This window comes from Vidua chalybeata, unplaced genomic scaffold (assembly GCF_026979565.1).
Source record: "Vidua chalybeata isolate OUT-0048 unplaced genomic scaffold, bVidCha1 merged haplotype scaffold_126_ctg1, whole genome shotgun sequence".
Taxonomy (NCBI): domain Eukaryota; kingdom Metazoa; phylum Chordata; class Aves; order Passeriformes; family Viduidae; genus Vidua; species Vidua chalybeata.
Genome location: NW_026530356.1, coordinates 1 through 69,742, shown reverse-complemented (window position 1 = coordinate 69,742; position 69,742 = coordinate 1). Strand labels below are relative to the sequence as shown.

Here is a 69,742-nt window from a genome sequence, read left to right as displayed (position 1 = left end):
TTCTTGCTGCTCCCCAGAGGCTCCGAGATGCAGAGAACACGGTGGCAGCTGCTGAAAAGAAGGGCAACTGTGAGTTGGTCAAGAAGCAAGAACCTAGGCAGCTGCCTGTGCTTGGCAAGGAGCAGCTGCTGGATTCTTGCAATTGCCTTCAGTGCGCACAGACGCCCGCTGCTCTGCTGCTTGGTTTTTCGCCTTCAGTCAATTGCACACTGCTGAAGCTGAGGCAGGCTGTTCAGCTTTGCTGCTTTTCAGCATCTCATCTGCCCTTCTGTTCTGTGACAGCTCTCGAGGCTTCTTGCCTTCGCCAGGCTGCAACGTGCCCGCTACTACCCAGAGCTGGGTAGGAGTGGGCAGAGAGCACGGCCATCTGCCAGCAGGTTGCAGCTTGCCCAGGAAAATGCAGTGTCCTTGGCATGTGCAGCAAATCCCATTTTTTGGCAAGGTCGGGCTAAATGAGCAGTGCTGGGAGACTTTCTCCTTGAGAACTGGAGCGGAAAAGCTTTTCACTAAGATGTAGGCGACTAGAGAGGCAGAATACGCAGCTCCGGAGCTGGCCGAAAGCAAGTGCCGCTTGCCGGCGTCTTTCGGCAAAGGCGGCTCTTCGGTGCGCACCGCTGCCGCTCCAAGTGATCTCTGCGTGAAGTAGCCGTTTCCTCGCCTCCGGCAGCTGGAGATCGCGGTAGCTTGTAAGAGGCGAAGAACGAAGCCGCGAAGAAGCCGGCTCGTGTGCGAAGCTGGCAGGCTGCAGCAGGACGGTGGCTGCCGCTCTCCTGCCTCTTGAATTCACTCTTGGCATGCCAATGGAAGGTGTTCCAGGACAACTTTCCTGGGTTTTGACCTAGTCGTCATGCATCCCACCTTGGAAATTCTTGTTGCTCCCCAGAGTCTCCGAGATGCAGAGAACACGGTGGCAGCTGCTGAAAAGAAGGGCAACTGTGAGTTGGTCAAGAAGCAAGAACCTAGGCAGCTGCCTGTGCTTGGCAAGGAGCAGCTGCTGGATTCTTGCAATTGCCTTCAGTGCGCACAGACGCCCGCTGCTCTGCTGCTTGGTTTTTTCGCCTTCAGTCAATTGCACACTGCTGAAGCTGAGGCAGGCTGTTCAGCTTTGCTGCTTTTCAGCATCTCATCTGCCCTTCTGTTCTGTGACAGCTCTCGAGGCTTCTTGCCTTCGCCAGGCTGCAACGTGCCCGCTACTACCCAGAGCTGGGTAGGAGTGGGCAGAGAGCACGGCCATCTGCCAGCAGGTTGCAGCTTGCCCAGGAAAATGCAGTGTCCTTGGCATGTGCAGCAAATCCCATTTTTTGGCAAGGTCGGGCTAAATGAGCAGTGCTGGGAGACTTTCTCCTTGAGAACTGGAGCGGAAAAGCTTTTCGCTAAGATGTAGGCGACTAGAGAGGCAGAATATGCAGCTCCGGAGCTGGCCGAAAGCAAGTGCCGCTTGCCGGCGTCTTTCGGCAAAGGCGGCTCTTCGGTGCGCACCGCTGCCGCTCCAAGTGATCTCTGCGTGAAGTAGCCGTTTCCTCGCCTCCGACAGCTGGAGATCGCGGTAGCTTGTAAGAGGCGAAGAACGAAGCCGCGAAGAAGCCGGCTCGTGTGCGAAGCTCGCAGGCTGCTGCAGGACGGTGGCTGCTGCTCTCCTGCCTCTTGAATTCACTCTTGGCATGCCAATGGAAGGTGTTCCAGGACAACTTTCCTGGGTTTTGACCTAGTCGTCATGCATCCCACCTTGGAAATTCTTGTTGCTCCCCAGAGGCTCCGAGATGCAGAGAACACGGTGGCAGCTGCTGAAAAGAAGGGTAACTGTGAGTTGGTCAAGAAGCAAGAACATAGGCAGCTGCCTGTGCTTGGCAAGGAGCAGCTGCTGCATTCTTGCAATTGCCTTCAGTGCGCACAGAAGCCCGCTGCTCTGCTGCTTGCTATTTCGCTTTCAGTCAAATACACACTGCTGAAGCTGACGCAGGCTGTTCAGCTTTGCTGCTTTTCAGCATCTCAGCTGCCCTTCTGCTCTGTGACAGCTCTCGAGGCTTCTTGCCTTCGCCAGGCTGCAACGTGCCCGCTAGTACCAAGAACTGGGCAGGAGTGGGCAGAGAGCACGGCCATCTGCCAGAGGTTGCAGCTTGCCCAGGAAAGTGCAGTGCCCTTGGAAGGTGCAGCAAATCTTATTTCCTGGCAAGGTCGGGCTAAGTGAGCAGTGCTGGTACACTTTCTCCTTGAGAACTGGAGCGGAAAAGCTTTTCGCTAAGATGTAGGCGACTAGAGAGGCAGAATACGCAGCTCCGCAGCTGGCCGAAAGCAAGTGCCGCTTGCCGGCGTCTTTCGGCAAAAGCGGCTCTTCGGTGCGCACCGCTGCCGCTCCAGTGATCTGTGCGCGAAGTAGCCGCTTCTTGTCCTCCGGCAGCCGGAGATCGCGGTAGCTTGCAAGAGGCGAAGAACGAAGCCGCCAAGAAGCCGGCTTGTGTGCGAAGCTCGCAGGCTGCTGCAGGACGGTGGCTGCTGCTCTCCTGCCTCTTGAATTCACTCTTGGCATGCCAATGGAAGGTGTTCCAGGACAACTTTCCTGGGTTTTGACATAGTCGTCATGCATCCCACCTTGGAAATTCTTGTTGCTCCCCAGAGGCTCCGAGATGCAGAGAACACGGTGGCAGCTGCTGAAAAGAAGGGTAAGTGTGAGTTGGTCAAGACGCAAGAACCTAGGCAGCTGACTGCGCTTGGCAAGGAGCAGCTGCTGGATTCTTGCAATTGCCTTCAGTGCGCACAGAAGCCCGCTGCTCTGCTGCTTGCTTTTTCGCCTTCAGTCAATTACACACTGCTGAAGCTGAGGCAGGCTGTTCAGCTTTGCTGCTTTTCAGCATCTCAGCTGCCCTTCTGCTCTGTGACAGCTCTCCAGGCTTCTTGCCTTCGCCAGGCTGCAACGTGCCCGCTAGTACCAAGAACTGGGCAGGAGTGGGCAGAGAGCACGGCCATCTGCCAGAGGTTGCAGCTTGCCCAGGAAAGTGCAGTGTCCTTGGCATGTGCAGCAAATCTTATTTCCTGGCAAGGTCGGGCTAAGTGAGCAGTGCTGGTACACTTTCTCCTTGAGAACTGGAGCGGAAAAGCTTTTCGCTAAGATGTAGGCGACTAGAGAGGCAGAATACGCAGCTCCGGAGCTGGCCGAAAGCAAGTGCCGCTTGCCGGCGTCTTTCGGCAGAAGCGGCGCTTCGGAGCGCACCGCTGCCGCTCCAGTGATCTGTGCGCGAAGTAGCCGCTTCTTGTCCTCCGGCAGCCGGAGATCGCGGTAGCTTGCAAGAGGCGAAGAACGAAGCCGCCAAGAAGCCGGCTTGTGTGCGAAGCTCGCAGGCTGCTGCAGGACGGTGGCTGCTGCTCTCCTGCCTCTTGAATTCACTCTTGGCATGCCAATGGAAGGTGTTCCAGGACAACTTTCCTGGGTTTTGACATAGTCGTCATGCATCCCACCTTGGAAATTCTTGTTGCTCCCCAGAGGCTCCGAGATGCAGAGAACACGGTGGCAGCTGCTGAAAAGAAGGGTAACTGTGAGTTGGTCAAGAAGCAAGAACCTAGGCAGCTGCCTGTGCTTGGCAAGGAGCAGCTGCTGGATTCTTGCGATTGCCTTCAGTGCGCACAGAAGCCCGCTGCTCTGCTGCTTGGTTTTTCGCTTTCAGTCAAATACACACTGCTGAAGCTGAGGCAGGCTGTTCAGCTTTGCTGCTTTTCAGCATCTCAGCTGCCCTTCTGCTCTGTGACAGCTCTCCAGGCTTCTTGCCTTCGCCAGGCTGCAACGTGCCCGCTACTACCCAGAGCTGGGCAGGAGTGGGCAGAGAGCACGGCCATCTGCCAGCAGGTTGCAGCTTGCCCAGGAAAGTGCAGTGTCCTTGGCATGTGCAGCAAATCTTATTTCCTGGCAAGGTCGGGCTAAGTGAGCAGTGCTGGTACACTTTCACCTTGAGAACTGGAGCGGAAAAGCTTTTCGCTAAGATGTAGGCGACTAGAGAGGCAGAATACGCAGCTCCGCAGCTGGCCGAAAGCAAGTGCCGCTTGCCGGCGTCTTTCGGCAGAAGCGGCGCTTCAGAGCGCACCGCTGCCGCTCCAGTGATCTGTGCGCGAAGTAGCCGCTTCTTGTCCTCCGGCAGCCGGAGATCGCGGTAGCTTGCAAGAGGCGAAGAACGAAGCCGCGAAGAAGCCGGCTTGTGTGCGAAGCTCGCAGACTGCTGCAGGACGCTGGCTGCTGCTCTCCTGCCTCTTGAATTCACTCTTGGCATGCCAATGGAAGGTGTTCCAGGACAACTTTCCTGGGTTTTGACATAGTCGTCATGCATCCCACCTTGGAAATTCTTGTTGCTCCCCAGAGGCTCCGAGATGCAGAGACACGGTGGCAGCTGCTGAAAAGAAGGGTAACTGTGAGTTGGTCAAGAAGCAAGAACCTAGGCAGCTGCCTGTGCTTGGCAAGGAGCAGCTGCTGGATTCTTGCAATTGCCTTCAGTGCGCACAGAAGCCCGCTGCTCTGCTGCTTGCTTTTTCGCCTTCAGTCAATTACACACTGCTGAAGCTGAGGCAGGCTGTTCAGCTTTGCTGCTTTTCAGCATCTCAGCTGCCCTTCTGCTCTGTGACAGCTCTCCAGGCTTCTGCCTTCGCCAGGCTGCAACGTGCCCGCTACTTGCCTTGGCATGTGCAGCAAATCTTATTTCCTGGCAAGGTCGGGCTAAGTGAGCAGTGCTGGTACACTTTCTCCTTGAGAACTGGAGCGGAAAAGCTTTTCGCTAAGATGTAGGCGACTAGAGAGGCAGAATACGCAGCTCCGCAGCTGGCCGAAAGCAAGTGCCGCTTGCCGGCGTCTTTCGGCAGAAGCGGCGCTTCGGAGCGCACCGCTGCCGCTCCAGTGATCTGTGCGCGAAGTAGCCGCTTCTTGTCCTCCGGCAGCCGGAGATCGCGGTAGCTTGCAAGAGGCGAAGAACGAAGCCGCGAAGAAGCCGGCTTGTGTGCGAAGCTCGCAGACTGCTGCAGGACGGTGGCTGCTGCTCTCCTGCCTCTTGAATTCACTCTTGGCATGCCAATGGAAGGTGTTCCAGGACAACTTTCCTGGTTTTGACATAGTCGTCATGCATCCCACCTTGGAAATTCTTGTTGCTCCCCAGAGGCTCCGAGATGCAGAGAACACGGTGGCAGCTGCTGAAAAGAAGGGCAACTGTGAATTGGTCAAGAAGCAAGAACCTAGGCAGCTGCCTGTGCTTGGCAAGGAGCAGCTGCTGGATTCTTGCAATTGCCTTCAGTGCGCACAGAAGCCCGCTGCTCTGCTGCTTGTTTTTCGCCTTCAGTCAATTACACACTGCTGAAGCTGAGGCAGGCTGTTCAGCTTTGCTGCTTTTCAGCATCTCAGCTGCCCTTCTGCTCTGTGACAGCTCTCCAGGATTCTTGCCTTCGCCAGGCTGCAACGTGCCCGCTAGTACCAAGAACTGGGCAGGAGTGGGCAGAGAGCACGGCCATCTGCCAGAGGTTGCAGCTTGCCCAGGAAAGTGCAGTGCCCTTGGAAGGTGCAGCAAATCTTATTTCCTGGCAAGGTCGGGCTAAGTGAGCAGTGCTGGTACACTTTCTCCTTGACAACTGGAGCGGAAAAGCTTTTCGCTAAGATGTAGGCGACTGGAGAGGCAGAATACGCAGCTCCGCAGCTGGCCGAAAGCAAGTGCCGCTTGCCGGCGTCTTTCGGCAGAAGCGGCGCTTCGGAGCGCACCGCTGCCGCTCCAGTGATCTGTGCGCGAAGTAGCCGCTTCTTGTCCTCCGGCAGCCGGAGATCGCGGTAGCATGCAAGAGGCGAAGAACGAAGCCGCCAAGAAGCCGGCTTGTGTGCGAAGCTCGCAGACAGCTGCAGGACGGTGGCTGCTGCTCTCCTGCCTCTTGAATTCACTCTTGGCATGCCAATGGAAGGTGTTCCAGGACAACTTTCCTGGGTTTTGACCTAGTCGTCATGCATCCCACCTTGGAAATTCTTGTTGCTCCCCAGAGGCTCCGAGATGCAGAGAACACGGTGGCAGCTGCTGAAAAGAAGGGCAACTGTGAATTGGTCAAGAAGCAAGAACCTAGGCAGCTGACTGCGCTTGGCAAGGAGCAGCTGCTGGATTCTTGCAATTGCCTTCAGTGCGCACAGAAGCCCGCTGCTCTGCTGCTTGCTTTTTCGCCTTCAGTCAATTACACACTGCTGAAGCTGAGGCAGGCTGTTCAGCTTTGCTGCTTTTCAGCATCTCAGCTGCCCTTCTGCTCTGTGACAGATCTACAGGATTCTTGCCTTCGCCAGGCTGCAACGTGCCCGCTAGTACCAAGAACTGGGCAGGAGTGGGCAGAGAGCACGGCCATCTGCCAGAGGTTGCAGCTTGCCCAGGAAAGTGCAGTGCCCTTGGAAGGTGCAGCAAATCTTATTTCCTGGCAAGGTCGGGCTAAGTGAGCAGTGCTGGTACACTTTCACCTTGAGAACTGGAGCGGAAAAGCTTTTCGCTAAGATGTAGGCGACTAGAGAGGCAGAATACGCAGCTCCGCAGCTGGCCGAAAGCAAGTGCCGCTTGCCGGTGTCTCTCGGCAGAAGCGGCGCTTCGGAGCGCACCGCTGCCGCTCCAGTGATCTGTGCGCGAAGTAGCCGCTTCTTGTCCTCCGGCAGCCGGAGATCGCGGTAGCTTGCAAGAGGCGAAGAACGAAGCCGCCAAGAAGCCGGCTTGTGTGCGAAGCTGGCAGGCTGCTGCGGGACGCTGGCTGCCGTTCTCCTGCCTGTTGAATTCACTCTTGGCATGCCAATGGAAGGTCTTCCAGGACAAACTTCCTGAGTTTTGATTTTATTTTTCACGCATCCCAATTGTCACGATCCGCTTATTGCGGGGTGTCGTGATGGTTCTTTTCACTGATCCCAAAAGTGCAAAAAGGGAAACAACAAGGGACTATCAGTTAATCACAACAAATGCACCTTTATTAGGGGCCAAAACAGTAAATGCAATAGTGGGGATCAGAAAGGAGATAAAAGGAGAGAGAGAGAGAGAGAGAGAGAAGAGGGGTATGGGAATAGCTACAAACACAGGCTAGATCCTCAGTGGTCCGGACGATGGGGATCCGTCTGTCGTGTCGGGGGAGTCTCCGAAGTTCTGGTCGACTCGGGGCTCCAGTTATAGTCCCCAGAGGAAGGAGGGGGGAGCAAGTGTAACAACGAAAGTCCATTGTAATCGCCACGCGGGAACAGGTGAGTCCACAGAAACCACCAAAGCAAGACGAATCCAATGAAGAAGAAGTCCATTTGAATCACTGAAGGGAAACAGGTCATGTCATTAGTGGTCAGACCACCAATTTCCCCTCCTCCCTATAGCAGGGGTCTCAGTCTCAGTCCTTGGGAGGAGGGTTCTCATTCTTTGTTTGTCACACTGGTAACGAGGCAGATGAGGGGTCTTCAATGAAGGACCCCGGGAGTCACCCCAAAAGTTCATTTGGCTTAAGAACGGAGATTAGAAGCAGGCCGCGCATCAGGCTGTCCCGTGCTGGGTCCACGTCAGGTCTTTGCCAAGTCCTTGCCAAGTCCTTGCCAAGTTATTGCCAGGCCTTGTTGGGATCAGCCAGCATGACGGTTCAGTGGTTGCACCTGCACTGTGTCCTGTTCTAAGCCGGAACTGCAGTGGAGGAAGGGATTCTTTCTCGTGGCAATCGGAAGGCAGAATGGAAAATGAGGGGCTTCAGACGGGCTCTTACACCACCCCGTGACTGACGATTGCCCTCGAAAGATCTTCATCAGCAGGGTTCCATGGTGTCGTCGTGGAGTCTTCAGGACTCATCAAGTGTTGGCAGCACATTCCAGGGAAAAGGGAAGAGAAAAAGGAAAGGAAAGAGAAAACAGGAAAACTAAGACAAGAATTAAATCAGCAATAGTTTGTTTAAATAATAATCAATATTAATCAATTAAACAATAAATTGATCAAATAATAAACCAGTATAATCAATATTAAGCAGTAAAGTAATAAACCTAGTATCATCGATATTACTCAGTATAATTTTATAATCAAGAAACAAAAATAATTAAAACAGTGATTAAAGCAAATCATAAAAGAAAATGATGTAAAACATATCTACCAACCCTATAATCTTCTTGTGTCTACCGTCCTGGGAACATCTATAGTGTAAAGGATGTCGGCCAAGTGCTGTGCATTAATTATAGATGTTAATTTTGTTCATCGTTTCATCATTCTCCAATTTACAATAAGCGAGATTACTGATAAAACAAAACCAATCATAACTAAAATCAGAAGAACAACAACGTGATGGCACAATTTGTTCAGGATACCCGTGGCGGTGGGTGACCACCCGAAAAGGGTATCCCACCACTTGTGCTCGGCATCACTTTCCACCCTTTCTACAACACGATGTATTTCTTGCACATCATGATGAACAGTTACCAGAATTTTCTGTCCATTCTCCTTGATTTTTCCTAGGATCTCTATTAGATCTTGATGAAGTAATGGTTGCTTTACCAAAGTAAGGTTCATCCCAATGGGAGTAGGCAGTAGCTTGTGAATCAACATGAGATTGGATTCTAAAAGTTCATGTAAGGTAACTGGAGCTACAAAAGAAAAATCACATCCTGCAATTTTAGTAAAGTTGCAAGCACAATAATTTGAATGATTTTTAGTATCTACTACTGTACTTTCTATAAACACAGTATCACTAGCGGTTCTGAAGCAGGCACGCCCATTGCCTGTAGATACAAGGACTGTTTCAGAAGTCTCCTTAGGATGAATATCAAAATGACAGCTATTTTGTTCTGTGTCTAAACAGATATCTTGAGCTATTATTGCATTACCTTCACAGATAAACCCTAGTTGTTCTCGGATAGTACAGGACTCTAAATTGACAGTTTGCCGTTTGTCATCAATTTGACGGGCCCATTCTCTATGTTCAGAAGGATAGAAAGTGGGTCCATCATGATTTAATCCTAATGCGATGCTAGGGAATATCAAATGCACTGAGGCATTACTTATGGTCAGCACAAAATGCTGTGGCTGTGTTTGTGTTAGGGTCATAGGTAAAATTCACTAAATTCCACCAGGATTGGAAATCTCTTTCAAAGTCAGTGGCACTGTCCCAGACTATTTTCCTAATCTCAGTAGGAAAAGTGCCTTCTTCACCTTCTCTTATAATTGAGGCAGCAACTGACTGCATCCATAATTGAGCCTGGATACAGCTAAGAGCTAAGGAAACATTGCTTTGTGTGGCATTAAGTGCATCAATGATCAATTTTTTATCCTTCACATTTATCTTTTCCCAATTTGGTAGAATGTTTGATAGCAACCACTGATGTGTTCCCAAGGCCGATAAGGACGACTGCAGTGGTTGCTGTATTTTGGTCAAATCTCTAGTCGGAGAAGCCAATTTATTCATTAATACCTCTGAACGGATTCCCAATTCTGTTCCCACAACACCAGTTAATGTCTCTTGGCACCCGTTTTTTAGGAGGGTTCCACTGTCGCAGCCAGGCTTTCCAAGCCTGAAAAGAGGTTTGCAAAAAGGGTGAACAAGCTGGTTGTATTTCTGAGACATTGTTTTGCATCAGCAATTTGACTTGTTTAAGAGACCATGCCGGATCAAATAATATCTGCTGTTGGCCAGTTTTCCTGATTATATATGGTCCAACTTCAAAAATTTTCGGGGTAAGCATAACTGGTGGCTGGGCTCGAGTGGTGGTAGTGGTGGTGGTATAAACCGTAGTAGATTGAGCTACAGCATTTATTATAAACTTAAAAGAAAGCCCTTTGGTGTTTTTTCCCCATAAACAAACCACTTCTGCAGTCTGTGTTAGTGTAAAATTGTGCCAACAATCCTGTACGCTTGGGTGCGTGCAGACCTTTTTGCGCTTAAAGAGATCCTTTCACTTTTTCTGCATGCTACCACAATTAGTTCAGACCACGGTCACTCAGCTGGTTTCTGGCCATGGGGTTGTGGTAGGATGCAGAAAAGTATTACCAGTTTGATCATGGATTAGGTGGTCTTCATGTCCCTCGGAGTTCTTCTGAAAAAGTAAACACAACGGAATTCTGCCGCCGAGAGGCAGAAAAGTTAGAATGATGGAATTATCCAGCATGTATTTGTCCAATGCTCTTTCCCTAGAGCACCAGAGGCTTCCCATGCATATTTATTCAGAGGGGGTTTTAGCACAAGTGCTACTAGTCCTATAGTAAGAGAGGTCCACCAGAACAGGTTGGCCAGGGTCATGAGCTGGATTATTAGGATCATTTGGTAGAGAGCATAGGAGTCAGTGTAGATGCAGACCAAAGAGGAATTCTGTGCTTCTCGTTGAAAAACACTCCAGACAGCTATCAGCTCCCCAATGTGTGCACTACCTTCTCCCTCTGTAATCATTTGCTCACCAGAGGAAAAGTGGAGGGCTTCTGCCCTAGATTTCCATACTTTTCCTTTCCCTTTAGCAGAAGCATCAGTAAACCAAGAGTTTGCTGATTGTTTGGGGCAGAAAGGAGGGGTTACTTTGATTACAGAGGCAGGTTTGTCCAAGCTCTCCGTTTCTTGGATTGGTAAAGTTTTTACAGATCCTTCTGTCATTGAGAAGAACTTACAGTAATGTTCAAGCTGAGCATACCACTTTCTCACTAAGGCCCTCTGGGCCACCCCGTCAGGAGGGGGAGTCCCACTAGTGGCTGTCTTAATAACCTTGAAGGGGCCTCTCAATACAATTGGTTGTTTTCGTGCAATTTTTTCTACTTCTAGGAAAGCGAAGATAACCATCAACAATCCTTTTTCCCAGGTAGTGTATCTTTTCTCAGCATCTTTGGAACCACGGGAGTAAAAACCAACAGGTCTTGTCAGACCCTCAGCACCCCGCTGCCATATGTGTACTGACAGCCCTGAGGAGGCAAATCCCCATTCCACCTGGAAAGGATCTGTAGGATGGATAGGGGTCACTGCTTGATGAGCTGTTGCTTCAAAAATCAGCAATTGCAATGCTGACTCCTGAGAAAGACTCCAATCCCATTTCACCCCTTTCCTCAACAAGTCATAAAGGGGAACAAATGGGTCCTTCTGCTTACTAGGAAATCTATCTGGTCTTTCTACAGGAGATACAGCTGCTATCGTTTTTGGAAGGAGAATTGCTGTAGGTTTGAGTGATTCTGGAAGCCCACAAATTCAAGGGGTCGTTATCTCGGGCTTCACAGGTAATTGCATCAGGGATTCAAAGTCAGGAATTAATTTCTTTTTGAGAGTCATTTGCAGGCAAGCAGCTTTGTGCACATTTTCCAAGAGTTGGTCGGGGGTACTAATTCTAGCTATGGGATCTCCCCTTTCCAAGGGGCTTGTTCCCCCAGCCCAAAAAGCTGCACGCTGTGTCAGGGACCATGTGTCACCTTTCTCTCCTGTTGTTAAGAAGACACCATGTCCCCAGTACCCACTGGCTTCCTGTTCAGTTAATTGAATTTGATCACCACCAGTGAGGGACACCCGGAAAACATATTCTGTTTCTGATTCATGTGGAGGCTGTCCATATTCCCTTTTAAGCTTAGCTAGCTCAGTGGCAGTGTTTAGTTGTGATGGTATGTGTTTGGTTGTGATGTGAGGTTGGAGATCATCATCACTGAGATAGCTATACACTGAGATAGTTTTAATCAAGGGTCTCAAGTGATGGCAGCAATGTTCCCCACAATTACTTGCTGCTTCAAGTTCTTGATGAGGATAGATTTGTTTCATGTGAGGAGTTTCCTTCTCCTCAAGCTCTGTAGAGGAATCAGCATGATGTGATTTGTTAACATGTTCCTCTGTTAAGGCAGCTCGCAATGCATAGATCACATCTTTTGCTTCATAGAACTGGTTTTGCAAAATTTCAACTAGATTTTGAAGGGAGTCTATTAGAGCATGTTCCTCACTTCTTCGCTCGAAGCCATTTTCTATAGCTGCCGTAAGACAAGCTCCCAAAACTGAGCATAAGATAGTTTTATTTTTGCCCAGTTTGAATTTTGTTTCATGTTGTAATGAACACACTCTATCAATAACATTTTCTAAGTTCAACCAATTACTCTGTGCCCATTTTTCTCCTTCCGTAGAAGGTCTGGCATTGTGTTTGGCTAGTAGTGCATAAAATTCAGCTTTAATTTCAAGGCTAAGATTGTCACTCATTTTGTGAAGGGACCAAAACCACGACAGGGAGCTACAAACTTAAGTTCCACAAAACTACACAGCCCTCGCTGTGTCACCCTTCGCTTCCCTGGCTGGGTGAAAGGACAATAATCTGCCTGGGAGGCTCTGCTTAGTTGCTTCAAGTTGTCCCTTCCTTCCCAGACCAGATACACAACAACAACAAAACAAGTGTCCCGCCTTTTGCACTAGTGGATCCTTTGTGAATTTCCAAAGACAGTCTGGGTGCCTTTTCAGCTGCAAGCATTCTGTCTAAACAGAAATCCTGTCCGTGATGCCAATTTTAACGTCACGATCTGCTTATTGCGGGGTGTCGTGATGGTTCTTTTCACCAATCCCAAAAGTGCAAAAAAGGCAAAAAAAAGGGACTGTCAGTTAATCATAAGAAATGCACCTTTATTAGGGGCCAAAAGAGTAAATGCGATAGTGGGGGATTAGAAAGGAGATAGAAGTATAGGGAGAGAGAAGAGAGGTATGGGAATAGCTACCAACACAGGCGAGATCCTCAGTGGTCCGGACGATGGGGATCCGTCTGTCGTGTCGGGGGAGTCTCCGAAGTTCTGGTCGACTCGGGGCTCCAGTTATAGTCCACAGAGGAAGGAGGGGGGAGCAAGTGTAACAATGAAAGTCCATTGGAATCACCTCGCGGAAACAGGTGAGTCCACAGAAACCACCAAAGCAAGACGAATCCAATTAATAATAAGTCCATTAAAATTACTGAAGGGAAACAGGTCATGTCATTAGTGGTCAGACCACCAATTTCTCCTCCTCCCTGTAGTAGGGGTCTCAGTCTCAGCCCTTGGGAGGAGGGTTCTCATTCTTTCTTTGTCCCAGTGGTAACGAGGCAGATGAAGGGTCTTCAATGAAGAACCACGGGAGTCACCCCAAAAGTTCATTCGGCTTAAGAACGGAGATTAGAAGAGAAGAAGGCCGCGCATCAGGCGGTCCCGTGCTGTCTCCATGTCAGGTCTTTGCCAAGTCCTTGCCAAGTCCTTGCCAAGTTCTTACCAGGCCTTGTTGGGATCAGCCAGCATGATGGGTCAGTGGTTCCAGCTGTGCTGCGTCCTGTTTTAAGCCGGAACAGCAGTGGGGGAAGGGATTCTTTCTTGTGGCAATCAGAAGGCAGAATGGAAAATGAGGGGCTTCAGACCGGCTCTTAGAGCAAGGAGCAGCTGCTGGATTCTTGCAATTGCCTTCAGTGCGCACAGAAGCCTGCTGCTCTGCTTCTTGGTTTTTCCCCTTCAGTCATTTGCACACTGCTGAAGCTGAGGCAGGCTGTACAGCTTTGCTGCTTTTCTGCATCTCAGCTGCCCTTCTGCTCTCTGACAGCTCTCCAGGTTTCTTGCCTTCGCCAGGCTGCAACGTGCCCGCTACTACCCAGAGCTGGGCAGGAGTGGGCAGAGAGCACGGCCATCTGTCAGCAGTTTGCAGGTTGCCCAGGAAAATGCAGTGTCTTTGGCATGTGCAGCAAATCCCATTTCTTGGCAAGGTCGGGCTAAGTGAGCAGTGCTGGTACACTTTCTCCTTGAGAACTGGAGCGGAAAAGCTTTTGGCTAAGATGTAGGCGACTAGAGAGGCAGAAGACGCGGATCCAGAGCTGGCCGAAAGCAAGGGCCACTTCCCGGCGTCTTTCGGCAAAAGCGGCGCTCCGGAGCGCACCGCTGCCGCTCCAGTGAACTGTGCGCGAAGTAGCCGCTTCTTGGCCTCCGGCAGCCGGAGATCGCGGTAGCTTGCAAGAGGCGAAGAACGAAGCCGCCAAGAAGCCGGCTTGTGTGCGAAGCTCGCAGGCTGCTGCAGGACGGTGGCTGCCGCTCTCCTGCCTGTTGAATTCCCTCTTGGCATGCCAATGGAAGGTGTTCCAGGACAACCTTCCTGAGTTTTTATTTTAGTTTTCATGCATCCCTCCTTGGAAATTCTTGCTGCTCCCCAGAGTCTCCGAGATGCAGAGAACACGGTGGCAGCTGCTGAAAAGAAGGGCAACTGTGAGTTGGTCAAGAAGCAAGAACCTAGGCAGCTGACTGTGCTTGGCAAGGAGCAGCTGCTGGATTCTTGCAATTGCCTTCAGTGCGCACAGAAGCCCGCTGCTCTGCTGCTTGCTTTTTCGCCTTCAGTCAATTACACACTACTGAAGCTGAGGCAGGCTGTTCTGCTTTGCTGCTTTTCAGCATCTCATCTGCCCTTCTGCTCTGTGACAGCTCTCCAGGTTTCTTGCTTTCGCCAGGCTGCAACGTGCCCGCTACTACCCAGAGCTGGGCAGGAGTGGGCAGAGAGCACGGCCATCTGTCAGCAGTTTGCAGCTTGCCCAGGAAAATGCAGTGTCCTTGGAATGTGTAGCAAATCCAATTTATTGGCAAGGTCGGGCTAAGTGAGCAGTGCTGGTACACTTTCTCCTTGAGAACTGGAGCGGAAAAGCTTTTCACTAAGATGTAGGCTGCCGAGCCGTGGGGGCTTTTAGCCTCTCGGCACGAAGCTTGGATAGCTGGTACATCTGAGGGTCCACCAGAAGAACGGGAGGGACACTCGGGCTGCTGAAATCCTGCTCGTTGATTGAAGGATCGCAGAAGGGGCAAACAGGGAGACAACGAAGCAGAAGGGAGGCAGATTCCGAGAGCTTCGAAGGGCGGGGTGAGGATTCTTTTACTGCGTAGGGGTAGGAGGGTTTAGCATTCAAGGGCACAATCGGGAGAAGGCTAAAGGGAGGGGAAATATAACATTAACCAGTGGGGAAAAGGGAAAGGAGTGTTCTTGGTGGAAGAACCAAAGGGAAAACGTGGAACAGAGAAGATTTTAGGCTAAGGGGCAGACTTGAACAATAGCTGACAAGACAGGGGGAGGGTACAATTCTCTTACAAAAGGGGGTGGAGAACTCATACAACTGCAGTTTCCCATGGCAACCCTAGACTGCCTTCCCAACCCCTCCTCCTACATCTCCCCCGTATTTATTCATTAAATAAGCACTTCCCAACGTTTTAAGCAACATACGCCTAAACAAAAATAAAGCAAGCGAGATCATGAACATTATCAGAAAGATCCAAAAGAGTCCCCTGAGGATGATAGCAACCCACCCTGGGACACCCCATTGAGACAGCAGTTTATTCACAGGATCTACAGTCGAGGTCTCAGTCTTGAGGTCGTCAACTTGCTCTCGGATCTGCTGGATATTAGCTTGGATGGATGTGCTCTTTGATGCCAGATTGAAGCAGCACATTCCTTCAAAGTCCTCACAGCCGTGGCCATGGGCGAGCAGTAAGAAGTCAATAGCAGCCCTATTTTGCAGTGTGGCGTGCCGGGTGACTTCTTCGTCCGCTAGCAAGTCGGACAGGGCAGCGGACGTGGCGTTGGCCTGCTTACTGAGCCAACACTCGAGGTGAGAAAGCTCACCGAGGGCCTTTGCTGTGGCATACCATGGTAAAAATATGGATACCGTGACTCTCTTCGTCTTTCCCCAATTGTAAATTTTTGAATCACAATTTTCGTCGAATTGGTTATAGGATCTCTTTTTGCGAGCCAATTTATTTTCGTTTTTCCAATTTAAAATTTGGGTTTTGTTCGGTGTCAGTGTGGTAAGCTGCCCAAGGCTGCAGGGGCCTCCCTGGATTTGGGAGGGAATCCCTGCCCACACCCTGTCGCCGCAGATGAGAAAAACCCCCGTGGGGAGCACCCTGGGAACTGAGGAGGACCTAGATACCATGGTCGAGGTGTAATTGCACCAATTTGCTGCATGGTATCTCCCATCGTGGGGAGATACATCGTGTCTTTTTACTTCTTGGGTACCAGCGGGGTGGAGTTTAGCCATTTGATCCCAGTCTTTCCGGGAGGGCTGGTACCTAAACCTGACACAATATGTTGCCTGAGAGGAGCCCAATAGGTCCAATTCTTGGGGCTCCTGTGGTGCATATGGCAGAATCCTCGTCCACTCATCCCAGGTGTCCACAGGATTAGGTTTTTTTCCTGCATATGGATAGTCGTTTGGCGACAGGGGGACTCCTACCAGGCACGTGGATAACGGATTGTCCACACTTCCCATGGCCATACAGAAGTTGTCCTGCTTCAAGGACTTCGCCAGCGTGACCCATATGTTTTCTCTCAGCTGTGGGACTATCCAGCTCCTGACCGGTGACAGCCAGATGATGACGATCAGGAGCATCAGATGTTTCAGAGGTGTCCTCAAGGCGGCAGTCATCCTCAGCGTCTTGTGATAAAAGAAAATATAACTTGAATGATAAATTTTCCTCAGTGGTCCCTCCCCAACCTCCCCCGTTTTTATTTACTAAATAAGCACTAAATAAAATTAGAGAAAAGGGGTAAGGATTGAGGGAAAGGGGAGGTTAGGGGAAAGGAAAGGGTACAGGGGGCGATGGGGTAATTGGGTACGTAGAGTTCAGCGGGGGAAAATATCTTCGGGTAATCATGACACGTATGACGATATTGGGAGGAACGGTCTTTCTTCTCCTCCTCTTCCAGGCAGTGGAAACTCCGTCCAGCGATGAGGTGTTCTCGGTGCTTTGCACCAAGGACACGTTGTCTTGCTGAGCTGGCACCTCTATGAAGGGCTTGACATATTTCCCCGGAATCCATCTTGGTCCTTTATCTGTAGAAACACAGGCATACCCTCTCCCCCAGGTTATTAGAGGGAAAGGGCCCTGGATAGCTTTGGATTCTGGGTCCTTTATCAAGACTGGTGGCCTCTCGGCGAGTTGCGCTCTGGTGTTATTGTGAAAATAGCGGATAATAGGAGGGTCAGGCTCCCTTTCTGAGCAGTTTAAAAAATTCAGGGCATACAGGGCCTTACATAACCTTTCGGCTGGGCTCACTGTAATGTCCGGGTTATGTTGTTGTTCAAGGAGCCTTTTTAGATTTCTCTGGGCCCTCTCTATTATCGCCTGTCCTGTAGGATTGTGGGGAATTCCGGTGGTATGGGAAATTCCCCACTGTTGCGCAAACTCACCGAAGCGCTTTAACGCATAGCATGGGCCATTATCAGTTTTTATGTGAGATGGGACTCCCAACGTAGAGAATGCCATGAAAAGATGTTTCATGGCATCCCTGCTTTTTTCGCCTGCATGGACGGAGGCAAACACTGCGCCGGAAAACGTGTCAATAGAGACATGTATGTATTTCATCCAACCAAACGGCTCGAAGTGTGTTACATCTGTCTGCCATATCTCTAGCGCTCCCAACCCTCGGGGATTTGTCCCCGTAATGAGGGAAGGGAGAGCGAAAGACTGGCAGCTCGGGCAGGTAGAAACAATGGCTCTTGCCTGTGCTATCGAGATCTTAAATTGTCGCACAAGAGCTGGCCATTCTGGTGGTAAAATGCACGGCTGAGCCGCACTTGCCGGAGTATGTCTGGTAAGGTGGTTGAAGCGGTTGCAGATATTTGTGTTGACATGGCTAGGAGGTCCGCTTTCCAATTCCCCTCAGTGATCTCTCCAGGTAAATCGGTGTGTGCCATTACGTGCATGATATGATAAGGTTGCTCTCTATGGGAAAGTAGCCAAATGAGATCAGAGAGTAAACTGTATAAATTTGTGTTTGAAACTTCTTTGAGGAGGGTACCTTCGGCCCTTTCTGCTAGCCCAGCGACATAGGCCGAATCAGTGACCACATTCAGAGGCTGTTGAAATTTTTTGAATGCTCTCACGACTGCGGCAAGTTCCGCCATCTGGGGGGAACCCTCAACCAGCTGGACGTCAGACTCCCACTTCTGACTGTCCGGGTCCTTCCAAGTGATCACCGATTTGTGGGATCTGCCCGACCCATCGGTGAACACAGTGAGAGCACCTGGAATTGGTGTTTTGCTTTTAAACATTCTTGGGGCCAAATGCAATGTATCCTTAAACAATTTATGCTTAGGATAGTGAACCGAAATTTGTCCGGGGAAGCTGTCCAAAGCAATGAGCAAATTTTCATTAGTTTGCAACAACGAGTCCAATTGATCTAATGAAACAGGTAAGTAAATGCACTCAGGGTCACACCCTGCGAGGGTTCGGAGGCGGTGTCGTGCCTTCATTATTAAAGTGGCTAGCAATTCTGCAGGGGTTGTGATCGTCCTAGAGGGCTGGTGTGGTAGGAAGAGCCACTCTAAGATGACCAGGGGATCAGATGCTCTGTTATCCCACTGGAAGAGAAGTCCATGGAGGTGGGGGCACTTACCCAACACCGCAAAGTTCACGGGAAGGGTCCGGACCACGCGGTGTGCCTGGCGAGACTTCAGAGCAACAGCAACCCCTTGCAGGGCTTCCCGCGCGGCAGGTGTCAGTTCGTGCGGTGAGGCGAGGTCTCCGTCGCCTCAAAGCAGACAGAAGAGGGGTGACAGCTCCTCAGTCGTCAGTCCCAGGAGGGGGCGGATCCAGGTGATCGTTCCGCACAGCTGCTGAAGGTCTTGCAGAGTCCTTGGGTCCTCATTGACGGTCAGTGTCTGTGGCGTCACTGTCCTTCCCGTGATGAGGAATCCGAGGTACCTCCATGGTGCTGAGAATTGGATCTTCTCTTCTGCTATCTGGAGCCCTGCAGCTTTGATAGCCTTAATAGTCTTGTCCAGTGTTGCCTTTAGGTATGTCGAGTCGGAAGCACAAACTAGCACATCATCCATGTCATGCAGGATGATGGCCTCAGGGAAAAGCCGACGCACAGGTGATAAAATCTGCGCTACAAAAGTCTGACAGAGCACAGGGGAATTTTTCATCCCCTGAGGCAGGGATGTCCAATGATATCTTTTAAAAGGTTCAGCCCTATTCAATGATGGTACAGAGAAGGAGAACCTGGGAGCATCCCTGGGGTAGAGCGGAATGTTAAAAAAGCAGTCTTTGATGTCTATCACTGCTAGCTGCCAGTCTCTGGGGAGCATAGAAGGTGACGGAAGGCCTGGTTCAATGGGACCCATATCTTCTATCACATCATTAACCCTTCGCAGGTCTTGGAGCAGGCGCCACCTGTCTGTGCCAGGTTTTCTAATTACAAAGACAGGGCTATTCCAAGGGCTGGTAGAAGGTGTTAAATGCCCAAGTTTCACCTGCTCCTCTACTCATTTGTGAAGCACACTCAATTTTTCTGATGGAAGGGGCCACTGATTCACCCAGACAGGTGTGTTGGTTTTCCAGGTCAGGGGTGGGGAAGTGCGCTCTGCAGTGGCCCACGCTAAAAATCCCACAAAGGGCTAGGGATGTCGAAGTCGGCTCCCCATTGGCATAAAGCATCCCTTCCTAATAATAGTATGTTTGAAGAGACAACAAAAGGTCTCACCGTTGCCAATTGTCCTTCCGGACCTTCCACGCACACAAGATGCCTACTCCTCAGAGAATGGACCGCTCCGCCCACACCGGAGATCGTGCCGCAAGGGGGCACAAGCTCCCAATCGCTGGGCCACCTCGCCTGGGGGATGATGGTCACGTCAGCTCCTGTGTCTGCCATGAGCCGCATCTGCACCGACTTTCCCTGCAAAGAAAGTTTGGCATCAATTAATGGTCTTTCTTTACATACATTTTGGGTGAAGAAAACATGTCTCTCTGTGTCCGGGTCATCGTGAGTGTCCAGTACGTAAAGCAAAGCAAAAGGATCTCCTTTCCTTAAAGTAAATGGCGGGTGGTTACAAATGACGGAGACGGTGATCTCCTCTCCTGGTGGAAAACACACTACCTCAGGTAAGATGGTGATTTTATTCAGCGTGTTGAAGGAGTCTTCTAAGATGAGCACGGTGGTGTCCCGACAGTCGTGGAAGGGGCCCAGGAACCCAGCAGGAATTCTCGTCAGGTCCTCATCCTGGAGAGAGATGGTGACGCTGCTGCGGAGGACCCGACGATTGCCCTGATTTAGGGTACCTGTCCGGCGGAAGAGGCGGAGTCCGTCCTCGTGGCTGCGCTGAACTGCTGGACTTGGCCGCGCGGCCACTCGTCCTCCCTGATGGTCGGGAGGCTGGGATGCTGAGAAGGGCCACTTGCTGTCGTCGCGCGGCCCTTCCTCGCGCTCTGCAGCCAGTTTCCCGCTGGCTGGTACCCTTGTCGCTGTAGATGAAACTGGTGATCTTGATAAAATGGGTTCCTAGGATATGGTCTTGGGGGGGCAAGATAGGTTGTTGAATCTGTGGCCAGTGGGGACAGTTCACCTGGATGTGGCCCAGCTGACCACAGTTAAAACAGCGCGTATTTTGTAAGTTTATCATGGCCTCTCCCACCCCTTTGCTGACAGCCAGGGCCCCCATGTGCTCCATTGACATTGCCTTTGTGCAAGCCTCCACCATCTGAGAGATGGTGGGCTCGGGGTCCTGAGGTAGTGCACGGAGAATTTTTTTGTTTCCGAATTAGAGTTAGAAATGGCCATCTTTCGTAGAAGCTCTGCACGAGCTTCTGCGTTGTCTATTTGTCTCTCAATGGCCTCTTTCAGTCTATCAACAAAAGTAATAAAAGTCTCCTCAGGCCCTTGCATGATAGAAGAAAAGTTTTGCAGGGGGATCTTACCGTCTGGTATCTTCAGGAGTGCCTCCTTTCCCGCTCCTGCTATGTCCTGAAGCAGCTCCTGTGCTAGTAGAATTTGGTCCTCCGGACTGCTGAACTCCCCTTCTCCAGCAAGGGCTTCCATTGCCTCATCCCCCTCTCCCACCACCTCTGCGAGATCATACTTGCGCAGGAGTGGTTTCAACAGTTTTTTCCAATGAATCTCCTAGAGGTCTCATTCGGTGGGAGAAAACAGTGCCTTAGCAATATACCTTAAATCATGGGGGAGACTAGCAAACGTCCAGCAAATGTTAAGTCCAGCACATTTTTAAAGAAAGGTGAGTTTCTGCCATAATCTTTGGCAGCCTTCCTTAACTCCTTCACCTCAGCGTATGGAATTTGCTCCCACTTTGGCTCCCTCCCCCGCCAGAGGATGACCGGTGCCGCAAAGCTGCCCAAGTCCCGTGCCAATTCCAAATTCCCATCCTTAATTGCCTCCTCTCTGATCTTTGCCCAACCCCCCCCCCCCGACTTGTTGGAATGCTGGGGGCTGCCACTCTCCTCATCCTCTTCCGAGGATGAAGCAGGCTGGGTTAGGGCACGGTGCCTCCCCCTGGCCGGTGGGTCCCGGAGACAGTGCGTCCGACAGGCCAGGATGGCCTGCTTCCGGCCAGGCTTCTTCCTGGTTCCGGTACTGGCAGTGGCAGGAGAGGAGGAGGCGTGTCCCGACCCACCCACTGGGGCGTGACTTTCTGGTGGGGGGCTCCCACCCACAGGGGCTGGGCCCACTTGGGGGCTGGTCCCAGCCACAGGGGGCCACCCAGGGGTGTGGTCAGAGGGAAGGAGGGGACGGGTCCCGACACAGGGGCGGCACTCGACGGAGGGGGGGGAGGAGGCGGGGGCGAGATGTCAGGAATTTTCTGGGGTGAAGGAGAAGGAGGGGCGCCATCTTGGGGCTGGTCTTTTTTCGCCATGAGGCAGGCGCCATTTTGTCCTATTTGTTCAGTTAAGTCCTCTAAAGAGCAACAGGGTTTCAAACTAGGATTAGGGTCTCTGGTATAGAGGGAACAGGAATGACGTGTGTTGGGGTGGCCAGTCCCAACACACGAATGGGACAGGGAGGATCGGGAAGCAGCAGAGAGACGGCAGCAGCTCTGTGCCGATGTATGGCAGGATCTGTCTCCCGATCCGCCCTTAGGGGAAGAGGGAATAGGACTGGGGGGGGAGGAACACGAGGTAGGTGAACTGGGGACCCAACTCTCTCTCTTCTTTTTTAACAAATTAAGAATGGAATGAAAAAGCGGAAAAAAACGACCGACTGAAATCCTCCCCTGAACTTGTAAATCGTAAATCTTTCTCCCAACTCTTCCCCAGAAATCAGGCACCAAAGCATCTTCCCGTGTAGTAGCAGGAAAATGTTCAAATATAAATTTAACAAAAGGCTTTAAATCTCTCTTATTAAAAGAAATGTTCCCTAAAACAAGGTGGGACTTAATTTGGATATAAAACTCCCGTTGAGCTGGAGACAGGTGGTTACCCATTATATCAGGTCTCACAGCTAAATCACCCTCTTCGGAAAGGAAAAAAAAACAAAAAAACAAAAAAAGGAGGTGAAGCCTAGTCAGGCGTAAGAAAAAGCGAGATAAGCATACCTCTGAAGGATTCAGGCATAAAACGGGGACATGGAAGAGGGGTCTGGTGGAACTTGTGCTGGTCCGAGGGCGTTGCCGCTGCCGCGCAGTTTGAGAGTCCATCGGTTATCAGCAGAACCCAGGAGACAGAAGCCTTCCGAACTGAAAGGGCGGCTGTCCCTGGAACTGGTCCCGAACGCCGCTTGCAATCCTGGAGAAGGCTGGTCACAGAGCAGGCAATCTCCAGGAGACGGTCAAGGACTGGACCCGCTGGTGTCCGTCCCTGTTCGGGCAGCCAGTTGCCGAGCCGTGGGGGCTTTTAGCCTCTTGGCACGAAGCTCGGAAAGCTGGTACATCTGAGGGTCCACCAGAAGAACGGGAGGGACACTCGGGTTGCTGAAATCCTGCTCGTTTATTGAAGGGTCGCAGAAGGGGCAAACAGGGAGACAACGAAGCAGAAGGGAGGCAGATTCCGAGAGCCCCGAAGGGCGGGGTGAGGATTCTTTTACTGCGTAGGGGTAGGAGGGTTTAGCATTCGAGGGTACAATCGGGAGAAGGCTAAAGGGAGGGGAAATACAACATTAACCAGGGGGGAAAGGGGAAAGGAGTGTTCTTGGTGGAAGAAACAAAGGGAAAACGTGGAACAGAGAAGATTCCAGGCTAAGGGGCAGACTTGAACAATAAATGACAGGACAGGGGGAGGGTACAATTCTCTTACAAAAGGGGGTGGAGAACTCATACAACTGCAGTTTCCCATGGCAACCCTGGACTGCCTTCCTTACCCAACCCCTCCTCCTACAGTAGGCGACTAGAGAGGCAGAATACGCAGCTGCGGAGCTGGCCGAAAGCAAGTGCCGCTTGCCGGCGTCTTTCGGCAAAAGCGGCGCTCCGGAGCGCACCGCTGCCACTGCAGTCATCTGTGCGCGAAGTAGCCGCTTCTTGTCCTCCGGCAGCCGGAGATCGCGGTAGCTTGTAAGAGGCGAAGAACGAAGCCGCGAAGAAGCCGGCTTGTGTGCGAAGCTCGCAGACTGCTGCAGGACGGTGGCTGCCGCTCTCCTGCCTCTTGAATTCACTCTTGGCATGCCAATAGAAGGTGTTCCAAGAAAACTTTCCTGGGTTCTGACGTAGCGGTCATGCATCCCACCTTGGAAAGTCCTGCTGCTCTCCAGAGGTTCCAAGATGCAGAGAACACTGTGGCAGCTGCTGAAAATAAGGGTAACTGTGAGTTGGTCAAGAAGCAAGAACCTAGGCAGCTGCCTGTGCTTGGCAAGGAGCAGCTGCTGGATTCTTGCAATTGCCTTCAGTGCGCACAGAAGCCCGCTGCTCTGCTGCTTGGTTTTTCGCCTTCAGTCAATTGCACACTACGTAAATAAGTTAGAAAATTTGTTACCCTATAAGCTCCCATGTAAATATGTTAGGAAGTTTGTTAGTCTATAGGTACCCATGTAAATATGTTTGGAAGTTTGTTAGTCTATAGGCTCCCATGTAAATATGTTTGGAAGTTTGTTAGTCTATAAGCACCCATGTAAACATGTTCTGTAGACTGTTGTTTTTATAAGGATTGTCCAAATAAAACATCTTCTGTAAATCCTAGCTTTTGCCTATCTTTGGGAAAAAAATACTGTTTCTTTTTAAAATCTCAGTTCTCTTTGCAATGCCTTTGGGCCCAGGCGGCGTTTGCACCCTTGTGCTTTCCACTTGTTCTGGGTTGCCGGGGCTGGAGGTCCCCGGCGGGGCTGGCACGGCCACCCCGGGGCTGGGGGTCCCTGTGCACAGGGGGTCCCACCGACGCCACTGCTGGCACTGGGCACTGCTGCTCTTCCTGGGCTGGGCCAGAGCAGTGTCCCCAGGAGCAGAGCTGTCAGCAGCAGAGAGGGGGCTCTGACAGCAGTGGCCCCTGCAGCAATGGCCCAAAGCAGGCAGGAAGCCTTCAGCCACCCTTGCTGCTGGAGCCACGGGGACTCCTGGACCGGGAGGCGGCATCGGGCCACAGGCATGCCAAATCCACCTTCATGCTCTGAAGGCCATGGCAGCCTTGGGAACTGCGGGACCCGGATCTGGGCTGCTGCAAGGGCTGATGTTTAAGGCTTGGAGCCTCCAAAGGCTCCGGCCTTCGCTTGCCAGCCCGCCTTGCACTGCCCTGTGCCCGCACTGATCAAGAGACAAAAGCCAAGCCAGGGGATCCTCACCCTGCCCCCATTCCTGCTGCTGGCAGCGGCCACTGGCCCCTGTCCCCCACTCGGCTGACAGCTGGAGGGGCAGGGCAGGCTGTGCTGGGCAGGGGGCGGGGGGCTTTGGGCCTGTGGGTGCTGCTGCTGCTGGGGGCCATGGGCCCACGTCTACCTTTTCCCTCTCTTCCCTCCTGTCACTTTCCCCATTTTCTCTCTCTGGGAGCTTGGCTTCTCTCTCTCCTGTCTGCAGGGTCAGCCGCACGTGGGACCCTGCAGGAACTGCCTGAACTACAGGGAAGTGGGAGAGGACTCTTTCTCAGGAACTGTAGTCACAGGACAAGGGGGAATGGGATCAAACTGCAAGAGCTGGAATAGATTTGATGATGGGAAGAAGTTCTTTCTTGGGAGGGTGGTTGTCCCTGACACAGGGAGCAGTGCAGAGAGGCTGTGGATGCCCCATCGCCAGGAACATCCAAGGCCAGCTTGGACAGGGTCCAGAGCAACCTGGTGTGGTGGGAAGTTGCTCAGGTTGAAAGCAGATGATCCTTAGGGGCCCTTGCAAGCCAAAGCATTCAAGGATTTGATCATTCCATGATCCCCATCTCTCCGTCTGGAGTGGCCCTGAAACTTCTGTGACATCACAGCTCCCAGCGTGTTGCAGGAGGAAGGTCCAGGTCCTGGAAACGAGCACAGCAGACACTTCACCTGCTGCCAGCGGCCAGTTCTCCCTCGCCCTTCGCTCTGCCCGTCAGTGCCGAGCTGTTGCTGCTGCCTGGGCTTTTCCTGACGCCTGCTCTGAAGCCAATCCCGGCAGGATGGGCACTGCTGCCCCAGTGGAGGTACAGTGCCATTCCAGGGAGGGGGGCACCCTGCCTGGGCAGGCTGCAGCCATGTGGGAATGGATGGGATGGGACAGCAAGCCCAGCGTGAGATTGTGCTGCCTCTTGCAGACGGTCAGAGACACCCTGGAGGAGATGGAAGTGGACATGGTGGTGCATGGAGAAGAAATGATGGAGGTGGACACAGAAGACACTGCCGAGGACATGGAGGTGGACGTGGAGGACGACACCGAGGAAATGGAGGTTGATGAGAAGGATGAGGAGGAGCCCATGGTCCTCGGATGAAGATGGAGCCCCACGAGCAAGAGAAGCAGATGCTTCCCACGCCCAGCCCACCTGAGCCACTGCTGGCAGCAGAGTCCAGCGCTGCTGCATCCTTTCCTCCAGGACTGAGGGAGATGCTGGACATTGATATGACCCCTTTGTAATTATGTTCTAGGTTTAGAGGTTTTCTGTAAATATGTTTTAAAGTTTGTTACCCTATAGGCTCCCATGTAAATATGTTTGGAAGTTTGTTAGTCTATAGGCTCCCATGTAAATATGTTTGGAAGTTTGTTAGTCTATAAGCACCCATGTAAACATGTTCTGTGGACTGTTGTTTTTATAAGGATTGTCCAAATAAAACATCTTCTGTAAATCCTAGCTTTTGCCTATCTTTGGGAAAAAATTACTGTTTCTTTTTAAAATCTCAGTTCTCTTTGCAATGCCTTTGGGCCCAGGCGGCGTTTGCACCCTTGTGCTTTCCACTTGTTCTGGGTTGCCGGGGCTGGAGGTCCCCGGCGGGGCTGGCACGGCCACCCCGGGGCTGGGGGTCCCTGTGCACAGGGGGTCCCACCGACGCCACTGCTGGCACTGGGCACTGCTGCTCTTCCTGGGCTGGGCCAGAGCAGTGTCCCCAGGAGCAGAGCTGTCAGCAGCAGAGAGGGGGCTCTGACAGCAGTGGCCCCTGCAGCAATGGCCCAAAGCAGGCAGGAAGCCTTCAGCCACCCTTGCTGCTGGAGCCACGGGGACTCCTGGACCGGGAGGCGGCATCGGGCCACAGGCATGCCAAATCCACCTTCATGCTCTGAAGGCCATGGCAGCCTTGGGAACTGCGGGACCCGGATCTGGGCTGCTGCAAGGGCTGATGTTTAAGGCTTGGAGCCTCCAAAGGCTCCGGCCTTCGCTTGCCAGCCCGCCTTGCACTGCCCTGTGCCCGCACTGATCAAGAGACAAAAGCCAAGCCAGGGGATCCTCACCCTGCCCCCATTCCTGCTGCTGGCAGCGGCCACTGGCCCCTGTCCCCCACTCGGCTGACAGCTGGAGGGGCAGGGCAGGCTGTGCTGGGCAGGGGGCGGGGGGCTTTGGGCCTGTGGGTGCTGCTGCTGCTGGGGGCCATGGGCCCACGTCTACCTTTTCCCTCTCTTCCCTCCTGTCACTTTCCCCATTTTCTCTCTCTGGGAGCTTGGCTTCTCTCTCTCCTGTCTGCAGGGTCAGCCGCACGTGGGACCCTGCAGGAACTGCCTGAACTACAGGGAAGTGGGAGAGGACTCTTTCTCAGGAACTGTAGTCACAGGACAAGGGGGAATGGGATCAAACTGCAAGAGCTGGAATAGATTTGATGATGGGAAGAAGTTCTTTCTTGGGAGGGTGGTTGTCCCTGACACAGGGAGCAGTGCAGAGAGGCTGTGGATGCCCCATCGCCAGGAACATCCAAGGCCAGCTTGGACAGGGTCCAGAGCAACCTGGTGTGGTGGGAAGTTGCTCAGGTTGAAAGCAGATGATCCTTAGGGGCCCTTGCAAGCCAAAGCATTCAAGGATTTGATCATTCCATGATCCCCATCTCTCCGTCTGGAGTGGCCCTGAAACTTCTGTGACATCACAGCTCCCAGCGTGTTGCAGGAGGAAGGTCCAGGTCCTGGAAACGAGCACAGCAGACACTTCACCTGCTGCCAGCGGCCAGTTCTCCCTCGCCCTTCGCTCTGCCCGTCAGTGCCGAGCTGTTGCTGCTGCCTGGGCTTTTCCTGACGCCTGCTCTGAAGCCAATCCCGGCAGGATGGGCACTGCTGCCCCAGTGGAGGTACAGTGCCATTCCAGGGAGGGGGGCACCCTGCCTGGGCAGGCTGCAGCCATGTGGGAATGGATGGGATGGGACAGCAAGCCCAGCGTGAGATTGTGCTGCCTCTTGCAGACGGTCAGAGACACCCTGGAGGAGATGGAAGTGGACATGGTGGTGCATGGAGAAGAAATGATGGAGGTGGACACAGAAGACACTGCCGAGGACATGGAGGTGGACGTGGAGGACGACACCGAGGAAATGGAGGTTGATGAGAAGGATGAGGAGGAGCCCATGGTCCTCGGATGAAGATGGAGCCCCACGAGCAAGAGAAGCAGATGCTTCCCACGCCCAGCCCACCTGAGCCACTGCTGGCAGCAGAGTCCAGCGCTGCTGCATCCTTTCCTCCAGGACTGAGGGAGATGCTGGACATTGATATGACCCCTTTGTAATTATGTTCTAGGTTTAGAGGTTTTCTGTAAATATGTTTTAAAGTTTGTTACCCTATAGGCTCCCATGTAAATATGTTTGGAAGTTTGTTAGTCTATAGGCTCCCATGTAAATATGTTTGGAAGTTTGTTAGTCTATAAGCACCCATGTAAACATGTTCTGTGGACTGTTGTTTTTATAAGGATTGTCCAAATAAAACATCTTCTGTAAATCCTAGCTTTTGCCTATCTTTGGGAAAAAAATTACTGTTTCTTTTTAAAATCTCAGTTCTCTTTGCAATGCCTTTGGGCCCAGGCGGCGTTTGCACCCTTGTGCTTTCCACTTGTTCTGGGTTGCCGGGGCTGGAGGTCCCCGGCGGGGCTGGCACGGCCACCCCGGGGCTGGGGGTCCCTGTGCACAGGGGGTCCCACCGACGCCACTGCTGGCACTGGGCACTGCTGCTCTTCCTGGGCTGGGCCAGAGCAGTGTCCCCAGGAGCAGAGCTGTCAGCAGCAGAGAGGGGGCTCTGACAGCAGTGGCCCCTGCAGCAATGGCCCAAAGCAGGCAGGAAGCCTTCAGCCACCCTTGCTGCTGGAGCCACGGGGACTCCTGGACCGGGAGGCGGCATCGGGCCACAGGCATGCCAAATCCACCTTCATGCTCTGAAGGCCATGGCAGCCTTGGGAACTGCGGGACCCGGATCTGGGCTGCTGCAAGGGCTGATGTTTAAGGCTTGGAGCCTCCAAAGGCTCCGGCCTTCGCTTGCCAGCCCGCCTTGCACTGCCCTGTGCCCGCACTGATCAAGAGACAAAAGCCAAGCCAGGGGATCCTCACCCTGCCCCCATTCCTGCTGCTGGCAGCGGCCACTGGCCCCTGTCCCCCACTCGGCTGACAGCTGGAGGGGCAGGGCAGGCTGTGCTGGGCAGGGGGCGGGGGGCTTTGGGCCTGTGGGTGCTGCTGCTGCTGGGGGCCATGGGCCCACGTCTACCTTTTCCCTCTCTTCCCTCCTGTCACTTTCCCCATTTTCTCTCTCTGGGAGCTTGGCTTCTCTCTCTCCTGTCTGCAGGGTCAGCCGCACGTGGGACCCTGCAGGAACTGCCTGAACTACAGGGAAGTGGGAGAGGACTCTTTCTCAGGAACTGTAGTCACAGGACAAGGGGGAATGGGATCAAACTGCAAGAGCTGGAATAGATTTGATGATGGGAAGAAGTTCTTTCTTGGGAGGGTGGTTGTCCCTGACACAGGGAGCAGTGCAGAGAGGCTGTGGATGCCCCATCGCCAGGAACATCCAAGGCCAGCTTGGACAGGGTCCAGAGCAACCTGGTGTGGTGGGAAGTTGCTCAGGTTGAAAGCAGATGATCCTTAGGGGCCCTTGCAAGCCAAAGCATTCAAGGATTTGATCATTCCATGATCCCCATCTCTCCGTCTGGAGTGGCCCTGAAACTTCTGTGACATCACAGCTCCCAGCGTGTTGCAGGAGGAAGGTCCAGGTCCTGGAAACGAGCACAGCAGACACTTCACCTGCTGCCAGCGGCCAGTTCTCCCTCGCCCTTCGCTCTGCCCGTCAGTGCCGAGCTGTTGCTGCTGCCTGGGCTTTTCCTGACGCCTGCTCTGAAGCCAATCCCGGCAGGATGGGCACTGCTGCCCCAGTGGAGGTACAGTGCCATTCCAGGGAGGGGGGCACCCTGCCTGGGCAGGCTGCAGCCATGTGGGAATGGATGGGATGGGACAGCAAGCCCAGCGTGAGATTGTGCTGCCTCTTGCAGACGGTCAGAGACACCCTGGAGGAGATGGAAGTGGACATGGTGGTGCATGGAGAAGAAATGATGGAGGTGGACACAGAAGACACTGCCGAGGACATGGAGGTGGACGTGGAGGACGACACCGAGGAAATGGAGGTTGATGAGAAGGATGAGGAGGAGCCCATGGTCCTCGGATGAAGATGGAGCCCCACGAGCAAGAGAAGCAGATGCTTCCCACGCCCAGCCCACCTGAGCCACTGCTGGCAGCAGAGTCCAGCGCTGCTGCATCCTTTCCTCCAGGACTGAGGGAGATGCTGGACATTGATATGACCCCTTTGTAATTATGTTCTAGGTTTAGAGGTTTTCTGTAAATATGTTTTAAAGTTTGTTACCCTATAGGCTCCCATGTAAATATGTTTGGAAGTTTGTTAGTCTATAGGCTCCCATGTAAATATGTTTGGAAGTTTGTTAGTCTATAAGCACCCATGTAAACATGTTCTGTGGACTGTTGTTTTTATAAGGATTGTCCAAATAAAACATCTTCTGTAAATCCTAGCTTTTGCCTATCTTTGGGAAAAAAATTACTGTTTCTTTTTAAAATCTCAGTTCTCTTTGCAATGCCTTTGGGCCCAGGCGGCGTTTGCACCCTTGTGCTTTCCACTTGTTCTGGGTTGCCGGGGCTGGAGGTCCCCGGCGGGGCTGGCACGGCCACCCCGGGGCTGGGGGTCCCTGTGCACAGGGGGTCCCACCGACGCCACTGCTGGCACTGGGCACTGCTGCTCTTCCTGGGCTGGGCCAGAGCAGTGTCCCCAGGAGCAGAGCTGTCAGCAGCAGAGAGGGGGCTCTGACAGCAGTGGCCCCTGCAGCAATGGCCCAAAGCAGGCAGGAAGCCTTCAGCCACCCTTGCTGCTGGAGCCACGGGGACTCCTGGACCGGGAGGCGGCATCGGGCCACAGGCATGCCAAATCCACCTTCATGCTCTGAAGGCCATGGCAGCCTTGGGAACTGCGGGACCCGGATCTGGGCTGCTGCAAGGGCTGATGTTTAAGGCTTGGAGCCTCCAAAGGCTCCGGCCTTCGCTTGCCAGCCCGCCTTGCACTGCCCTGTGCCCGCACTGATCAAGAGACAAAAGCCAAGCCAGGGGATCCTCACCCTGCCCCCATTCCTGCTGCTGGCAGCGGCCACTGGCCCCTGTCCCCCACTCGGCTGACAGCTGGAGGGGCAGGGCAGGCTGTGCTGGGCAGGGGGCGGGGGGCTTTGGGCCTGTGGGTGCTGCTGCTGCTGGGGGCCATGGGCCCACGTCTACCTTTTCCCTCTCTTCCCTCCTGTCACTTTCCCCATTTTCTCTCTCTGGGAGCTTGGCTTCTCTCTCTCCTGTCTGCAGGGTCAGCCGCACGTGGGACCCTGCAGGAACTGCCTGAACTACAGGGAAGTGGGAGAGGACTCTTTCTCAGGAACTGTAGTCACAGGACAAGGGGGAATGGGATCAAACTGCAAGAGCTGGAATAGATTTGATGATGGGAAGAAGTTCTTTCTTGGGAGGGTGGTTGTCCCTGACACAGGGAGCAGTGCAGAGAGGCTGTGGATGCCCCATCGCCAGGAACATCCAAGGCCAGCTTGGACAGGGTCCAGAGCAACCTGGTGTGGTGGGAAGTTGCTCAGGTTGAAAGCAGATGATCCTTAGGGGCCCTTGCAAGCCAAAGCATTCAAGGATTTGATCATTCCATGATCCCCATCTCTCCGTCTGGAGTGGCCCTGAAACTTCTGTGACATCACAGCTCCCAGCGTGTTGCAGGAGGAAGGTCCAGGTCCTGGAAACGAGCACAGCAGACACTTCACCTGCTGCCAGCGGCCAGTTCTCCCTCGCCCTTCGCTCTGCCCGTCAGTGCCGAGCTGTTGCTGCTGCCTGGGCTTTTCCTGACGCCTGCTCTGAAGCCAATCCCGGCAGGATGGGCACTGCTGCCCCAGTGGAGGTACAGTGCCATTCCAGGGAGGGGGGCACCCTGCCTGGGCAGGCTGCAGCCATGTGGGAATGGATGGGATGGGACAGCAAGCCCAGCGTGAGATTGTGCTGCCTCTTGCAGACGGTCAGAGACACCCTGGAGGAGATGGAAGTGGACATGGTGGTGCATGGAGAAGAAATGATGGAGGTGGACACAGAAGACACTGCCGAGGACATGGAGGTGGACGTGGAGGACGACACCGAGGAAATGGAGGTTGATGAGAAGGATGAGGAGGAGCCCATGGTCCTCGGATGAAGATGGAGCCCCACGAGCAAGAGAAGCAGATGCTTCCCACGCCCAGCCCACCTGAGCCACTGCTGGCAGCAGAGTCCAGCGCTGCTGCATCCTTTCCTCCAGGACTGAGGGAGATGCTGGACATTGATATGACCCCTTTGTAATTATGTTCTAGGTTTAGAGGTTTTCTGTAAATATGTTTTAAAGTTTGTTACCCTATAGGCTCCCATGTAAATATGTTTGGAAGTTTGTTAGTCTATAGGCTCCCATGTAAATATGTTTGGAAGTTTGTTAGTCTATAAGCACCCATGTAAACATGTTCTGTGGACTGTTGTTTTTATAAGGATTGTCCAAATAAAACATCTTCTGTAAATCCTAGCTTTTGCCTATCTTTGGGAAAAAATTACTGTTTCTTTTTAAAATCTCAGTTCTCTTTGCAATGCCTTTGGGCCCAGGCGGCGTTTGCACCCTTGTGCTTTCCACTTGTTCTGGGTTGCCGGGGCTGGAGGTCCCCGGCGGGGCTGGCACGGCCACCCCGGGGCTGGGGGTCCCTGTGCACAGGGGGTCCCACCGACGCCACTGCTGGCACTGGGCACTGCTGCTCTTCCTGGGCTGGGCCAGAGCAGTGTCCCCAGGAGCAGAGCTGTCAGCAGCAGAGAGGGGGCTCTGACAGCAGTGGCCCCTGCAGCAATGGCCCAAAGCAGGCAGGAAGCCTTCAGCCACCCTTGCTGCTGGAGCCACGGGGACTCCTGGACCGGGAGGCGGCATCGGGCCACAGGCATGCCAAATCCACCTTCATGCTCTGAAGGCCATGGCAGCCTTGGGAACTGCGGGACCCGGATCTGGGCTGCTGCAAGGGCTGATGTTTAAGGCTTGGAGCCTCCAAAGGCTCCGGCCTTCGCTTGCCAGCCCGCCTTGCACTGCCCTGTGCCCGCACTGATCAAGAGACAAAAGCCAAGCCAGGGGATCCTCACCCTGCCCCCATTCCTGCTGCTGGCAGCGGCCACTGGCCCCTGTCCCCCACTCGGCTGACAGCTGGAGGGGCAGGGCAGGCTGTGCTGGGCAGGGGGCGGGGGGCTTTGGGCCTGTGGGTGCTGCTGCTGCTGGGGGCCATGGGCCCACGTCTACCTTTTCCCTCTCTTCCCTCCTGTCACTTTCCCCATTTTCTCTCTCTGGGAGCTTGGCTTCTCTCTCTCCTGTCTGCAGGGTCAGCCGCACGTGGGACCCTGCAGGAACTGCCTGAACTACAGGGAAGTGGGAGAGGACTCTTTCTCAGGAACTGTAGTCACAGGACAAGGGGGAATGGGATCAAACTGCAAGAGCTGGAATAGATTTGATGATGGGAAGAAGTTCTTTCTTGGGAGGGTGGTTGTCCCTGACACAGGGAGCAGTGCAGAGAGGCTGTGGATGCCCCATCGCCAGGAACATCCAAGGCCAGCTTGGACAGGGTCCAGAGCAACCTGGTGTGGTGGGAAGTTGCTCAGGTTGAAAGCAGATGATCCTTAGGGGCCCTTGCAAGCCAAAGCATTCAAGGATTTGATCATTCCATGATCCCCATCTCTCCGTCTGGAGTGGCCCTGAAACTTCTGTGACATCACAGCTCCCAGCGTGTTGCAGGAGGAAGGTCCAGGTCCTGGAAACGAGCACAGCAGACACTTCACCTGCTGCCAGCGGCCAGTTCTCCCTCGCCCTTCGCTCTGCCCGTCAGTGCCGAGCTGTTGCTGCTGCCTGGGCTTTTCCTGACGCCTGCTCTGAAGCCAATCCCGGCAGGATGGGCACTGCTGCCCCAGTGGAGGTACAGTGCCATTCCAGGGAGGGGGGCACCCTGCCTGGGCAGGCTGCAGCCATGTGGGAATGGATGGGATGGGACAGCAAGCCCAGCGTGAGATTGTGCTGCCTCTTGCAGACGGTCAGAGACACCCTGGAGGAGATGGAAGTGGACATGGTGGTGCATGGAGAAGAAATGATGGAGGTGGACACAGAAGACACTGCCGAGGACATGGAGGTGGACGTGGAGGACGACACCGAGGAAATGGAGGTTGATGAGAAGGATGAGGAGGAGCCCATGGTCCTCGGATGAAGATGGAGCCCCACGAGCAAGAGAAGCAGATGCTTCCCACGCCCAGCCCACCTGAGCCACTGCTGGCAGCAGAGTCCAGCGCTGCTGCATCCTTTCCTCCAGGACTGAGGGAGATGCTGGACATTGATATGACCCCTTTGTAATTATGTTCTAGGTTTAGAGGTTTTCTGTAAATATGTTTTAAAGTTTGTTACCCTATAGGCTCCCATGTAAATATGTTTGGAAGTTTGTTAGTCTATAGGCTCCCATGTAAATATGTTTGGAAGTTTGTTAGTCTATAAGCACCCATGTAAACATGTTCTGTGGACTGTTGTTTTTATAAGGATTGTCCAAATAAAACATCTTCTGTAAATCCTAGCTTTTGCCTATCTTTGGGAAAAAAATTACTGTTTCTTTTTAAAATCTCAGTTCTCTTTGCAATGCCTTTGGGCCCAGGCGGCGTTTGCACCCTTGTGCTTTCCACTTGTTCTGGGTTGCCGGGGCTGGAGGTCCCCGGCGGGGCTGGCACGGCCACCCCGGGGCTGGGGGTCCCTGTGCACAGGGGGTCCCACCGACGCCACTGCTGGCACTGGGCACTGCTGCTCTTCCTGGGCTGGGCCAGAGCAGTGTCCCCAGGAGCAGAGCTGTCAGCAGCAGAGAGGGGGCTCTGACAGCAGTGGCCCCTGCAGCAATGGCCCAAAGCAGGCAGGAAGCCTTCAGCCACCCTTGCTGCTGGAGCCACGGGGACTCCTGGACCGGGAGGCGGCATCGGGCCACAGGCATGCCAAATCCACCTTCATGCTCTGAAGGCCATGGCAGCCTTGGGAACTGCGGGACCCGGATCTGGGCTGCTGCAAGGGCTGATGTTTAAGGCTTGGAGCCTCCAAAGGCTCCGGCCTTCGCTTGCCAGCCCGCCTTGCACTGCCCTGTGCCCGCACTGATCAAGAGACAAAAGCCAAGCCAGGGGATCCTCACCCTGCCCCCATTCCTGCTGCTGGCAGCGGCCACTGGCCCCTGTCCCCCACTCGGCTGACAGCTGGAGGGGCAGGGCAGGCTGTGCTGGGCAGGGGGCGGGGGGCTTTGGGCCTGTGGGTGCTGCTGCTGCTGGGGGCCATGGGCCCACGTCTACCTTTTCCCTCTCTTCCCTCCTGTCACTTTCCCCATTTTCTCTCTCTGGGAGCTTGGCTTCTCTCTCTCCTGTCTGCAGGGTCAGCCGCACGTGGGACCCTGCAGGAACTGCCTGAACTACAGGGAAGTGGGAGAGGACTCTTTCTCAGGAACTGTAGTCACAGGACAAGGGGGAATGGGATCAAACTGCAAGAGCTGGAATAGATTTGATGATGGGAAGAAGTTCTTTCTTGGGAGGGTGGTTGTCCCTGACACAGGGAGCAGTGCAGAGAGGCTGTGGATGCCCCATCGCCAGGAACATCCAAGGCCAGCTTGGACAGGGTCCAGAGCAACCTGGTGTGGTGGGAAGTTGCTCAGGTTGAAAGCAGATGATCCTTAGGGGCCCTTGCAAGCCAAAGCATTCAAGGATTTGATCATTCCATGATCCCCATCTCTCCGTCTGGAGTGGCCCTGAAACTTCTGTGACATCACAGCTCCCAGCGTGTTGCAGGAGGAAGGTCCAGGTCCTGGAAACGAGCACAGCAGACACTTCACCTGCTGCCAGCGGCCAGTTCTCCCTCGCCCTTCGCTCTGCCCGTCAGTGCCGAGCTGTTGCTGCTGCCTGGGCTTTTCCTGACGCCTGCTCTGAAGCCAATCCCGGCAGGATGGGCACTGCTGCCCCAGTGGAGGTACAGTGCCATTCCAGGGAGGGGGGCACCCTGCCTGGGCAGGCTGCAGCCATGTGGGAATGGATGGGATGGGACAGCAAGCCCAGCGTGAGATTGTGCTGCCTCTTGCAGACGGTCAGAGACACCCTGGAGGAGATGGAAGTGGACATGGTGGTGCATGGAGAAGAAATGATGGAGGTGGACACAGAAGACACTGCCGAGGACATGGAGGTGGACGTGGAGGACGACACCGAGGAAATGGAGGTTGATGAGAAGGATGAGGAGGAGCCCATGGTCCTCGGATGAAGATGGAGCCCCACGAGCAAGAGAAGCAGATGCTTCCCACGCCCAGCCCACCTGAGCCACTGCTGGCAGCAGAGTCCAGCGCTGCTGCATCCTTTCCTCCAGGACTGAGGGAGATGCTGGACATTGATATGACCCCTTTGTAATTATGTTCTAGGTTTAGAGGTTTTCTGTAAATATGTTTTAAAGTTTGTTACCCTATAGGCTCCCATGTAAATATGTTTGGAAGTTTGTTAGTCTATAGGCTCCCATGTAAATATGTTTGGAAGTTTGTTAGTCTATAAGCACCCATGTAAACATGTTCTGTGGACTGTTGTTTTTATAAGGATTGTCCAAATAAAACATCTTCTGTAAATCCTAGCTTTTGCCTATCTTTGGGAAAAAATTACTGTTTCTTTTTAAAATCTCAGTTCTCTTTGCAATGCCTTTGGGCCCAGGCGGCGTTTGCACCCTTGTGCTTTCCACTTGTTCTGGGTTGCCGGGGCTGGAGGTCCCCGGCGGGGCTGGCACGGCCACCCCGGGGCTGGGGGTCCCTGTGCACAGGGGGTCCCACCGACGCCACTGCTGGCACTGGGCACTGCTGCTCTTCCTGGGCTGGGCCAGAGCAGTGTCCCCAGGAGCAGAGCTGTCAGCAGCAGAGAGGGGGCTCTGACAGCAGTGGCCCCTGCAGCAATGGCCCAAAGCAGGCAGGAAGCCTTCAGCCACCCTTGCTGCTGGAGCCACGGGGACTCCTGGACCGGGAGGCGGCATCGGGCCACAGGCATGCCAAATCCACCTTCATGCTCTGAAGGCCATGGCAGCCTTGGGAACTGCGGGACCCGGATCTGGGCTGCTGCAAGGGCTGATGTTTAAGGCTTGGAGCCTCCAAAGGCTCCGGCCTTCGCTTGCCAGCCCGCCTTGCACTGCCCTGTGCCCGCACTGATCAAGAGACAAAAGCCAAGCCAGGGGATCCTCACCCTGCCCCCATTCCTGCTGCTGGCAGCGGCCACTGGCCCCTGTCCCCCACTCGGCTGACAGCTGGAGGGGCAGGGCAGGCTGTGCTGGGCAGGGGGCGGGGGGCTTTGGGCCTGTGGGTGCTGCTGCTGCTGGGGGCCATGGGCCCACGTCTACCTTTTCCCTCTCTTCCCTCCTGTCACTTTCCCCATTTTCTCTCTCTGGGAGCTTGGCTTCTCTCTCTCCTGTCTGCAGGGTCAGCCGCACGTGGGACCCTGCAGGAACTGCCTGAACTACAGGGAAGTGGGAGAGGACTCTTTCTCAGGAACTGTAGTCACAGGACAAGGGGGAATGGGATCAAACTGCAAGAGCTGGAATAGATTTGATGATGGGAAGAAGTTCTTTCTTGGGAGGGTGGTTGTCCCTGACACAGGGAGCAGTGCAGAGAGGCTGTGGATGCCCCATCGCCAGGAACATCCAAGGCCAGCTTGGACAGGGTCCAGAGCAACCTGGTGTGGTGGGAAGTTGCTCAGGTTGAAAGCAGATGATCCTTAGGGGCCCTTGCAAGCCAAAGCATTCAAGGATTTGATCATTCCATGATCCCCATCTCTCCGTCTGGAGTGGCCCTGAAACTTCTGTGACATCACAGCTCCCAGCGTGTTGCAGGAGGAAGGTCCAGGTCCTGGAAACGAGCACAGCAGACACTTCACCTGCTGCCAGCGGCCAGTTCTCCCTCGCCCTTCGCTCTGCCCGTCAGTGCCGAGCTGTTGCTGCTGCCTGGGCTTTTCCTGACGCCTGCTCTGAAGCCAATCCCGGCAGGATGGGCACTGCTGCCCCAGTGGAGGTACAGTGCCATTCCAGGGAGGGGGGCACCCTGCCTGGGCAGGCTGCAGCCATGTGGGAATGGATGGGATGGGACAGCAAGCCCAGCGTGAGATTGTGCTGCCTCTTGCAGACGGTCAGAGACACCCTGGAGGAGATGGAAGTGGACATGGTGGTGCATGGAGAAGAAATGATGGAGGTGGACACAGAAGACACTGCCGAGGACATGGAGGTGGACGTGGAGGACGACACCGAGGAAATGGAGGTTGATGAGAAGGATGAGGAGGAGCCCATGGTCCTCGGATGAAGATGGAGCCCCACGAGCAAGAGAAGCAGATGCTTCCCACGCCCAGCCCACCTGAGCCACTGCTGGCAGCAGAGTCCAGCGCTGCTGCATCCTTTCCTCCAGGACTGAGGGAGATGCTGGACATTGATATGACCCCTTTGTAATTATGTTCTAGGTTTAGAGGTTTTCTGTAAATATGTTTTAAAGTTTGTTACCCTATAGGCTCCCATGTAAATATGTTTGGAAGTTTGTTAGTCTATAGGCTCCCATGTAAATATGTTTGGAAGTTTGTTAGTCTATAAGCACCCATGTAAACATGTTCTGTGGACTGTTGTTTTTATAAGGATTGTCCAAATAAAACATCTTCTGTAAATCCTAGCTTTTGCCTATCTTTGGGAAAAAATTACTGTTTCTTTTTAAAATCTCAGTTCTCTTTGCAATGCCTTTGGGCCCAGGCGGCGTTTGCACCCTTGTGCTTTCCACTTGTTCTGGGTTGCCGGGGCTGGAGGTCCCCGGCGGGGCTGGCACGGCCACCCCGGGGCTGGGGGTCCCTGTGCACAGGGGGTCCCACCGACGCCACTGCTGGCACTGGGCACTGCTGCTCTTCCTGGGCTGGGCCAGAGCAGTGTCCCCAGGAGCAGAGCTGTCAGCAGCAGAGAGGGGGCTCTGACAGCAGTGGCCCCTGCAGCAATGGCCCAAAGCAGGCAGGAAGCCTTCAGCCACCCTTGCTGCTGGAGCCACGGGGACTCCTGGACCGGGAGGCGGCATCGGGCCACAGGCATGCCAAATCCACCTTCATGCTCTGAAGGCCATGGCAGCCTTGGGAACTGCGGGACCCGGATCTGGGCTGCTGCAAGGGCTGATGTTTAAGGCTTGGAGCCTCCAAAGGCTCCGGCCTTCGCTTGCCAGCCCGCCTTGCACTGCCCTGTGCCCGCACTGATCAAGAGACAAAAGCCAAGCCAGGGGATCCTCACCCTGCCCCCATTCCTGCTGCTGGCAGCGGCCACTGGCCCCTGTCCCCCACTCGGCTGACAGCTGGAGGGGCAGGGCAGGCTGTGCTGGGCAGGGGGCGGGGGGCTTTGGGCCTGTGGGTGCTGCTGCTGCTGGGGGCCATGGGCCCACGTCTACCTTTTCCCTCTCTTCCCTCCTGTCACTTTCCCCATTTTCTCTCTCTGGGAGCTTGGCTTCTCTCTCTCCTGTCTGCAGGGTCAGCCGCACGTGGGACCCTGCAGGAACTGCCTGAACTACAGGGAAGTGGGAGAGGACTCTTTCTCAGGAACTGTAGTCACAGGACAAGGGGGAATGGGATCAAACTGCAAGAGCTGGAATAGATTTGATGATGGGAAGAAGTTCTTTCTTGGGAGGGTGGTTGTCCCTGACACAGGGAGCAGTGCAGAGAGGCTGTGGATGCCCCATCGCCAGGAACATCCAAGGCCAGCTTGGACAGGGTCCAGAGCAACCTGGTGTGGTGGGAAGTTGCTCAGGTTGAAAGCAGATGATCCTTAGGGGCCCTTGCAAGCCAAAGCATTCAAGGATTTGATCATTCCATGATCCCCATCTCTCCGTCTGGAGTGGCCCTGAAACTTCTGTGACATCACAGCTCCCAGCGTGTTGCAGGAGGAAGGTCCAGGTCCTGGAAACGAGCACAGCAGACACTTCACCTGCTGCCAGCGGCCAGTTCTCCCTCGCCCTTCGCTCTGCCCGTCAGTGCCGAGCTGTTGCTGCTGCCTGGGCTTTTCCTGACGCCTGCTCTGAAGCCAATCCCGGCAGGATGGGCACTGCTGCCCCAGTGGAGGTACAGTGCCATTCCAGGGAGGGGGGCACCCTGCCTGGGCAGGCTGCAGCCATGTGGGAATGGATGGGATGGGACAGCAAGCCCAGCGTGAGATTGTGCTGCCTCTTGCAGACGGTCAGAGACACCCTGGAGGAGATGGAAGTGGACATGGTGGTGCATGGAGAAGAAATGATGGAGGTGGACACAGAAGACACTGCCGAGGACATGGAGGTGGACGTGGAGGACGACACCGAGGAAATGGAGGTTGATGAGAAGGATGAGGAGGAGCCCATGGTCCTCGGATGAAGATGGAGCCCCACGAGCAAGAGAAGCAGATGCTTCCCACGCCCAGCCCACCTGAGCCACTGCTGGCAGCAGAGTCCAGCGCTGCTGCATCCTTTCCTCCAGGACTGAGGGAGATGCTGGACATTGATATGACCCCTTTGTAATTATGTTCTAGGTTTAGAGGTTTTCTGTAAATATGTTTTAAAGTTTGTTACCCTATAGGCTCCCATGTAAATATGTTTGGAAGTTTGTTAGTCTATAGGCTCCCATGTAAATATGTTTGGAAGTTTGTTAGTCTATAAGCACCCATGTAAACATGTTCTGTGGACTGTTGTTTTTATAAGGATTGTCCAAATAAAACATCTTCTGTAAATCCTAGCTTTTGCCTATCTTTGGGAAAAAATTACTGTTTCTTTTTAAAATCTCAGTTCTCTTTGCAATGCCTTTGGGCCCAGGCGGCGTTTGCACCCTTGTGCTTTCCACTTGTTCTGGGTTGCCGGGGCTGGAGGTCCCCGGCGGGGCTGGCACGGCCACCCCGGGGCTGGGGGTCCCTGTGCACAGGGGGTCCCACCGACACCACTGCTGGCACTGGGCACTGCTGCTCTTCCTGGGCTGGGCCAGAGCAGTGTCCCCAGGAGCAGAGCTGTCAGCAGCAGAGAGGGGGCTCTGACAGCAGTGGCCCCTGCAGCAATGGCCCAAAGCAGGCAGGAAGCCTTCAGCCACCCTTGCTGCTGGAGCCACGGGGACTCCTGGACCGGGAGGCGGCATCGGGCCACAGGCATGCCAAATCCACCTTCATGCTCTGAAGGCCATGGCAGCCTTGGGAACTGCGGGACCCGGATCTGGGCTGCTGCAAGGGCTGATGTTTAAGGCTTGGAGCCTCCAAAGGCTCCGGCCTTCGCTTGCCAGCCCGCCTTGCACTGCCCTGTGCCCGCACTGATCAAGAGACAAAAGCCAAGCCAGGGGATCCTCACCCTGCCCCCATTCCTGCTGCTGGCAGCGGCCACTGGCCCCTGTCCCCCACTCGGCTGACAGCTGGAGGGGCAGGGCAGGCTGTGCTGGGCAGGGGGCGGGGGGCTTTGGGCCTGTGGGTGCTGCTGCTGCTGGGGGCCATGGGCCCACGTCTACCTTTTCCCTCTCTTCCCTCCTGTCACTTTCCCCATTTTCTCTCTCTGGGAGCTTGGCTTCTCTCTCTCCTGTCTGCAGGGTCAGCCGCACGTGGGACCCTGCAGGAACTGCCTGAACTACAGGGAAGTGGGAGAGGACTCTTTCTCAGGAACTGTAGTCACAGGACAAGGGGGAATGGGATCAAACTGCAAGAGCTGGAATAGATTTGATGATGGGAAGAAGTTCTTTCTTGGGAGGGTGGTTGTCCCTGACACAGGGAGCAGTGCAGAGAGGCTGTGGATGCCCCATCGCCAGGAACATCCAAGGCCAGCTTGGACAGGGTCCAGAGCAACCTGGTGTGGTGGGAAGTTGCTCAGGTTGAAAGCAGATGATCCTTAGGGGCCCTTGCAAGCCAAAGCATTCAAGGATTTGATCATTCCATGATCCCCATCTCTCCGTCTGGAGTGGCCCTGAAACTTCTGTGACATCACAGCTCCCAGCGTGTTGCAGGAGGAAGGTCCAGGTCCTGGAAACGAGCACAGCAGACACTTCACCTGCTGCCAGCGGCCAGTTCTCCCTCGCCCTTCGCTCTGCCCGTCAGTGCCGAGCTGTTGCTGCTGCCTGGGCTTTTCCTGACGCCTGCTCTGAAGCCAATCCCGGCAGGATGGGCACTGCTGCCCCAGTGGAGGTACAGTGCCATTCCAGGGAGGGGGGCACCCTGCCTGGGCAGGCTGCAGCCATGTGGGAATGGATGGGATGGGACAGCAAGCCCAGCGTGAGATTGTGCTGCCTCTTGCAGACGGTCAGAGACACCCTGGAGGAGATGGAAGTGGACATGGTGGTGCATGGAGAAGAAATGATGGAGGTGGACACAGAAGACACTGCCGAGGACATGGAGGTGGACGTGGAGGACGACACCGAGGAAATGGAGGTTGATGAGAAGGATGAGGAGGAGCCCATGGTCCTCGGATGAAGATGGAGCCCCACGAGCAAGAGAAGCAGATGCTTCCCACGCCCAGCCCACCTGAGCCACTGCTGGCAGCAGAGTCCAGCGCTGCTGCATCCTTTCCTCCAGGACTGAGGGAGATGCTGGACATTGATATGACCCCTTTGTAATTATGTTCTAGGTTTAGAGGTTTTCTGTAAATATGTTTTAAAGTTTGTTACCCTATAGGCTCCCATGTAAATATGTTAGCAAGTTTGTTAGTCTATAGGCTCCCATGTAAATATGTTTGGAAGTTTGTTAGTCTATAAGCACCCATGTAAACATGTTCTGTAGACTGTTGTTTTTATAAGGATTGTCCAAATAAAACATCTTCTGTAAATCCTAGCTTTTGCCTATCTTTGGGAAAAAAATTACTGTTTCTTTTTAAAATCTCAGTTCTCTTTGCAATGCCTTTGGGCCCAGGCGGCGTTTGCACCCTTGTGCTTTCCACTTGTTCTGGGTTGCCGGGGCTGGAGGTCCCCGGCGGGGCTGGCACGGCCACCCCGGGGCTGGGGGTCCCTGTGCACAGGGGGTCCCACCGACACCACTGCTGGCACTGGGCACTGCTGCTCTTCCTGGGCTGGGCCAGAGCAGTGTCCCCAGGAGCAGAGCTGTCAGCAGCAGAGAGGGGGCTCTGACAGCAGTGGCCCCTGCAGCAATGGCCCAAAGCAGGCAGGAAGCCTTCAGCCACCCTTGCTGCTGGAGCCACGGGGACTCCTGGACCGGGAGGCGGCATCGGGCCACAGGCATGCCAAATCCACCTTCATGCTCTGAAGGCCATGGCAGCCTTGGGAACTGCGGGACCCGGATCTGGGCTGCTGCAAGGGCTGATGTTTAAGGCTTGGAGCCTCCAAAGGCTCCGGCCTTCGCTTGCCAGCCCGCCTTGCACTGCCCTGTGCCCGCACTGATCAAGAGACAAAAGCCAAGCCAGGGGATCCTCACCCTGCCCCCATTCCTGCTGCTGGCAGCGGCCACTGGCCCCTGTCCCCCACTCGGCTGACAGCTGGAGGGGCAGGGCAGGCTGTGCTGGGCAGGGGGCGGGGGGCTTTGGGCCTGTGGGTGCTGCTGCTGCTGGGGGCCATGGGCCCACGTCTACCTTTTCCCTCTCTTCCCTCCTGTCACTTTCCCCATTTTCTCTCTCTGGGAGCTTGGCTTCTCTCTCTCCTGTCTGCAGGGTCAGCCGCACGTGGGACCCTGCAGGAACTGCCTGAACTACAGGGAAGTGGGAGAGGACTCTTTCTCAGGAACTGTAGTCACAGGACAAGGGGGAATGGGATCAAACTGCAAGAGCTGGAATAGATTTGATGATGGGAAGAAGTTCTTTCTTGGGAGGGTGGTTGTCCCTGACACAGGGAGCAGTGCAGAGAGGCTGTGGATGCCCCATCGCCAGGAACATCCAAGGCCAGCTTGGACAGGGTCCAGAGCAACCTGGTGTGGTGGGAAGTTGCTCAGGTTGAAAGCAGATGATCCTTAGGGGCCCTTGCAAGCCAAAGCATTCAAGGATTTGATCATTCCATGATCCCCATCTCTCCGTCTGGAGTGGCCCTGAAACTTCTGTGACATCACAGCTCCCAGCGTGTTGCAGGAGGAAGGTCCAGGTCCTGGAAACGAGCACAGCAGACACTTCACCTGCTGCCAGCGGCCAGTTCTCCCTCGCCCTTCGCTCTGCCCGTCAGTGCCGAGCTGTTGCTGCTGCCTGGGCTTTTCCTGACGCCTGCTCTGAAGCCAATCCCGGCAGGATGGGCACTGCTGCCCCAGTGGAGGTACAGTGCCATTCCAGGGAGGGGGGCACCCTGCCTGGGCAGGCTGCAGCCATGTGGGAATGGATGGGATGGGACAGCAAGCCCAGCGTGAGATTGTGCTGCCTCTTGCAGACGGTCAGAGACACCCTGGAGGAGATGGAAGTGGACATGGTGGTGCATGGAGAAGAAATGATGGAGGTGGACACAGAAGACACTGCCGAGGACATGGAGGTGGACGTGGAGGACGACACCGAGGAAATGGAGGTTGATGAGAAGGATGAGGAGGAGCCCATGGTCCTCGGATGAAGATGGAGCCCCACGAGCAAGAGAAGCAGATGCTTCCCACGCCCAGCCCACCTGAGCCACTGCTGGCAGCAGAGTCCAGCGCTGCTGCATCCTTTCCTCCAGGACTGAGGGAGATGCTGGACATTGATATGACCCCTTTGTAATTATGTTCTAGGTTTAGAGGTTTTCTGTAAATATGTTTTAAAGTTTGTTACCCTATAGGCTCCCATGTAAATATGTTAGCAAGTTTGTTAGTCTATAGGCTCCCATGTAAATATGTTTGGAAGTTTGTTAGTCTATAAGCACCCATGTAAACATGTTCTGTAGACTGTTGTTTTATAAGGATTGTCCAAATAAAACATCTTCTGTAAATCCTAGCTTTTGCCTATCTTTGGGAAAAAATTACTGTTTCTTTTTAAAATCTCAGTTCTCTTTGCAATGCCTTTGGGCCCAGGCGGCGTTTGCACCCTTGTGCTTTCCACTTGTTCTGGGTTGCCGGGGCTGGAGGTCCCCGGCGGGGCTGGCACGGCCACCCCGGGGCTGGGGGTCCCTGTGCACAGGGGGTCCCACCGACGCCACTGCTGGCACTGGGCACTGCTGCTCTTCCTGGGCTGGGCCAGAGCAGTGTCCCCAGGAGCAGAGCTGTCAGCAGCAGAGAGGGGGCTCTGACAGCAGTGGCCCCTGCAGCAATGGCCCAAAGCAGGCAGGAAGCCTTCAGCCACCCTTGCTGCTGGAGCCACGGGGACTCCTGGACCGGGAGGCGGCATCGGGCCACAGGCATGCCAAATCCACCTTCATGCTCTGAAGGCCATGGCAGCCTTGGGAACTGCGGGACCCGGATCTGGGCTGCTGCAAGGGCTGATGTTTAAGGCTTGGAGCCTCCAAAGGCTCCGGCCTTCGCTTGCCAGCCCGCCTTGCACTGCCCTGTGCCCGCACTGATCAAGAGACAAAAGCCAAGCCAGGGGATCCTCACCCTGCCCCCATTCCTGCTGCTGGCAGCGGCCACTGGCCCCTGTCCCCCACTCGGCTGACAGCTGGAGGGGCAGGGCAGGCTGTGCTGGGCAGGGGGCGGGGGGCTTTGGGCCTGTGGGTGCTGCTGCTGCTGGGGGCCATGGGCCCACGTCTACCTTTTCCCTCTCTTCCCTCCTGTCACTTTCCCCATTTTCTCTCTCTGGGAGCTTGGCTTCTCTCTCTCCTGTCTGCAGGGTCAGCCGCACGTGGGACCCTGCAGGAACTGCCTGAACTACAGGGAAGTGGGAGAGGACTCTTTCTCAGGAACTGTAGTCACAGGACAAGGGGGAATGGGATCAAACTGCAAGAGCTGGAATAGATTTGATGATGGGAAGAAGTTCTTTCTTGGGAGGGTGGTTGTCCCTGACACAGGGAGCAGTGCAGAGAGGCTGTGGATGCCCCATCGCCAGGAACATCCAAGGCCAGCTTGGACAGGGTCCAGAGCAACCTGGTGTGGTGGGAAGTTGCTCAGGTTGAAAGCAGATGATCCTTAGGGGCCCTTGCAAGCCAAAGCATTCAAGGATTTGATCATTCCATGATCCCCATCTCTCCGTCTGGAGTGGCCCTGAAACTTCTGTGACATCACAGCTCCCAGCGTGTTGCAGGAGGAAGGTCCAGGTCCTGGAAACGAGCACAGCAGACACTTCACCTGCTGCCAGCGGCCAGTTCTCCCTCGCCCTTCGCTCTGCCCGTCAGTGCCGAGCTGTTGCTGCTGCCTGGGCTTTTCCTGACGCCTGCTCTGAAGCCAATCCCGGCAGGATGGGCACTGCTGCCCCAGTGGAGGTACAGTGCCATTCCAGGGAGGGGGGCACCCTGCCTGGGCAGGCTGCAGCCATGTGGGAATGGATGGGATGGGACAGCAAGCCCAGCGTGAGATTGTGCTGCCTCTTGCAGACGGTCAGAGACACCCTGGAGGAGATGGAAGTGGACATGGTGGTGCATGGAGAAGAAATGATGGAGGTGGACACAGAAGACACTGCCGAGGACATGGAGGTGGACGTGGAGGACGACACCGAGGAAATGGAGGTTGATGAGAAGGATGAGGAGGAGCCCATGGTCCTCGGATGAAGATGGAGCCCCACGAGCAAGAGAAGCAGATGCTTCCCACGCCCAGCCCACCTGAGCCACTGCTGGCAGCAGAGTCCAGCGCTGCTGCATCCTTTCCTCCAGGACTGAGGGAGATGCTGGACATTGATATGACCCCTTTGTAATTATGTTCTAGGTTTAGAGGTTTTCTGTAAATATGTTTTAAAGTTTGTTACCCTATAGGCTCCCATGTAAATATGTTAGCAAGTTTGTTAGTCTATAGGCTCCCATGTAAATATGTTTGGAAGTTTGTTAGTCTATAAGCACCCATGTAAACATGTTCTGTAGACTGTTGTTTTTATAAGGATTGTCCAAATAAAACATCTTCTGTAAATCCTAGCTTTTGCCTATCTTTGGGAAAAAAATTACTGTTTCTTTTTAAAATCTCAGTTCTCTTTGCAATGCCTTTGGGCCCAGGCGGCGTTTGCACCCTTGTGCTTTCCACTTGTTCTGGGTTGCCGGGGCTGGAGGTCCCCGGCGGGGCTGGCACGGCCACCCCGGGGCTGGGGGTCCCTGTGCACAGGGGGTCCCACCGACGCCACTGCTGGCACTGGGCACTGCTGCTCTTCCTGGGCTGGGCCAGAGCAGTGTCCCCAGGAGCAGAGCTGTCAGCAGCAGAGAGGGGGCTCTGACAGCAGTGGCCCCTGCAGCAATGGCCCAAAGCAGGCAGGAAGCCTTCAGCCACCCTTGCTGCTGGAGCCACGGGGACTCCTGGACCGGGAGGCGGCATCGGGCCACAGGCATGCCAAATCCACCTTCATGCTCTGAAGGCCATGGCAGCCTTGGGAACTGCGGGACCCGGATCTGGGCTGCTGCAAGGGCTGATGTTTAAGGCTTGGAGCCTCCAAAGGCTCCGGCCTTCGCTTGCCAGCCCGCCTTGCACTGCCCTGTGCCCGCACTGATCAAGAGACAAAAGCCAAGCCAGGGGATCCTCACCCTGCCCCCATTCCTGCTGCTGGCAGCGGCCACTGGCCCCTGTCCCCCACTCGGCTGACAGCTGGAGGGGCAGGGCAGGCTGTGCTGGGCAGGGGGCGGGGGGCTTTGGGCCTGTGGGTGCTGCTGCTGCTGGGGGCCATGGGCCCACGTCTACCTTTTCCCTCTCTTCCCTCCTGTCACTTTCCCCATTTTCTCTCTCTGGGAGCTTGGCTTCTCTCTCTCCTGTCTGCAGGGTCAGCCGCACGTGGGACCCTGCAGGAACTGCCTGAACTACAGGGAAGTGGGAGAGGACTCTTTCTCAGGAACTGTAGTCACAGGACAAGGGGGAATGGGATCAAACTGCAAGAGCTGGAATAGATTTGATGATGGGAAGAAGTTCTTTCTTGGGAGGGTGGTTGTCCCTGACACAGGGAGCAGTGCAGAGAGGCTGTGGATGCCCCGTCGCCAGGAACATCCAAGGCCAGCTTGGACAGGGTCCAGAGCAACCTGGTGTGGTGGGAAGTTGCTCAGGTTGAAAGCAGATGATCCTTAGGGGCCCTTGCAAGCCAAAGCATTCAAGGATTTGATCATTCCATGATCCCCATCTCTCCGTCTGGAGTGGCCCTGAAACTTCTGTGACATCACAGCTCCCAGCGTGTTGCAGGAGGAAGGTCCAGGTCCTGGAAACGAGCACAGCAGACACTTCACCTGCTGCCAGCGGCCAGTTCTCCCTCGCCCTTCGCTCTGCCCGTCAGTGCCGAGCTGTTGCTGCTGCCTGGGCTTTTCCTGACGCCTGCTCTGAAGCCAATCCCGGCAGGATGGGCACTGCTGCCCCAGTGGAGGTACAGTGCCATTCCAGGGAGGGGGGCACCCTGCCTGGGCAGGCTGCAGCCATGTGGGAATGGATGGGATGGGACAGCAAGCCCAGCGTGAGATTGTGCTGCCTCTTGCAGACGGTCAGAGACACTCTGGAGGAGATGGAAGTGGACATGGTGGTGCATGGAGAAGAAATGATGGAGGTGGACACAGAAGACACTGCCGAGGACATGGAGGTGGACGTGGAGGACGACACCGAGGAAATGGAGGTTGATGAGAAGGATGAGGAGGAGCCCATGGTCCTCGGATGAAGATGGAGCCCCACGAGCAAGAGAAGCAGATGCTTCCCACGCCCAGCCCACCTGAGCCACTGCTGGCAGCAGAGTCCAGCGCTGCTGCATCCTTTCCTCCAGGACTGAGGGAGATGCTGGACATTGATATGACCCCTTTGTAATTATGTTCTAGGTTTAGAGGTTTTCTGTAAATATGTTTTAAAGTTTGTTACCCTATAGGCTCCCATGTAAATATGTTAGCAAGTTTGTTAGTCTATAGGCTCCCATGTAAATATGTTTGGAAGTTTGTTAGTCTATAAGCACCCATGTAAACATGTTCTGTGGACTGTTGTTTTTATAAGGATTGTCCAAATAAAACATCTTCTGTAAATCCTAGCTTTTGCCTATCTTTGGGAAAAAATTACTGTTTCTTTTTAAAATCTCAGTTCTCTTTGCAATGCCTTTGGGCCCAGGCGGCGTTTGCACCCTTGTGCTTTCCACTTGTTCTGGGTTGCCGGGGCTGGAGGTCCCCGGCGGGGCTGGCACGGCCACCCCGGGGCTGGGGGTCCCTGTGCACAGGGGGTCCCACCGACGCCACTGCTGGCACTGGGCACTGCTGCTCTTCCTGGGCTGGGCCAGAGCAGTGTCCCCAGGAGCAGAGCTGTCAGCAGCAGAGAGGGGGCTCTGACAGCAGTGGCCCCTGCAGCAATGGCCCAAAGCAGGCAGGAAGCCTTCAGCCACCCTTGCTGCTGGAGCCACGGGGACTCCTGGACCGGGAGGCGGCATCGGGCCACAGGCATGCCAAATCCACCTTCATGCTCTGAAGGCCATGGCAGCCTTGGGAACTGCGGGACCCGGATCTGGGCTGCTGCAAGGGCTGATGTTTAAGGCTTGGAGCCTCCAAAGGCTCCGGCCTTCGCTTGCCAGCCCGCCTTGCACTGCCCTGTGCCCGCACTGATCAAGAGACAAAAGCCAAGCCAGGGGATCCTCACCCTGCCCCCATTCCTGCTGCTGGCAGCGGCCACTGGCCCCTGTCCCCCACTCGGCTGACAGCTGGAGGGGCAGGGCAGGCTGTGCTGGGCAGGGGGCGGGGGGCTTTGGGCCTGTGGGTGCTGCTGCTGCTGGGGGCCATGGGCCCACGTCTACCTTTTCCCTCTCTTCCCTCCTGTCACTTTCCCCATTTTCTCTCTCTGGGAGCTTGGCTTCTCTCTCTCCTGTCTGCAGGGTCAGCCGCACGTGGGACCCTGCAGGAACTGCCTGAACTACAGGGAAGTGGGAGAGGACTCTTTCTCAGGAACTGTAGTCACAGGACAAGGGGGAATGGGATCAAACTGCAAGAGCTGGAATAGATTTGATGATGGGAAGAAGTTCTTTCTTGGGAGGGTGGTTGTCCCTGACACAGGGAGCAGTGCAGAGAGGCTGTGGATGCCCCGTCGCCAGGAACATCCAAGGCCAGCTTGGACAGGGTCCAGAGCAACCTGGTGTGGTGGGAAGTTGCTCAGGTTGAAAGCAGATGATCCTTAGGGGCCCTTGCAAGCCAAAGCATTCAAGGATTTGATCATTCCATGATCCCCATCTCTCCGTCTGGAGTGGCCCTGAAACTTCTGTGACATCACAGCTCCCAGCGTGTTGCAGGAGGAAGGTCCAGGTCCTGGAAACGAGCACAGCAGACACTTCACCTGCTGCCAGCGGCCAGTTCTCCCTCGCCCTTCGCTCTGCCCGTCAGTGCCGAGCTGTTGCTGCTGCCTGGGCTTTTCCTGACGCCTGCTCTGAAGCCAATCCCGGCAGGATGGGCACTGCTGCCCCAGTGGAGGTACAGTGCCATTCCAGGGAGGGGGGCACCCTGCCTGGGCAGGCTGCAGCCATGTGGGAATGGATGGGATGGGACAGCAAGCCCAGCGTGAGATTGTGCTGCCTCTTGCAGACGGTCAGAGACACTCTGGAGGAGATGGAAGTGGACATGGTGGTGCATGGAGAAGAAATGATGGAGGTGGACACAGAAGACACTGCCGAGGACATGGAGGTGGACGTGGAGGACGACACCGAGGAAATGGAGGTTGATGAGAAGGATGAGGAGGAGCCCATGGTCCTCGGATGAAGATGGAGCCCCACGAGCAAGAGAAGCAGATGCTTCCCACGCCCAGCCCACCTGAGCCACTGCTGGCAGCAGAGTCCAGCGCTGCTGCATCCTTTCCTCCAGGACTGAGGGAGATGCTGGACATTGATATGACCCCTTTGTAATTATGTTCTAGGTTTAGAGGTTTTCTGTAAATATGTTTTAAAGTTTGTTACCCTATAGGCTCCCATGTAAATATGTTAGCAAGTTTGTTAGTCTATAGGCTCCCATGTAAATATGTTTGGAAGTTTGTTAGTCTATAAGCACCCATGTAAACATGTTCTGTAGACTGTTGTTTCTATAAGGATTGTCCAAATAAAACATCTTCTGTAAATCCTAGCTTTTGCCTATCTTTGGGAAAAAAATACTGTTTCTTTTTAAAATCTCAGTTCTCTTTGCAATGCCTTTGGGCCCAGGCGGCGTTTGCACCCTTGTGCTTTCCACTTGTTCTGGGTTGCCGGGGCTGGAGGTCCCCGGCGGGGCTGGCACGGCCACCCCGGGGCTGGGGGTCCCTGTGCACAGGGGGTCCCACCGACACCACTGCTGGCACTGGGCACTGCTGCTCTTCCTGGGCTGGGCCAGAGCAGTGTCCCCAGGAGCAGAGCTGTCAGCAGCAGAGAGGGGGCTCTGACAGCAGTGGCCCCTGCAGCAATGGCCCAAAGCAGGCAGGAAGCCTTCAGCCACCCTTGCTGCTGGAGCCACGGGGACTCCTGGACCGGGAGGCGGCATCGGGCCACAGGCATGCCAAATCCACCTTCATGCTCTGAAGGCCATGGCAGCCTTGGGAACTGCGGGACCCGGATCTGGGCTGCTGCAAGGGCTGATGTTTAAGGCTTGGAGCCTCCAAAGGCTCCGGCCTTCGCTTGCCAGCCCGCCTTGCACTGCCCTGTGCCCGCACTGATCAAGAGACAAAAGCCAAGCCAGGGGATCCTCACCCTGCCCCCATTCCTGCTGCTGGCAGCGGCCACTGGCCCCTGTCCCCCACTCGGCTGACAGCTGGAGGGGCAGGGCAGGCTGTGCTGGGCAGGGGGCGGGGGGCTTTGGGCCTGTGGGTGCTGCTGCTGCTGGGGGCCATGGGCCCACGTCTACCTTTTCCCTCTCTTCCCTCCTGTCACTTTCCCCATTTTCTCTCTCTGGGAGCTTGGCTTCTCTCTCTCCTGTCTGCAGGGTCAGCCGCACGTGGGACCCTGCAGGAACTGCCTGAACTACAGGGAAGTGGGAGAGGACTCTTTCTCAGGAACTGCAGTCACAGGACAAGGGGGGATGGGATCAAACTATAGCAGGGGTCTCAGTCTCAGTCCTTGGGAGGAGGGTTCTCATTCTTTGTTTGTCACACTGGTAACGAGGCAGATGAGGGGTCTTCAATGAAGGACCCCGGGAGTCACCCCAAAAGTTCATTTGGCTTAAGAACGAAGATTAGAAGCAGGCCGCGCATCATGAAACGCGAATCGTTTCATCATTCTCCAATTTACAATAAGCAAGATTACTGATAAAACAAAACCAATCATAACTAAAATCAGAAGAACAACAACGGGATGGCACAATTTGTTCAGGATACCCGTGGCGGTGGGTGACCACCCGAAAAGGGTATCCCACCACTTGTGCTCGGCATCACTTTCCACCCTTTCTACAACACGATGTATATCTTGCACATCATGATGAACAGTTACCAGAGTTTTCTGTCCATTCTCCTTGATTTTTCCTAGGATCTCTATTAGATCTTGATGAAGTAATGGTTGCTTTACCAAAGTAAGGTTCATCCCAATGGGAGTAGGCAGTAGCTTGTGAATCAACATGAGATTGGATTCTAAAAGTTCATGTAAGGTAACTGGAGCTACAAAAGAAAAATCACATCCTGCAATTTTAGTAAAGTTGCAAGCACAATAATTTGAATGATTTTTAGTATCTACTACTGTACTTTCTATAAACACAGTATCACTAGCGGTTCTGAAGCAGGCACGCCCATTGCCTGTAGATACAAGGACTGTTTCAGAAGTCTCGTTCGGATGAATATCAAAATGACAGCTATTTTGTTCTGTGTCTAAACAGATATCTTGAGCTATAATTGCATTACCTTCACAGATAAACCCTAGTTGTTCTCGGATAGTACAGGACTCTAAATTGACAGTTTGCCGTTTGTCATCAATTTGACGGGCCCATTCTCTATGTTCAGAAGGATAGAAAGTGGGTCCATCATGATTTAATCCTAATGCGATGCTAGGGAATATCAAATGCACTGAGGCATTACTTATGGTCAGCACAAAATGCTGTGGCTGTGTTTGTGTTAGGGTCATAGGTAAAATTCACTACATTCCACCAGGATTGGAAATCTCTTTCCAAGTCAGTGGCACTGTCCCAGACTATTTTCCTAATCTCAGTAGGAAAAGTGCCTTCTTCACCTTCTCTTATAATTGAGGCAGCAACTGACTGCATCCATAATTGAGCCTGGATACAGCTAAGAGCTAAGGAAACATTGCTTTGTGTGGCATTAAGTGCATCAATGATCAATTTTTTATCATTCACATTTATCTTTTCCCAATTTGGTAGAATGTTTGATAGCAAGCACTGATGTGTTCCCAAGGCCGATAAGGACGACTGCAGTGGTTACTGTATTTTGGTCAAATCTCTAGTCGTAGAAGCCAATTTATTCATTAATACCTCTGAACGGATTCCCAATTCTGTTCCCACAACACCAGTTATGTCTCTTGGCACCCGCTTTTTAGGAGGGTTCCACTGTCGCAGCCAGGCTTTCCAAGCCTGAAAAGAGGTTTGCAAAAAGGGTGAACAAGCTGGTTGTATTTCTGAGACATTGTTTTGCATCAGCAATTTGACTTGTTTAAGAGACCACGCCGGATCAAATAATATCTGTTGTTGCCCAGTTTTCCTGATTATATATGGTCCAACTTCAAAAATTTTCGGGGTAAGCATAACTGGTGGCTGGGCTCGAGTGGTGGTAGTGGTGGTGGTATAAACCGTAGTAGATTGAGCTACAGCATTTATTATAAACTTAAAAGAAAGCCCTTTGGTGTTTTTTCCCATAAACAAACCACTTCTGCAGTCTGTGTTAGTGTAAAATTGTGCCAACAATCCTGTACGCTTGGGTGTGTGCAGACCTTTTTGTGCTTAAAGAGATCCTTTCACTTTTTCTGCATGCTACCACAATTAGTTCAGACCACGGTCACTCAGCTGGTTTCTGGCCATGGGGTTGTGGTAGGATGCAGAAAAGTATTACCAGTTTGATCATGGATTAGGTGGTCTTCATGTCCCTTTTTCTTCTGAAAAAGTAAACACAACAGAATTCTGCCGCCGAGAGGCAGAAAAGTTAGAATGATGGAATTATCCAGCATGTATTTGTCCAATGCTCTTTCCCTAGAGCACCAGAGGCTTCCCATGCATATTTATTCAGAGGGGGTTTTAGCACAAGTGCTACTAGTCCTATAGTAAGAGAGGTCCACCAGAACACGTTGGCCAGGGTCATGAGCTGGATGATTAGGATCATTTGGTACAGAGCATAGGAGTCAGTGTAGATGCAGACCAAAGAGGAATTCTGTGCTTCTCGTTGAAAAACACTCCAGACAGCTATCAGCTCCCCAATGTGTGCACTACCTTCTCCCTCTGTAATCATTTGCTCACCAGAGGAAAAGTGGAGGGCTTCTGCCCTATATTTCCATACTTTTCCTTTCCCTTTAGCAGAAGCATCAGTAAACCAAGAGTTTGCTGATTGTTTGGGGCAGAAAGGAGGGGTTACTTTGATTACAGAGGCAGGTTTGTCCAAGCTCTCAGTTTCTTGGATTGGTAAAGTTTTTACAGATCCTTCTGTCATTGAGAAGAACTTACAGTAATGTTCAAGCTGAGCATACCACTTTCTCACTAAGGCCCTCTGGGCCACCCCGTCAGGAGGGGGAGTCCCACTAGTGGCTGTCTTAATAACCTTGAAGGGGCCTCTCAATACAATTGGTTGTTTTCGTGCAATTTTTTCTACTTCTAGGAAAGCTAAGATAACCATCAACAATCCTTTTTCCCAGGTAGTGTATCTTTTCTCAGCATCTTTGGAACCACGGGAGTAAAAACCAACAGGTCTTGTCAGACCCTCAGCACCCCGCTGCCATATGTGTACTGACAGCCCTGAGGAGGCAAATCCCCATTCCACCTGGAAAGGATCTGTAGGATGGATAGGGGTCACTGCTTGATGAGCTGTTGCTTCAAAAATCAGCAATTGCAATGCTGACTCCTGAGAAAGACTCCAATCCCATTTCACCCCTTTCCTCAACAAGTCATAAAGGGGAACAAATGGGTCCTTCTGCTTACTAGGAAATCTATCTGGTCTTTCTACAGGAGATACAGCTGCTATGGTTTTTGGAAGGAGAATTGCTGTAGGTTTGAGTGATTCTGGAAGCCCACAAATTCAAGGGGTCGTTATCTTGGGCTTCACAGGTAATTGCATCAGGGATTCAAAGTCAGGAATTAATTTCTTTTTGAGAGTCATTTGCAGGCAAGCAGCTTTGTGCACATTTTCCAAGAGTTGGTCGGGGGTACTAATTCTAGCTATGGGATCTCCCCTTTCCAAGGGGCTTGTTCCCCCGGCCCAAAAAGCTGCATGCTGTGTCAGGGACCATGTGTCACCTTTCTCTCCTGTTGTTAAGAAGACACCATGTCCCCAGTACCCACTGGCTTCCTGTTCACTTAATTGAATTTGATCACCACCAGTGAGGGACACCCGGAAAACATATTCTGATTCATGTGGAGGGTGTCCATATTCCCTTTTAAGCTTAGCTAGCTCAGTGGCAGTGTTTAGTTGTGATGGTATGTGTTTGGTTGTGATGTGAGGTTGGAGATCATCATCACTGAGATAGCTATACACTGAGATAGTTTTAATCAAGGGTCTCAAGTGATGGCAGCAATGTTCCCCACAATTACTTGCTGCTTCAAGTTCTTGATGAGGATAGATTTGTTTCATGTGAGGAGTTTCCTTCTCCTCAGGCTCTGTAGAGGAATCAGCATGATGTGATTTGTTAACATGTTCCTCTGTTAAGGCAGCTCGCAATGCATAGATCACATCTTTTGCTTCATAGAACTGTTTTTGCAAAATTTCAACTAGATTTTGAAGGGAGTCTATTATAGCATGTTCCTCACTTCTTCGCTCGAAGCCATTTTCTATAGCTGCCGTAAGACAAGCTCCCAAAACTGAGCATAAGATAGTTTTATTTTTACCCAGTTTGAATTTTGTTTCATGTTGTAATGAACACACTCTATCCATAACATTTTCTAAGTTCAACCAATTACTCTGTGCCCATTTTTCTCCTTCCGTAGAAGGTCTGGCATTGTGTTTGGCTAGTAGTGCATAAAATTCAGCTTTAATTTCAAGGCTAAGATTGTCACTCATTTTGTGAAGGGACCAAAACCACGACAGGGAGCTACAAACTTAAGTTCCACAAAACTACACAGCCCTCGCTGTGTCGCCCTTCGCTTCCCTGGCTGGGTGAAAGGACAATAATCTGCCTGGGAGGCTCTGCTTAGTTGCTTCAAGTTGTCCCTTCCTTCCCAGACCAGATACACAACAACAACAAAACAAGTGTCCCGCCTTTTGCACTAGTGGATCCTTTGTGAATTTCCAAAGACAGTCTGGGTGCCTTTTCAGCTGCAACCCTTCTGTCTAGACAGAAATCCTGTCCGTGACGCCAATTTTAATGTCACGATCCGCTTCTTGCGGGGTGTCGTGATGGTTCTTTTCACCCATCCCAAAAGTGCAAAAAGGCAAACAACAAGGGACTATCAGTTAATCACAACAAATGCACCTTTATTAGGGGCCAAACCAGTAAATGCGATAGTGGGGATCGGAAAGGAGATAAAAGGAGAGAGAGAGAGAGAGAAGAGGGGTATGGGAATAGCTACCAACACAGGCGAGATCCTCAGTGGTCCGGACGATGGGGTTCCGTCTGTCGTGTCGGGGGAGTCTCCGAAGTTCTGGTCGACTCGGGGCTCCAGTTATAGTCCACAGAGGAAAGAGGGGGGAGCAAGTGTAACAACGAAAGTCCATTGTAATCGCCACGCGGGAACAGGTGAGTCCACAGAAACCACCAAAGCAAGACGAATACAATGAAGAATAAGTCCATTTGAATCACTGAAGGGAAACAGGTCATGTCATTAGTGGTCAGACCACCAATTTCCCCTCCTCCCTATAGCAGGGGTCTCAGTCTCAGTCCTTGGGAGGAGGGTTCTCATTCTTTGTTTGTCACACTGGTAATGAGGCAGATGAGGGGTCTTCAATGAAGGACCCCGGGAGTCACCCCAAAAGTTCATTTGGCTTAAGAACGGAGATTAGAAGCAGGCCGCGCATCAGGCTGTCCCGTGCTGGGTCCACGTCAGGTCTTTGCCAAGTCCTTGCCAAGTCCTTGCCAAGTTCTTGCCAGGCCTTGTTCGGAACAGCTAGCATGACGGTTCAGTGGTTGCACCTGCACTGTGTCCTGTTCTAAGCCGGAACTGCAGTGGAGGAAGGGATTCTTTCTCGTGGCAATCGGAAGGCAGAACGGAAAATGAGGGGCTTCAGACGGGCTCTTACACCACCGTGGAAATTCTTGTTGCTCCCCAGAGGCTCCGAGATGCAGAGAACACGGTGGCAGCTGCTGAAAAGAAGGGCAACTGTGAGTTGGTCAAGAAGCAAGAACCTAGGCTGCTGACTGTGCTTGGCAAGGAGCAGCTGCTGGATTCTTGCAATTGCCTTCAGTGCGCACAGAAGCCCGCTGCTCTGCTGCTTCGTGTTTCGCCTTCAGTCAACTGCACACTGCTGAAGCTGAGGCAGGCTGTTCAGCTTTGCTGCTTTTCAGCATCTCAGCTGCCCTTTCTGCTCTGTGACAGCTCTCGAGGTGAAACAGAGATTTTTAGAGTTAGGGTAACAAAATGAATTAAGCATTTCTAATTTAGCTTGTAGAGTTATCTGTTGAATTTTCAACCTTTTACTCTAAGAAACCTCTGCCTAATACAAAGGGCAAAGGAAAATGCAAATTTCTGAGGCTTCTTGCATAAAGAACAATAACAGAAGAAGAAAGAACCCAGATAAAGAAGCTCCTCTGTCTCCAAGCCTATCAAGACTGACAGACGTACTCAGATAAGCACCAAAGGACCAAAAGCGCACGCGCAGAGAGGAAAAGTTCAAAAGTTCAATCATGAGGAAGACCACAATCTTCAGCCTCAGGACCACCAAGAGACCCCCCGTACGACCACCACAGCAAACCACGCATGCCCAGAAGGGCGTGGACTTACTTAGCAGGAGAAGCGAGGACAGGCGGGGCCAGGGGTTGAATACGCATGAAAAAGTCGTGCAGTGTATTGCATATGGAACGTCTTTAAGAATAAAAGTGTGGGTCAGACTGAGGCTCGGGGCACAAGTTTTGGAGAGCTATCTCACTTGTGCCGGGCGCTGACGTACATACCCACTTCATAACTAACCCAGGTTATGGAGTCTATTGATTTATTCCGCGTATCGTTTCAGTTGGCGACCACGAAGGGACTGCTCTGCTCACCTGCAGGTCCGGTTGGGAGCAGACACCCTCAGGCGCCACGGGGCTTTTCCCCGGAGGGACTCTGCGCCTCGGCTGTACACTGCGAGGAGCATACCACGGCCCGTCGACTAGCGGATGAAAGCGGTATGTATTAATTTATTTTCTTAAGGTTGGCACTGATAAGTCGCAAAAAGATGTTTTTGCGCGCAGGTTTGCCTAGGGGCTTGCAAGCAGACCGCCATCGGGGGAGAGGCCGGCGGCGGGAGGACCTCCCCAGCTGATAGCGCGGCTCGGGGAGGGCGAAATCGCGATTTCAGTGTGTGGTGTGTGTCCCGATTGCAGTGTAGTGTGTCTGTTACGTCCGGACGTGCGTGCTTGTGCGTGTGTGTGTATGTGTGAGTGGAACGGTGATGCGCGGTGCGGCGTTGCTAAGATAGAGAGACGCGGCGCGGCAGTGCTAGAGAGCGCATGCGCAGGGCAGCTCTCAGCCCACACTACCTGCTAGTGCGGGTAGTGCGCATGCGCGGGGCAGCTCAGCCACACTACCTGCTAGTGCGGGTAGTGCGCATGCTCGGGGCGGCTAGCAGCCACTCTACCTGATCGAGCGGGTGGGGCGCATGCGCAGGGCAGCTCTCAGCCACACTACCTGATAGTGCGGGTAGTGCGCACTCTACCTGATAGAGCGGGTGGTGCGCATGCGTGGCACGGGCTGTCCCTGGCGAGCGAGGGGAGCGCGGCGCGGGGCTTAAGTCGGGGCTTGCAAAGGTGCTTTAGGCGCAGCCCAGCTGATAGCGCAGCGGGCGCGCGGGCACAAGCCGCGGTTTGAGGAGCTGCTTTGAACGCCGCTAGCTGATAGCGCAGCTAGTGGGAGCGTGGTACAAGCTAGGAGTTACAAGCACCGCTTACAAGCCTCGCTAGTTGGTAAAAAGCTTGCAAAAGTAGCCAGCGAGCCCGGCTGGGCTAAGAGTTAAGTGTTTGTTATACAATAGCACTTGCCTTCAGTGTGAAAAGCTGTCACTGGTGTAGGAGGAGGGGTTGGGGAAGGCAGTCTAGGGTTGCCATGGGAAACAGCAGTTGTATGAGTTCTCCACCCCCTTTTGTAAGAGAATTGTACCCTCCCCCTGTCCTGTCGGTTATTGTTCAAGTCTGCCCCTTAGCCTAGAATCTTCTCTGTTCCACGTTTTCCCTTTGGTTCTTCCACCAAGAACACTCCTTTCCCTTTTCCCCACTGGTTAATGTTATATTTCCCCTCCCTTTAGCCTTCTCCCTGTGATAAATTGAGGCGAATAATTTGATTCAGCCTTTTGAAGGTCATTTAGAATTTTATTAATTACAGCAAGCAGTAGCAAGCAAAACAGCGCTGGGTGGGTAGGGGTCTCCTAACCGCCCCTCCTGCAGTGTCCCACACTGCAGTGCCCCACACCCCACCCCCCTTATTCAGTCTCTTTTATAGTTTCTTGGAGGTTTCTTCATTCGCGTCTCTTGTGATAGCGGTGGGCGTAGCTTGAGCATCCCTCTGCATCGTGTCTGCGTTGTGTCGAGGCAGGTGATCGTTGGTTTCACAATCGGTTCCGGACAGTGATGGGCGTACCCAGAGCACTCCTACGTTGTCTAGTCCGGTGGCCGTTGCCTGGTGGTCGCTGATTTCATAATCAGCTCCGGCCATCCCCCAACATCCTTAGCCTGTGTCTGCAAGAGAAGCTAAGAAAAGCTCCCTAAATGGTGATTAATCATACTTGCGGTCTTGCGTTTTGCAATATGTCTATAGCCTTGCAATATGCCTATAGCCTTGCGGTTTGTAGCAGTTGCTTCTTTATTGTCCTTTTTTTAGTAAAACCCACAAGTTGCTGTTTCCCAACTTCACAGATGCTTCCCCTATCTCCTAACAAGCAAGCTAGTCCCTCATACTTTAATTTTATTTTTCCTCCTTTAATATTCCAATTCCTTTGATGAACAAACAAGTTACCACAGTTTATCACAATCCCCCATTTTCTCTTTTACCATTTCGTTCATCAAATCGCTTTGCTGTTTCGTAGGCTAGAAGTAAAGTGTTTAGCATTGTCCTGACTAGAAACACCACTAGGACAGAGCAATAGAAAACTAATAATTCGCCAATAAGGGTGGAGTCCTAGCCTTGATTTTGTTTTGTAATATCCTGTTTTCCCCTTTTTGGCTTGCTGCTCCCTTGGTGTTTCGGAGGCACTTAGACTGGTCCTTTGAGGGATCCTAGTACTCGGCTGGCAGTAGTTGGAGCATTTCAGCATTGTTCCACTTAGAGGGGGCTTGGCCTTTTCCTCTCTGCCTCGCTCGCCGACTCGGGTGCTTCGAGCCGCGAGGTAAACCATCTTCTCGGCAGCAGCAGTACTCGCCTGAGCGTCCCCTTTTCCGCTCCTGCCTAGCCTTGTACTGTTCCCAGTTCTTATCTTTGGCCAGAAGTGGGTTGCAAGGAATCCCCTTCAGTTCCTTTCGACAACACCCTTTTATTATCTGAGCAGCAAATGGAGTGGGCTCGTTAGTATGAAAACAAAAATACTCAGGGTATACTCCCTTGGTAAATATTTCCCACCACTCAGATCCAAAATTGACCCACCGATTTTCCAGTTCTCCTATCCTTGGCACAGTTTCAGTTAGTTTTCGCTGAGTTTTATAGCACTCAGTACAAACCCCAATTGGTGGTCTTCCCCTCTGGCAATGGACCCACCACCGTTCTTGGCAAATTTTACATATAAAGCACACAAAAGGATAACAATCTCCACAACCTTCCTTGTTACAAATCACTATATAGTCTTTAGCTAGTTTGTAATTGTATCCCTTTGCTTCCCCTTATGGTTGATTTGGATGATGTCCACAGAGTTCATTAGTTTTTCTTAAGAGTCACTTTCAAGTTCCCAGGCTGGCTAGTCACTCTCCACTGGTTATTTGTGGCAACCGGGCCTTTCACTTGGCTGGCGTGAGTCCACCCCTTTTCGGCCGTCTTGACTGCCGTTTCTGTGATACTTGATCTCCTGGTTTTATCTTATGGATTGGTGGTCTCTGTGCCAACACTTCTTTCTTCCTCAAGTCCTGCCTTCTGCTCATAATTTGGGTGATGTAAAATTTAATATGAGCATCTTTTAGGCAGGGGTGATCTTTGGGCATTCTAAATAACATTTCAAATGGAGAGATTCCCACATTAGTTTGGGGTTGAGTTCGAATGTTCAATAAGGCAAGAGGTAGACACTTAACCCATGACATTTTTGTTTCCAGCATTAACTTTGTGAGGTTTTTTTTGTTGTTTTTTTTGGTTTTTTTTTTTTTTAATTTTTTTTTTTTTGTTTTGGTTTTTGTTTTTTGTTTTTTTGGTTTTTTGTTTTTTTTTTCTCCATTCATCCTTTCCACCCTCCCGAGCTCTGTGGATGCTATGGGGTGTGATATTTCCATTGAGTTCCCAAATCTGTCAGGACATCTTTTGCAACTTTAGAGGTGAAATGGGGTCCCCGGTCTGAGTCTAAACACTCAATTAATCCATACCGGGGGATAATTTGCTCTAATAATACTTTTACCACAGTGTTCGAAGTAGCTCGGGCCGTAGGATAAGCTTCCACGTAATGGGTTAAGTGGTCTACCAGTACCAATAAATATTTATACCTCCCCACTTTTGGTAATTCTGTAAAATCTATTTGTATATGTGAAAAGGGTCGTTGTACCAGTTCCCTTCTGCCCATTGGTATTTCTCTTAATTGTTGTTTATTTATTCTTTGACAGGTTAAACATTGTTGGGTTACCTGTTTTGCAAGATTATAGACCCCTATACACATATATTTAATTGCAAATTGGTCAACCAGGCCTTGAGTTCCCCAGTGGGTTTTCTCATGGATTGCTTGCAGGAGCCTCATTGCCATTCCTTTTGGGAGTACCTCCCGCCTGTCCGGTAGTATCCACTTGCCTCCCTCTTTTTCCTTCACCCCCATTTGGTTTAGTTTTTGTTTTTCCTGTACCGTGAAGGCTAACACATGGTTAATGGGTCCATGGAACCGGCAATGTTTCTCTTGGGGGTCTTCACAGGCACACTCATGATTAATGAGTCCGTGGCACCATCAATGTTCCTTTTGGGGGTTATCACAGGCACACTGTATCGAATCAATTCCGTATGCATCCCAACAAGCCCAACATGGTTCTTCCTCTAAGTCAGCTCCACAAGTGGAGCAATTTTCCCTTTGTGCGACCCCCCCTTATATGGTTTGAAACTCATTAGAGCTGCCTTTTTCGCCTCCTGGTCGGCTAAGTTATTTCCCTGTACTGAGTTTCCCATCCCCACTTGATGTCCTTTTACATGAACAATAGCTATTCTTTCCGGACCTCTCAAGGCCTGGAGCACTTTCCGAATTAATTCCCCATGTATCAACCCCTTTCCCTGTGAATTGATAAGTCCCTTTCTTCCCAGATTTTACCAAATGTATGAACCACCCCATAAGCATATTTTGAATCAGTAGAAATGGTCCCAGCCTTTCCTCTTAGCAGTTCTAAAGCTCTGAGCATTGCATACAATTCACATGCTTGTGCTGACCAGCTGGGACTAAGAGGACCAGATTCTATTTTCTTAAGAATCTTCCCATCCACAATAGCATACCCAGATTTCCTTTTCCTTCAAGGACCCGAGAGGATCCATCTACATAATATCGATATCCTTCTTCTAATTCCTCCTCTTTGAGGTCTGGTCTTATTTTTGTTTGTTCCTCTATTTGCAAAAGACAATCATGAGTTAGTCCCACAACTGGTTCCCCATATAGAAACTGGGCTGGATTTTGTAAGCTTGTGGTTTCAATACTTAACCTAGGAGAAGAAATTAGGATGCCTTCATACTTTAGGAGGCTGGCATCTGTTATCCATTTATCCGCTTTTTGTTGTAGTACTCCACGGATGTTATGAGGAGATAGAACCTTCAGTTCACTCCCAAAAATTATCTTTCCTGCTTCTTCTACCAAAAGGGCAGCAGCCACTATCGATTGCAAACAGGCAGGCCACCCTCGACTAACAGGGTCGAGAAGCTTTGAAAGATATGCCACTGGTTTCTTTCCGCCAGCCCATTCCTGGGCTAACACCCCGTATGCCACCCCTTCATTGACATTAATGAATAAAAAGAATGGTCTTTTTAGATCCGGGAGGCTGAGAACCGGGGCATTGACCAATTCAGTTTTCAATGATTTTAACCGGGTCTCATCCTCAGAGCTCCACTTTAATAGCCCATCTGTTGTTAATTTTTCATACAGAAATTTAACTTTCCCACTAAAATTTTCAATCCATTGTCTGCAATACCCAAAAAGTCCCAGTAACTGTCGAACCTGCCTTTTAGTTTTTGGAGCTTCCAGGGAAAGTATTCCTTGGACTCTATCAGTATCCAATTTCTTAGTCCCCTGAGTCAGCCAGTGTCCGAGGTACTTAACTTCCTCTTCCACGAATTGTAATTTCGACTTTGAAACTTTGAGTCCCTTAAGGCTTAAATAATTTAGGAGTTTTATAGTTTCTTCCCTTACTTTTTCTTCTTCTTTCCCTGCAATTAATAAATCATCTACGTATTGTAGAAGCACAATCCCCTCCCCCTGTGAATATTCTGCCAATATTTGTTCCAGAGCTTGCCCAAACAAATTTGGGGATTCTGTAAACCCCTGGGGAAGGACTGTCCACCTCAATTGTTGTTTTCTATGTGTATCCGGGTCTTCCCATTCAAAAGCAAAATAATCTCTAGAAGTTTCCTTAAGGGGACAGGCCCAAAAAGCATCTTTAAGATCTATTACACTATACCACTGGTTTTCTGGGCCAAGTTGGCTTAAAACAGTATGTGGATTGGCTACGACCGGGAATCTCTCAACTGTTCTTTTATTGATTTCCCGCAAGTCATGCACCAATCTGTAACTGCCATTCGGTTTCTTTACCGGCAGAATGGGGGTATTGAAAGGGGACATGCAGGGTTCTAAAAGTCCCTTTTCCAAAAGTCTCTTTATTTCTGTTTTTAGTCCTTCCCTCCCCTCTTTGGGTATGGGATATTGCCGAATCCTGACAGGGATTTCTGGGTTCCTGATAGTTACCTCAAAGGGTTCAACATTTAATTTCCCCACACTGTCGGGGTATACCAAACTTCTGGGTTAATCTTTTCTCGTCTTCAGCCCGGAGAGGATATAGTTTTACTGTTAGTTCTCCCTTTTTGCCTCTATCCCTATCCCCAACTCGACCATCAAATCTCTCCCTAATAGATTATAATCTGCTTCTGGAACTAGTAAAAATGACCCAATTCCTAATTTAGAATCACTTTCTAAGAGTACATCCTTAATTACAGGTACTCCAAAGGGTTCCCCTTTGGCCCCAATCACCTGTATTATTTCAGGTGAAACCTTACACCCTTGGGAAGGGTCTGGACGGTTGATCTCTCCGCCCCTGAGTCCACAAGGAACTCATATTCTTGTTTTTAATTTTACCAGGGGCTCTGTTCTTTCTCTTGTCCCCAGTAGATAGAGCCCCCGACCCCCTTAATCTTCTTTGAACTGTTCCTCATCAGCAATCTTCTGCCGACACTCTCCTCATGTGTCCCTTCTTCCCACAATAGAAACAGACAATGCTCTCTCCACCTCTCGACTTCCCTTCAAACCAACTCTCGACTTCCCTTCAAACCATCTTCGCTGGACGTCAGTCCGACCTCTGGACTGACCTCCAGTTCCCCCCACCCCGGGGACTCCGCTGTCCCCCCACTGCTGCTAACACGATTCCAGACTGCTTTTTAAAACTCTCATCCTCTCTCCCAACACACACCTTTTGAGCCTCTCACAACAACTCATCCAATCCTCTCGCCTGCCATCCCTCCAACCTCTCCAACTTCTTCCGAATGTCCACCCAAGAATCGACCACAAAATGCACCTTCAAAAGTGTCTCACCCTCTGGGGTATTGGGGTCCACCCCTGAATACAACTGGAAAGCTTTCTTCAATCTCTCCCACTATCCAAAGAGCTGCATATTCGCTCTCCTCTTGGTTAAAGGGCTCTTTGGAGTTAATATATATATATATTAGAGCTTGACAGATCCAATCCTCAAACGACCCAAACACAGGCCAATACAGCTGGTCTCCCCCTATCCGTTTACTCCCCCAAATTTTCATACAATAATGGATCATTTTAACCCTATCTTTTCCTTTTCTAGAAGGAAAGGCATCCCAATACTTTACCGTTAAGCCTAGTGGAAGTTTTACCAAGATTCTCCCACCCATGGGTTCAGCAGATTTACTTTTTTCTGTGACCCATCTTCTAGAGTGCCTTCTCACACTCAACACAAACAATACGACAGTCGCTTCCCCCAATTCGTGGCCTACTCCGTCGCCGGATATGGGAAACGCCCTACTATGGGGTCCACACTCACTTGGGGAATCTGAGCTGCCAGTTCCCCTCTCACACACACATTCGCATTTGCTACACTCCAGGACTCCCACCCCTGACCGAGCGACCGAGCAGACCGGACTACTCACGTCTTTCCGGCGCCTCCGTTTCTCGACCGGGGCTTCGCCCTGTGTGTCTTCTTATTCACCTCAATCACCCCGGGACTACACACCCCTAAACGACTCTTAAAGACCCCGTTTCCGGGGTCGAGGCTTTGTCCCTTTCACATGCACTCCGGAGCCCGCTTGTACGGGGCCCACCGTCTTTTTCACACGCACACGCATTCCGGAGCCCGCTTGTACGGGGCCCACCGAGCACATACACTTATACTAAATTAGTAAGCCGAAACTTGGGAAGTTTCTCCGGGGATCCCCTGCCCCAGGAACTTTGACGCAGTCCACCTCCGCGTCTGGGTTAGGCCCGCTTGCTCTCCTCCTAACCCAGGAGCCTCCCCACCGAGGGTAACTCGACGCCGAGGGGGTGCAGCTCCCCCCCTCCTACGTCCCCCAACCCTGGATGCTCTTGGAACATTAGTCCCTCAATCCAGCAGGTTTGAATCAACCCTGGATGCTCTTAGACTATTAATCCCTCAATCCAGCAGGTTTGAATCAACCCTGGATGCTCTTGGAATATTAATCCCTCAATCCAGCAGGTTTGAATCAACCCTGGATGCTCTTGGAATATTAATCCCTCAATCCAGCAGGTTTGAATCAACCCTGGATGCTCTTGGAATATTAATCCCTCAATCCAGCAGGTTTGAATCAACCCTGGAAAAAGGAGGCCCACCACCCACCGGGGGCTACTTATGCTTCCTGCGTGTTCACTCTTCCGCGGTTCTTCGTGCACAAAGATTAACGGGGGTAACTTTGCTTGCTACTGAGTTTTAGGTTCGTCGGTAAAGGCCCAAGGAGGAAGCCCCCCCTTAGGTCCACCGCAAAAAGGCGGTGCGGCGCCTCACGCTAGTGGGGCCTCCGTCCCGGGTTTCCTTTATCCGAGTCACGGCACCAAATTGTGATAAATTGAGGCGAATAATTTGATTCAGCCTTTTTAAGGTCAATTAGAATTTTATTAATTACAGCAAGCAGTAGCAAGCAAAACAGCGCTGGGTGGGTAGGGGTCTCCTAACCGCCCCTCCTGCAGTGTCCCACACTGCAGTGCCCCACACCCCACCCCCCTTATTCAGTCTCTTTTATAGTTTCTTGGAGGTTTCTTCATTCGCGTCTCTTGCGATAGCGGTGGGCGTAGCTTGAGCATCCCTCTGCATCGTGTCTGCGTTATGTCGAGGCAGGTGATCGTTGGTTTCACAATCGGTTCCGGACAGTGATGGGCGTACCCGGAGCACTCCTACGTTGTCTAGTCCGGTGGCCGTTGCCTGGTGGTCGCTGATTTCATAATCATCTCCGGCCATCCCCCAACATCCTTAGCCTGTGTCTGCAAGAGAAGCTAAGAAAAGCTCCCTAAATGGTGATTAATCATACTTGCGGTCTTGCGTTTTGCAATATGTCTATAGCCTTGCAATATGCCTATAGCCTTGCAGTTTGTAGCAGTTGCTTCTTTATTGTCCTTTTTTTAGTAAAACCCACAAGTTGCTGTTTCCCAACTTCACAGATGCTTCCCCTATCTCCTAACAAGCAAGCTAGTCCCTCATACTTTAATTTTATTTTTCCTCCTTTAATATTCCAATTCCTTTGATGAACAAACAAGTTACCACAGTTTATCACATCCCGATTGTACCCTCGAATGCTAAACCCTCCTACCCCTACGCAGTAAAAGAATCCTCACCCCGCCCTTCGGGGCTCTCGGAATCTGCCTCCCTTCTGCTTCGTTGTCTCCCTGTTTGCCCCTTCTGCGACCCTTCAATAAACGAGCAGGATTTCAGCAGCCCGAGTGTCCCTCCCGTTCTTCTGGTGGACCCTCAGATGTACCAGCTATCCGAGCTTCGTGCCGAGTGCCTAAAAGCCCCCACGGCTCGGCAAGTGGCTGCCCGAACAGGGACGGACACCAGCGGGTCCAGTCCTTGACCGTCTCCTGGAGATTGCCTGCTCTGTGACCAGCCTTCTCCAGGATTGCAAGTGGCGTTCGGGACCAGTTTCCTGGGACAGTCGCCCTTTCAGTTCGGAAGGCTTCTGTCTCCTGGGTTCTGCTGATAACCGACGGACCTTCGAGCTGCGCGGCAGCAGCAACGCCCTCGGACCAGCAGAAGTTCCACCAGACCCCTCTTCGATGTCCCCGTTTTATGCCTGTGTCCTTCAGAGGTATGCTTATCTTGCTTTTTCTTACGCCTGACTAGGCGTCACCTCCCTTTTTTGGTTTTTTTTGTTTTTTTTCCTTTTCGAAGAGGGTGATTTAGCTGTGAGACCTGATATAATGGGTAACCGCCTGTCTCCAGCTCAACGGAGTTTTAGATCCAAATTAAGTCCCACCTTGTTTTAGGGAACATTTCTTTTAATAAGAGAGATTTAAAGCCTTTTGTTAAATTTATTTTTGAACATTTTCCTGCTATTACACGGGAAGATGTTTTGGTGCCTGATTTCTGGGGAAGAGTTGGGAGAAAGATTTACGATTTACAAGTTCAGGGGAGGATTTCAGTCGGTCGTTTTTTCCGCTTTTTCATTCCATTCTTAATTTGTTAAAAAAGAAGAGAGAGAGTTGGGTCCCCAGTTCACCTACCTCGTGTTCTCCCCCCCCAATCCTATTCCCTCTTCCCCTAAGGGCGGATCGGGAGACAGATCCTGCCGTACATCGGCACAGAGCTGCTGCCGTCTCTCTGCTGCTTCCCGATCCTCCCTGTCCCATTCGTGTGTTGGGACTGGCCAGCCCAACACATATCATTCCTGTTCCCTCTATACCAGAGACCCTAATCCTAGTTTGAAACCCTGTTGCTCTTTAGAGGACTTAACTGAACAAATAGGACAAAATGGCGCCTGCCTCATGGCGAAAAAAGACCAGCCCCAAGATGGTGCCCCTCCTTCTCCTTCACCCCAGAAAATTCCTGACATCTCGCCCCCGCCTCCTCCCCCTCCTCCGTCGAGTGCCGCCCCTGTGTCGGGACCCGTCCCCTCCTTCCCTCTGACCACACCCCTGGGTGGGCCCCCTGTGGCTGGGACCAGTCCCCAAGTGGGCCCAGCCCCTGTGGGTGGGAACCCCCCACCAGAAAGTCACGCCCCAGTGGGTGGGTCGGGACACGCCTCCTCCTCTCCTGCCACTGCCAGTACCGGAACCAGGAAGAAGCCTGGCCAGAAGCAGGCCATCCTGGCCTGTCGGACGCACGGTCTCCGGGACCCACCGGCCAGGGGGAGGCACCGTGCCCTAACCCAGCCTGCTTCATCCTCGGAAGAGGATGAGGAGAGTGGCAGCCCCCAGCATTCCAACAAGTCGGGGGGGGGGGGTTGGGCAAAGATCAGAGAGGAGGCAATTAAGGATGGGAATTTGGAATTGGCACGGGACTTGGGCAGCTTTGCGGCACCGGTCATCCTCCGGCGGGGGAGGGAGCCAAAGTGGGAGCAAATTCCATACGCTGAGGTGAAGGAGTTAAGGAAGGCTGCCAAAGATTATGGCAGAAACTCGCCTTTCTTTAAAAATGTGCTGGACTTAACATTTGCTGGACGTTTCCTAGTCCCCCATGATTTAAGGTATATTGCTAAGGCACTGTTTGCTCCCACCGAATGCGACCTCTGGGAGATTCATTGGAAAAAACTGTTGAAACCACTCCTGCGCAAGTATGATCTCGCAGAGGAGGTGGGAGAGGGGATGAGGCAATGGAAGCCCTTGCTGGAGAAGGGGAGTTCAGCAGTCCGGAGGACCAAATTCTACTAGCACAGGAGCTGCTTCAGGACATAGCAGCAGCAGCGGAAAGGAGGCACTCCTGAAGATACCGGATGGTAAGACCCCCCTGCAAAACTTTTCTATCATGCAAGGGCCTGAGGAGACTTTTATTACTTTTGTTGATAGACTGAAAGAGGCCATTGAGAGACAAATAGACAACGCAGAAGCTCGTGCAGAGCTTCTACGAAAGATGGCCATTTCTAATTCGGAAACAAAAAAGATTCTCCGTGCACTACCTCAGGACCCCGAGCCCACCATCTCTCAGATGGTGGAGGCTTGCACAAAGGCAATGTCAATGGAGCACACGGTGGCCCTGGCTGTCAGCAAAGGGGTGGGAGAGGCCATGATAAACTTACAAAATACGCGCTGTTTTAACTGTGGTCAGCTGGGTCACATCCAGGTGAACTGTCCCCACTGGCCACAGATTCAACAACCTATCTTGCCCCCCCCAAGACCATATCCTAGGAACCCATTTTATCAAGATCACCAGTTTCATCTACAGCGACAAGGGTACCAGCCAGCGGGAAACTGGCGGCGAAGTGCGAGGAAGGGCCGCGCGACGACACCAAGTGGCCTTCTCAGCATCCCAGCCTCCCGACCATCAGGAGGACGAGTGGCCGCGCGGCCAAGTCCAGCAGTTCAGCGCAGCCACGAGGACGGACTCCGCCTCTTCCGCCGGACAGGTACCCTAAATCAGGGCAATCATCAGGTCCCCGCAGCAGCGTCACCATCTCTCTCCAGGATGAGGACCTGACGAGAATTCCTGCTGGGTTCCTG

At 52.8% G+C, this 69,742-nt stretch overlaps 1 protein-coding gene and 1 long non-coding RNA gene across 5 annotated transcripts; both read right to left on the bottom strand.

Annotated features, from left to right (window-relative positions):
- Window positions 1-14,945: 14,945 nt before the first annotated feature.
- On the bottom strand, window positions 14,946-18,386 carry LOC128783303 (uncharacterized). Its single transcript, XM_053933960.1, has 3 exons — window positions 18,310-18,386; window positions 15,080-16,345; window positions 14,946-14,969 (listed from the first exon to the last, which is right to left on the bottom strand). The coding sequence occupies exons 2-3, from the start codon at window positions 16,334-16,336 to the stop codon at window positions 14,946-14,948; spliced, it is 1,281 nt and encodes a 426-aa protein (XP_053789935.1). The 5' UTR covers window positions 16,337-16,345; window positions 18,310-18,386.
- Window positions 18,387-56,011: 37,625 nt separating this feature from the next.
- LOC128783304 (uncharacterized) lies at window positions 56,012-61,015 on the bottom strand. 4 transcript variants are annotated; one of them, XR_008429059.1, is made up of 3 exons: window positions 57,762-61,015; window positions 57,502-57,582; window positions 56,012-56,861 (listed from the first exon to the last, which is right to left on the bottom strand). It is a non-coding gene; the product is annotated as an uncharacterized LOC128783304 (long non-coding RNA). The 4 variants fall into 4 exon arrangements; XR_008429060.1 differs by having other exon boundaries at window positions 57,502-58,238; window positions 58,287-61,015; XR_008429058.1 differs by having other exon boundaries at window positions 56,012-56,864; window positions 57,502-61,015.
- Window positions 61,016-69,742: the final 8,727 nt, after the last annotated feature.

Excerpts from the sequence above, each read along its gene's own strand:
- LOC128783303 (XM_053933960.1), bottom strand. The coding sequence starts at position 16,336 with ATGACTGCCGCCTTGAGGACACCTCTGAAACATCTGATGCTCCTGATC. Across the intron at positions 14,970-15,079 it reads TGAATAAATACGGGGGAGAT|CTATTGTTCAAGTCTGCCCC; the intron begins GTAGGAGGAGGG and ends CTGTCTTGTCAG.